At 39.6% G+C, this 67,542-nt stretch overlaps 3 protein-coding genes and 3 non-coding genes across 16 annotated transcripts; 5 read left to right on the top strand and 1 right to left on the bottom strand.

Moving 5' to 3' along the window:
• Positions 1-902: 902 nt before the first annotated feature.
• On the bottom strand, positions 903-975 carry TRNAM-CAU (transfer RNA methionine (anticodon CAU)). The gene has a single exon. It is a non-coding gene; the product is annotated as a tRNA-Met (tRNA).
• A 1,791-nt stretch (positions 976-2,766) lies between these two features.
• TRNAL-AAG (transfer RNA leucine (anticodon AAG)) lies at positions 2,767-2,848 on the top strand. The gene has a single exon. It is a non-coding gene; the product is annotated as a tRNA-Leu (tRNA).
• A 3,658-nt stretch (positions 2,849-6,506) lies between these two features.
• TRNAT-UGU (transfer RNA threonine (anticodon UGU)) lies at positions 6,507-6,580 on the top strand. Its single transcript has one exon. It is a non-coding gene; the product is annotated as a tRNA-Thr (tRNA).
• A 12,428-nt stretch (positions 6,581-19,008) lies between these two features.
• On the top strand, positions 19,009-19,953 carry LOC101388896 (olfactory receptor 2B11-like). The gene has a single exon (XM_004441801.1). It carries the CDS (start codon positions 19,009-19,011, stop codon positions 19,951-19,953), a length of 945 nt encoding a protein of 314 aa, XP_004441858.1.
• A 12,344-nt stretch (positions 19,954-32,297) lies between these two features.
• Positions 32,298-37,162, top strand: LOC147915562 (zinc finger and SCAN domain-containing protein 23-like). The gene is given in 5 exon segments (XM_087438202.1): positions 32,298-32,683; positions 33,703-34,154; positions 34,416-34,563; positions 36,152-36,961; positions 36,964-37,162. Coding segments are annotated over 4 exon segments (1,398 nt in total). The 5' UTR covers positions 32,298-32,683; positions 33,703-33,755; the 3' UTR covers positions 37,005-37,162.
• Positions 37,163-43,087: 5,925 nt separating this feature from the next.
• ZSCAN23 (zinc finger and SCAN domain containing 23) lies at positions 43,088-66,684 on the top strand. 11 transcript variants are annotated; one of them, XR_015554040.1, is made up of 8 exons: positions 43,096-43,686; positions 49,318-49,805; positions 50,055-50,202; positions 50,563-51,177; positions 57,201-57,402; positions 60,101-60,616; positions 60,907-61,047; positions 64,438-66,684. XR_015554040.1 is itself a non-coding variant. In XM_087438203.1 (4 exons), the coding sequence occupies exons 2-4, from the start codon at positions 49,395-49,397 to the stop codon at positions 51,162-51,164; spliced, it is 1,161 nt and encodes a 386-aa protein (XP_087294329.1). In that variant the 5' UTR covers positions 43,096-43,686; positions 49,318-49,394; the 3' UTR covers positions 51,165-54,535. The 11 variants fall into 11 exon arrangements, 1 of the variants encoding a protein (XP_087294329.1); XR_015554037.1 differs by lacking the exon at positions 60,907-61,047 and having other exon boundaries at positions 43,088-43,147; XR_015554041.1 differs by lacking the exon at positions 60,907-61,047 and having other exon boundaries at positions 43,088-43,193.
• The last annotated feature ends 858 nt before the right edge of the window (positions 66,685-67,542 follow it).

The raw sequence follows: 67,542 nt of genomic DNA, 5'->3' as shown, positions 1-67,542 counted from the left end.
GGGGGGAAATTGGAATGAAGTGAATGTTTTTTTCCCATAGGACAGATGTGAATCTTTGGGGACCAGTAAGCAGACTATGGTAGGTGTAATAATGTCTTCCACCCATTTGCTGAGATACCCATTTCCCGAGATACCCATTTCCCAATCTCCAAAACCAGTCAATATGTTATCTTATATGGCAAAAAGAACTTTGCAGGTGTGATTAAGCTAAGGATCTAGATTTAGGAAGATTTTCCTGGATACCCAGGTGGACTCAGTATAATCACAAGATTCTTATAAGAGGGTGGTAGGAGGGTCAGAGTCAGAGAAGGAGATGCAGTAGAAGTAGAGGTCAGAGTGATGTGACCATGACCCAAGGAGTGTGGGCAGCCTCTAGAAGCTGGAAATAGTAAGGAATGAATTCTCCTGTAAGGTATCTGGAAGGAAGGCAGCTCTGTCACACCTTGATCTTAGCCCCATAAGACCCATTTCAGACTTATGACATCCAGAACTGTAAAATAATAAATTTATACTATTTTAAGGTACCACATTTTTTGTAATTTTCTAGGGCAGCAAATAGGCAATTAATACAGACATGTATTTGTGTGCATTGTAGTCGGTGAATTGAAAAACTGTCTTGCCACCAAAGCAAGCAGGTACCAAAAGAAACTGGTAAAGTTGTTGAAGGTCTACAGCCCCATTTATAACCACATCACACCACACTGACTGGGAGTTAGTCCTGGAATCTAGATGTAAAGTTTTTGAAGGTCTACAGCCCCATTTATAATCACATCACACCACATTGACTGGGAGTTAGTCCTGGAATCTAGATTTCGTACCAGAGAACTTGATTAGTGAAATACTTTTCTCTGCTATCATCCTTCTTTCTCAAATGAAAGTCTGTGGAAGTGACAAAACTCTCATGCCTTCTCTGAGGTTCGAACTCAGGACCTTCAGATTATGAGACTGATGCACTGCCTACTGCGCTAAGAAGGCACTCCCCTCAGGGTTTTTCAGCAGAACTACTGACTTTAACCCTCTCCAGCCTAGGGGACATTTCTAAGAAGCTAGATTTTTACAATCGAGTACAAAATAAGAGTATCATATGTTTACTGCTGCTCCGAGTATGTCACAATAATTGGTCAAAATCATTTCAGTTTTTATCCTTGATTAAATAAACATGCAACACACTGGATTTTTTCCACTATGTGGTAAACACCACTTACTGCTGGGAGACATTAGACTTAATTAAGTTTCACACTGCCCCACATTACAATGACATGTGTAGAAGGTGACATACGGATACAAGGGGCCTGAGCTGAGTCCACAGGTATGAAGGTTTCCACACTTCACCGATGTCGGTCGCAGAAAGCTGTTTAGCTCTGATGACAGCCGAGCTGTGGTCTCTTTACCCGACTCTGAAGCTTCCCTGCCTGCCAATGTTCCCCTTACAATTGATATTCCGGACCTTGACATCTGAAGGCCGCTCTATCCCGGCTAGAAGTAAATAGAGGCGAGATAAGGCAGAAGAGATGAGGTGAGATGATTGAGAATGGAGAATGAATATACTGGATTTCAAGGTAAAACAATCACGAAAAATAGAAAATGTCCTTATTTTAAAATTGTAGGATTGGAGTGTCAATCTTCCATGTGTCATCTATTAATTTAGGGGGAAAAAGTTCACTTGGTTTTTTTGCGAATAAGTTACTTAATTTTAAAAGCTTTATTATCTGTAAAATGGGATAAGATCTCACAGTATCGTTAAAAAGACTGAACACAGCCCAAAAGGTGTTCAATGAATAAGTGACACAAATAATGATAGTAAACTTTAAGTGCTTATTATAGACAAGATACTCTTTTAAGCAGCTTACATGTATTGGCTTAAAAATAAGGAGATAAATCTCTCATTTCTTTAGGTAAGTTTTATTGTCCCCATTTTACATAAGAAGAAAGTGAGACCCGCTTAAGCTTTAAGTGACTTGCCAATGGGCCTATGGCTATTAAGTGGAGCCGCCGGGATTTGAAAAAGTGGAACTGAGGCTCACTCAAAGGAGGCAGAATCTTATGGATCAGGCGGGACTGAGTGAGAGGATGAGCGGTCTGGAAGCCGAGACCTGGGAGAAAGGACCCAAGGGACCCGCCCAGATCGCGTTGGTGGGGTTGGAGAGGGCAGGACACGTTCTCTCCGGGCCCGCAGAGGATGAAATGCTCCGCACCAAATGCAAACTGATTACCGCCCTGAACTTCGTAAATTAAGACCACGAACACATTCAGGAAAAAAAGTAGGTCTGTTTGCAAAGTTGTTTCCTTCCACGACTTTCACAAGAAGTCACACACAAACCAGGACTCGAGTTCCGGGTGAGAGGGAAGGGGAGCTCCTCTGTTTTCTGGTTGCGGACATTAAAAATGACTTTCCGCTGCCGACCCCCAAACGCAGCTGACAAACGGGCGACTCTTGATCTCAGCGTCCTTAGAGTTCCAATGCTGCGTTGGCGGTGCTGATTTCTAATCATTTTCCCGAGGACTGATTCTCTTCCCGTTTGATGGATATTGCTCATTGGCTGCCTCTCCCTTTACCCTCGGGTACCAGAAACAGCACAAAAGGCAAACGTAGGTCTCCCAGTTCAGGACAAAGGGCCGGGACTAGGAACCTATTTGAGGATTTTGTTGGTGGTTGGGATGGCAGAATTGTCTGTGGGGGAAAAAAAATGCTCTAGAAAAAATTACGCGCGCAACAGTCTTGTGCGTTCTAAACCATTAAGAGGAGTTTGAAGGTAGCAGGCATGTGGTAGCGTGGCCGAGCGGTCTAAGGCGCTGGATTAAGGCTCCAGTCTCTTCGGGGGCGTGGGTTCGAATCCCACCGCTGCCAACTTTATTGTTATGCCCACTCGATCGGATCAATCTCTGTAGCGATTGCTTGAGGCTGGGAGAGCATTTTCCCAACTAAGGGGCGCAACAGGTGTTTATCTCTGTACCAGTACTCTGAGACCAATTATAGTCCTCAGGAAAAAAAAAATAGTCTGACTGCCAATTATTTATATCTAAGAACAGGATTTCGCGACCATGGGGAAATTCCTTTTTAATGTTTTTTAAATGTTTGTACAGAAAGAAGTAAAACTTTCACATGGCTCAAAATTACAAAAATGTAAGAGTACTTATACAGTGAAAGTCTACCCTCACCTCACCTCTTTCCACCCCGGCACCCGATCCTGGCTCCTTGAGAAAACATATTAGAGGCTGGAGTTACCTTCAAGGTATGCTTTTTGCATATACAAGCCAAAAGAAACCCGTTATTTTCCTCCTATTTTATACTTTCCGAACCTATGCTACCACGCCTTGCCTTTATCACGTCATGTGTGTTGCAGTGGTTTCCGTGTCAACACAGAAAGAGCTTTTCTTTTTCTTTTGTCTCACTAGTATTCCATTTATGGATATATCTTCATTTATTTCACCAGCCACATTTAACAATATAAACAATGTTGCAGTAAGTTATAGCCACATTCCATAAGTGTGTGGGATTAGAGAACTTTCTAAAAGTTCAGTTGCTAAATCAAATCATATGTGTGATGGTCATTTTGGTTCCCTAAATGCTACTAATTTATCCTCCTATAGCGCTGGGGAAGGGCTTGTTTCCTTGACACCCTGACCAGCACAGAACGTTGTAATAATGACAATTAGCCACTTAGCTCCAATTAAGCCCCAGACACTGTCATAAATTCTTTAACTATATTAAGTCATCTAATATTCTCGATAGTATATAAGGAAGTTCATATTATTCCATTTTACTGAAAAGGAAACTGGTTATAACCAGTTAATCCCTTGCTTGTATGTGGAGGAAGCAGGATGTTAATGCCTATGGTAGACTGAAAAACGGCCCCCCAAAAGTTATCTCCATTGTAATTCCTGGAAGCTGTAAATATTACTTTATATGGCAAAAAAACTGAGGAGTCTTTGCAGAAGAGATTAAGTTAAAGGTCTTGAGATGGGGAATTTATCCTGGATTATCCAGATAAACCTCGAATGCTGTCACAAATGTCCTTATAAGAAAGGCATAGGGAGATTACAGAGAGACAGAAGAGGAGAAGGCAATGTGAGTACAGAGGCAGAGATAGGAGTGATGGGACTACAAGCCAAGGAATGCTGGCAGGCACCAGAAGCTGGAAGAGGCAAGGACAGATTCTCCCCTACAGCCTCAATAGGGAGTATGACCCTGTCAACACCTTTCCACCCAGTGATAGTGACTTTGGACTTCTAGCCTCCAGAATTGTGAGAAAATAAATTTCAGTTGTTTTAAGCCACTGAGCTTGTTGTAATTTGTTACAGAAGCTACAGGAACCTAATACAATGTATTTAAGTGCTAATAGGCAACTCTACCACAAACAATTGTTTCTGTTTGTTTGCCAATCTGATAAATAAAAAATATTATTTCATTGTAGTTCTGTAGTTTCATTTTGGATGTCTCTAGGAAACTCCACGAACTAGAACAGAAGAAAAGACGATTAGGAGAGACTCCCACGCCTTTAACTACTTGCTCTTGGCTGGAAGAACTGTCCTCTGGTAAGCTATTTCCTCGAAGTGGGAATTTTCCCCAAGCTTTTGAGGAAGAGCCTGTTTACTAGTTATTTGCCTCCCCGAGCGAGCCGGGATGGTGGCAGTGGGATCCGAACCGGCGTTTCTAAAGAAATTGGAGACTTATTTCGCATCCTAGAAGACTCCCACACTACCTCCAAAGGAAGGGGCTTTTAATTAAACGTTTTTCTCGTTTCCAAAAGATATGAAGAAAGTTCTGCAGTCTGTCTGTATCTTTAAATGCACTGTACTTTTCCTGCTTTCTTTGTACAAAATAGGAGCTTCCATTCCTACCCCTAGGAATATCCGAGTCCCATTTGCGAGCATCACCTGCTGGATCCTACCGACAGCTCCCGCGTAACGAGCACTCCTCCACCCTCACGCGGCTATTGCCCCTCTGTCCGTCAAGTAGGGACCCTGGAGACCTGAGTTTCGCCTCCTCTTCTGTCTCTTTATGATACCCAGTGTAAAGGCAGCCAAAGAACAAAATCCGTTAAACTCTGGGGGCAGGAGAGGAGATCATTTCTTGAGAAAATGATTAAAAATCACCACGGCGGACACGGTGCCAGGACAGTGACTAGCTGAGGTGACGAGTCTTTGGTCCCTTGTCAATTGCGTCAGGAGATAGACAGCGGGAAGTTATTTTTAACGCCTGCAACTAGAAGTCAGAGGAGCTCCCACCCCATCTTCCCAACCTCCCCACCAGGAATTGGAGTGAAACTGAAGTCGTGGGTGTGTGTGTGAGTGTGACAGAGAGAGAGAGACAGAGACAGAGAGAGACAGATAGATAGACAGACAGACAGACAGACAGAGCGACTAAAAGTTCAGGACAGGGGCTCCGTTTGCGTTTGATGCGGATCTACACGTCCTCCCGGGCCCTGAGAGGGTATGATCCTGCCGGCTCCAACACCACCAACGCGGTCTGGGCGGGTCCTCGTGTCTCCCCTCCCCTGTCCGGGCCTACCTGCTCTCCTCGCCTCAGTCGTCTCAGTCCCTGCCTGTCCTAGGGGCCCCGGGGCCCTCAGACACCTCGACTCCCACGGCCCTTCCCCGACCCTACGCGGGGCCTTCTGGGGGCGCGCAGCCGCGATCAGGTGGGCCGCCCGCGGGCCCGGCTCTCTGCACGTCCCCAGGGACGATGCGATCCCCGAGGGGAAAAGGGCGGGTCACCGCGGGGTGCACAGACCAGGTTAGGGGGGAGAAGGCTTTACTTTCTTTGCCAGTTGATGACATTGCACTCGAAATCAGGCCTTGGTTGAGCAGGAGTGGGCAAAGCGGTGGTTCACTGGAACCGTAAGGCTCCTCACCTTAGAAGGATTGTACCTGGACCCTGGGAACATCTGTAGCCACCCGGGGCCCACTCCGCCTCTTTTTCCCCAAAAGTCTCTCATCTGTGGTTGTCTGATCAGAGTGTTTACCGCGCCGTTGACCTTGGTGTTGTGGGATTTTAAGAGAGCGATCTGCCTGACTCTAGCCGAAGTCTACACACCCAGCCCTCCTCTTGTCCGCTCCCTACCCCTCCCCTCCAAATCTCTGCTTGCAAAGTGCAAGGGATGTGTAAGGACACTATATGCCCTAACCCGGCAGTCTAAGAGGCTTTCAGTGGAGTTCCTTTTTTAGAGATCCTCACTTAGTACATTCGAGTGAAGAATCTAAGTTACCAAAGACGAGGTGCATTACCAGCAAAGTTTGCTTTTAGAACATTTGGAAAGAGTGGGTAGCCTCGACGTTTACTGATGGTTATCCTTGGACAAATTGGAGTGTTATTGGTCCTAACACGCAAGCTACCTGAAACTTTTCCCGCTTGTATTAGCTCCGCCGCGCATCGAAGTAAGCAAAACGTCTTCTTGGAGTTTGCCATTTTCTCAGGGTAAACTGCTCTGAATCGTAGAGACTATGTCAAACATATTTAATCTAACAGTAAGGACAGGTTTATTATAGTCGCACGTGTGCAGGTGGGCTCCATGGCTTAGTTGGTTAAAGCGCCTGTCTTGTAAACAGGAGATCCTGGGTTCGAATCCCAGTGGGGCCTTCGCTTTTCCTCTTTCTGGAAAACCACAATCTCTTCATTACCCCCCATTACTCCTAATTCCCTGCTGTATTCAGTGTTATTGTAAATTCTGATCCAATCACTTATATAAGCAGTTGTGATTGCAAAATTCTCATTCTCAAAGAAAAACTGCTGGGTCTTTTTATGTTCAAAGTGATCACAACTGTAAGAGAGGAAACAGAGAGAAGGAAAATGGATTCTTGATGGCCCTGAGAGCTGGGAGGCCCAGAAGTCAGTAACTTTCTTTGTGACCTCTTTGCTAAAGCTCTTCCCCGTCCTCTCTTTTTTTGTGGGGGTGGGGCTTTTTCTGAACGCCAGTTTAATTTATTAGTGATTCTAGAGAATCCAGCATTATGTTATCTGTTTTACACATGATTTTCCGAATATTACTACATTATAAAACAGTAATTTATATTTGCTTATACGTTCTCAGTCTTCAAGGAAGGGTTTCGGTCCCAAGGAAATAAATAAATTGGCCCCACTGGAAACTGAACCTTAGTTCTGCAATTTAAAAAACAGAATGATCCTATAATGCAATGATTCCCAAGCTTAGTGTGCATTTAAATCGCCTGGGGAACTAGTGAACATACAGTTTCTTGGGATTCATCCCCAGAGGTTTTAATTCTGGTTTGGTGAAGGGCCCAGAAATGTGTATTTTTAACAAGCACTCCAAGTAATTTTGAAGCAAATGAATCACCTTTGCAAAACTCTGGCTTAAAATATTGCACACACAGCTGAACTGAAAATGAGGCCCACCTGTGACATTAGCGCTTTTGTACTGATCCATGAACATCCACTTACACTCTAATCAAGGTAGCATTATTGGAATTCCACTATATTTCAGATGATTCCAGACACACTCTCATTTAACCAACCCAACAATCTGTCAAATGTGTGTTATAATCAGCTCTTTGAAGAAGAGGAAACAGGCTCAATAATGTTCACGGTAACATAGTTAGCAAGTGACAGAGTTCAATTTCAAACCATGTCTGTCTGACTTTGGGACCCATGCTTCTCTCATGACATCTGTATTGTATTTGATTAAAGTCAAGAATGAAATGTTTGGCCACTGAGCTAAACCAAATTAAGTGACTTAGACTGATCTCAAACCTTGTCCTATGGGTTAGGGAGCCTGAGACAACTTTCTGTTTTCTGTGAAAAATACCAGCCCAGTGAACAGTTGTTTACCTCACTTAACTCATGGGGGAGGAAAATATAAAATAAAACCTCAGGAATCTATGTAGGAGGTTTTCCATGAAGAATGAACAGGCCATGTGAACAAACTGAATTAAGTTTCTCCATTTCCTAAGCTCTATCTATCTGCTTTTGCCTTGGACATGCTCTCTTCATCCCCTCATTCTTTCTTTTTTTGTTGTTTTTTAATTATTTTTTATTTTTATTTTTTGTGAGGATGCTAACATCCATGCTAATCCTCCCCATTTTTTTCCCCCCCAAAGCCCCAGTAGATAGCTGTACGTCATAGTTGCACATCCTTCTAGTTGCTATATGTGGGACACGGCCTCAGCATGGCCGGACAAGCGGTGCGTTGGTGAGTGCCCAGGATCCGAATCCGGGCCACCAGTAGCAGAGTGCGCGTACTTATCCGCTAAGCCATGGGGCCGGCCCTCATTCTTTCAATTTAAACATAGTGTATTCATCAGCTGGGGCTGCCATAACAAAATACCACAGACTAGGTGGCTTAAACAACAGAAGTTTATTTTCTTATAGTTCTGGAGTCTAGAAGTCAAAGATCAAGGTGCCATCAGAGTTGGTTTTAGGTGAGACCTCTCTTCTTGCCTTGTAGACAGCCACCTTATCTCTGTGGCCTCACAAGGCCTTTGCCCTGTGCGCATGAGGAAGGAGAGGGAGAGCACTAGCTCTGCTGTGCCCTCTTCTTATAAAGACACCAGTCTTATTGGATTAGGGGCCCACCTTTATGATCTCATTTAACCTTAATTACCTGTTTAAAGTCTCTATCTCAAAATATAGTCACATGGCCAGTTAGGGCTTCAACATATGAATTTTGGGGGACACAATTCAGTCCATAACAAGTAGGAGAGGGAGGATTGTATGCCTTAGTTCTGAGTAACAACTTAGTCATGACAGCATCTAACAACTTCTGAAGAGCAGCTTTTTGGATGTGAAGAGAGTGTTAAGATAAAAGTATTGTCAGACAGTTAAGGAAGGATTTGGTCTTTAAAGTACTTTTTTTTTTCCTTTTTTTTTTTTGCTGAGGAAGATTTGCCCTGAGCTAACATTTGTGCCAATCTTCCTCTGTTTTTCAGTATGTGGGCCACCAGCACAGCATGCTGCTAACAGAGTGGTATAGGTCTGCACCTGGGAACCGAACCCTGGGCCACTGAAGCAGAGCACACTGAACTTAACTACTAGGCCACCGGGCCCGGCCCTTAAAGCACTTTTTAAATTGCTTCTTTAGTTCTACCTTGTTCTGAGGAGTGACCTGCTCTGAGACAGTCTTCATGTGATGGAGATGAGTAGAAATTGTACTAGCATTTATAAGAAACAAAAGGAGGATCTTAGTTTGATTAGCACGTGCTTATGCCAGTTGAAAAAGAGGACATAAACCTTGTCCCCAAGGAGTTTTCAATATGGTTGAAAAAAACAAATAAGCACAAACCCCAAACACTACAGACATAAGAAAACCAATGTTCACTCGTGACATTTGCAAAGCATTCACTTGGTGTTTGAACTCTGGAAATATGTAAAGCTTGGACAAATTACTTACCTTTTTTAAGCTTCAAGTTCCTCCACTATAAAATGAGGGGAATAAAAGTACCCACCTCAAGGAGTTGTTAGGAGCATTAAATGAGACAATTCATGTAAAGTGTCTAGGATGTATTAAGCTACTATTAACATCATTAACATTATTAACACAATATTTTTTGGCTTTCTAAAAATTACTGGGGTAAATCCTGCTCTCCCTTGTTATTAAGCTGGGATTAATGAGTGGAAGAACTGATGCAATCTATAATCATAACCAAAACTGTAAATAAAACACGAATACTGTTTCTCCAGGGAAATTGATTCTCCAGTGACAGCCCCACAGGATCACTGCCACACCAGGTGAGAACTGATTTTATCTACCTTTGAGTCAGACTTGGAATCAGGAGAGGCTAACCTCGGCCTCCAGAATTACATTCACCCAATCTGCCACATCAAGACCTTTGGTGACTCTTATTGAAGCCCTGGCCTGATTGCACCTGCCTCCCTCTCTCAGGACTTTTGGAATCCAACCCTTTTGCAACCTTTTTCCTAACCAAGCTTCTATAACTAAAGACACTTGCTTAATACAAGTTCAAACGAGAAGAGGTATGTTCTGGTGATGTCTCTTTCTATTCACACCAGCCTAGAAGGCATTGGGCTTTGTTTGGTTTTATTGTGTTTTGAAACAGAAAATGAAGGTTCTGAGTTTTGGACAAGATCAGGCAGGGTAAGATGTCTCCATGAACTAAATGAATTCTCTTTATGTCAGACCAATGGCTGTCACTTGTTCACCTCTATCTCAGAATTATGTCCAAAAGATCCAGTTACCTAGGAGACAGGAGGGAATGAGAGAGCAGGTCAAGTCATTAAAAATCAATTCTCTAAAAGCCAATACTCTGAAGATAGATTTGAAGATCAAACAATGTAAACAATGACTAGTAAGCCAAAACATTGAGGATTTTTGGGGGGCAGTGGGATCTTGTTTTACTTTTATCCTCAGTCAATTTATATGCAAATGCATTAACTTTCTGGCAGATGTAGTCTATTATCTTCTCTGTCTTTGGAAACATATTCTCTGGCCACTGCCTCTGCATCTGTTATCTGTCCTGGTCCCTACCTTTGGTGGTTAAACAGCTGCAACAAACCATCCTAGTCATGGATTCAGGAAATTGTATGATATTTTCTGAATGAGTAGTCAGTTAAATTGACCTAGAGGTGTCTGGGAGAAGCAAGAATTCATCCTTTGGTGAATGGACCCTCCAGGCCATGTGTTATAGGTCAAGCTTTAAATTTATCTTTTTTGAAAGGTGTTCTTTTTTGATTAAATCATATTTTCCTGTCAATCCTCACATGTATGCCCCTTTCTGTTAATTGAATTTCTATTCTCTTTGCACCTCGGATGAAAACTTGAACGTTTTTTTCAACTCCTTCCTCTTTCTTACACCCATACCTTGCTCTTCATTTCCACTGCCGCTATCCTAGCTAATGTTCTCCGCCTCTCCCTTAGACTCTTGCAGTAGCCTTCCAGCTGACCTCCTAACTTCCAGTCTCTTCCTTAAGCCCTCATTATGTGGCCATAATAAATGTTCTGAAGTGTAGCTCCAATCATTTCACACCCCTTCTGAAAAAAATCTTCATTGGATCAGTCCCCTTAACCTAGTATTAAAGATTTTCTGTATCCTGGATCCAAGTTATTTTTACAACCTGGTTTTGCGCTGTACCACTTTATGCACCCTATACTGTGATAATTGATAATGTGTGATTTTCATCTTTTCAAACAATGCATATCCCTCTAATGCCCTTTACCATCATTTATAAATATTAAGATCCCTTCCATTCCTTCTTATTTAATTTTCATTTATATTAAAGACATATATGTTCAAAGTTAAAAAAAAAATACTATGAGCTTGCAATGAAAAACAGCAGTTCCCTTCCTCATCATTCCTCTCTCTCAATACCTGTTCTCCTGAGGTAACAAATTTTTAATAATTTCAGTGTTTTCTTCTATTTACTCATATTTCTTAGTAGCAAACTTTTATTCTATTTGGGTTTTTTAGTTTTAAATATTATTTATTTATTACTTACTATAAAAAATGAAAACTTTTAACTCATATAACAAAGAGAGAGTGAAAGCAAGAGCAAGTGAAAAAGAGAGAGATCTATGCCTCATCCTCCAAATACTCTTATTTCACACTTCTGGTTAGATCAGCATTGAGGGTTTACACTTTCGTGATTGTGTAAACATTATTCACAGTGAAACCATGTAATGAAATATGGCTACCTAAAAATCTCCTCTCAGTTCTGTCGCTCTAGGTGTGACAAATGGTACCAATTTCTTTCTTTCTTTTCTTTTTTTTTTTTTTTTTGAGATGACTCCTAGTGTCTGTTCAATCCTTGTTGTTCTCTAGCAGGCTCCTGAGACCTCCCTTCACCATTGTTATGGAAGTTCCCTTCATCCTCTTGTGTGGGTTCCCTGTTTCCTGGATGTCTCTCTTTTTTTTTTTTTTTCCTTACTTTTTTGTTAGTTTGTTTACTTTTTTTGTTTTGTTTTGTTTTTAGTCTTTTACTCCCTTCTTTTGGTGGCACACACCTCCAGTAATTTCCTAAGAAATAAAATTTGGGGGATTGTACATGCCTTAAAATATCATATTCTAACTTCACACTTGATTGGTTGTGGATAGAATTCTAGGATAGAAATCATTTCCTTCAGAATTTTAAATCATTACTCGTTACCTTCTCACTTCCACCATTGCTGTTAGGAAGTCCAGTACCATTTCGATTTATTTTACTTTATACGCATATTTTTTTTCTCCTTCTGGAAGTCTTCGAGATCTTCTCATCCTGATTAACTGAAATTAATGAATAATGCAACCAGATGTGGATCTTTTTCCTTTCAATGTCTGGATATCTGGCTACTCATGTCCTTTATATATATAAATTCCTTTGATAACTTCCTCCCCTATATTTTCTTTATTCTTTCTTGCCATCAGATCTAATCAGATCTGAACTTTGATGAGGGAGGAGGAACACTTATTTTCTAATCCCCATTTTTATGGAATGAAAGAATTTCTATTATATTTTTCAGGCAGGAAATGTATGGGAAGCATGTTTCCAGTTTATCTCAACTCTCCCATTCATAGTTTTAAGAAAGAAAAAAGAATTTATCAGATCGGTAAGTTCGACAAATGGAACAGAGCATGCTTGACTCAACCACTCTCACTCTCTAGTTGAGTCTAATCTATCTTCAGGATTCATCCTGCTCTGCTTCTCCACACCCTGAACTACAGGCACAGATTCATTATGTGATAGTGTGTGTGTGTGTGTGTGTGTGTGTGTGTGTGTGTGTGTTGGGGATGTGGCCGTCCAATTACGCCAATGACTGATGGGTAAGTCCTCTCAGGGATGGAGAAAAAGAAAGATGATTTGATTGCATGAGTAAAACCATGATCTCCAAACAGCTCTAACAACAATAATGCAAATATTTTTATCTCTGTCTCTCTGTCATCTATGTCGATTTTTCATTTTGTTCTAAATTCAGGAAGAGAAGACAGAGTGTTATTGATTAACTCCTCTAAAATCTGACAAGTCTCCTGGTCTGATCCTTTAATTTTTTTTTATCTATTTTATTCCATTTTTATCTCTTTTTGTTCTACTTTCTAAGACTTTTCCACAACCTTTCAGCCCTTTTATTTAATCTTTTCTTTATGTCATATTCTCAATTTTCAACTACTATTTCATGTTCTCAAAATATGCCCCCAAGTTTTTAGTGATCCTGTTCATGTCTCAAGGTTACAATATCTTCTTTATGTTACCTGAGGTCTTCTCCTTCCTGTGTTGTCTCTGTTATATTCGAGTTCTTTTTTTTTTTTAAATCATATACTTTTTTGTCTATTACAGTTAGAAGCTTTCCTTAGGAGTTTGGTTATCCTGGCCCATTCATATTTAAAAATGAGACACCACAATGCTACTAGGTAGCTTCGTGTGACTGTATAGAGCTTAGTGATGGGTGGGTTTCACTATAAGGGTGATCAAGCATGGATGTAGCTTTTCACTTTTAAATCTTCATTTCAAAATGTAGGTCTTTTCTAGGACTGTTTCTCAAATGACAAATCTTCCAAATTCCTGTTTGGGCTGTAAAGGCATGGCTGCCAATGTTCTGATCATTGAGAGAGGTTGAGAGTCTCACAAATCAATAAACAGAATGCCATTTAATTGTTCATTTTCATTCTGTTCCCTCACTGCTGTTCTCAGTTTTGCCTGGCATCCCAAGGTCTAGGAGGCCTTTAGTTCACCCCCACAGAGGAGTAAACCTACTGCCTTCTGCCAGGGCAGGAGAGGAGCAGTCACCTCGTAGCATTGAAGAACCTGGAGATCTGAGGATCTAACCGTTCTTAATACAGTCTCTGGGACAATCCCCTTGTTATCAATTCCATGCCACACCCACCAATTTCAGGGTATCTGGTTCCTCCACTGCCTATACCTCTTTGGGTTTCTCCTGTATGAATATACTTGCTTGTTGACTCCCTCCATTACTGTCTAAAGTTTCTGTTTTCTCAGGTCTTTTAAGACAATTACCACCCAACTATATGCTTTCTTGCTTCCAAAATATTGTTGACATTGTTTTTCTGCCATCATCCCCCTTCTCGTCCTAATTTCCTTTGTGAGTTTATACCCTTTTTAATTCTTTTACTGCCATGTTGGTAGGTAGAGACAAATGCATGTGTTGTATATGCTGTGTTTAACCTGAAATCCATATCTAATATTCAAGGTCTAGTTCAACAGCACTCACCTTCATGGCACCACTATCTCCTTGATTCCCATCTACAAATAATTTCTTCCACCTCCAAATTCTCTTTGTCCTTTACTCATACATCTAGGATGGCACTTAGCACATTTCTAGTCACTCTTAGTTATTTATGCACATGTAGAGAGGTATTGGGGTATAGTCTTCTTGGAACAGAGGATAGGTCTGTTGGTTTTCCTGCTCTCAGTGCCTAATACAGTGCCCTCTGCTTGGGAGGCATCAAAGTAATGTTAATTTAATGAGTGAATAGATAAATGACTCAGTAAATGAATCGACCAATATATTCTCTGAATTTAAATATTAAGACTATATTCTATCTTTGGGAATTGTAGGTATGTTAATTTTCTTCAGTACACATTTCATCTTATGAAATATTTGTCTCCATAATTAATTTGTTGGGTCTTTAAAGGAAGGAGCCATGTATTTTATTTCTTTTATATCATTTTTTGCAGTTATTACCTTGTTCTTCAGATACAAAGTACTCAGTCATTAATTTTTTCCAGGTGGAGGTAGAGGAGACGTAAGGCAAATTTGGGTCTCCCATTTACAGGGTGATCTTGGGGGACACCCATGCCACCTGGAAATTGGGTTTGGAGACATTAGGCTACTCTTGGTGAGTAGATGAAGCCTTATGGTTTAGAAAGAAAATGAAATGACCTATGAACTTCTATCCATTCTTCTCATTCTCATTTTCTTCTCTAAACAGACCACTGAAAGTTTTGCTTGTTTGTTTAGGCAGTCCACAATTATTGAGCTCTTATTGCAATATATTTTTGCTTCTACTCAATCACATCCAGAACTCCTCTACTTCAGGATTTATGCTGTACCCTCTGACTGAAATGCTGTTTCCCCAAATTCCCCATGACACTTTCCTTCCCTCTATTCAGGTCTCTACTCAAAATGTCACTATATCAGTAAGGGCTTCTTTAATCTCCCTACATAAAATAACAAATCCCTTCAGCATGCCTTATCTCGCCTTATGCTGCATTATTTTTCTCTAGTACTTATCACCACATGATCTATTATATAATTATTTACTTATGAGTCTAGTTTCTGTCTCCTTTAACTACAATGTGAGATCTATGAGGACACTATCTATTTTATTCAGGTGTATCTCCAGCATCTAGAATGGTGACTAATACACAGTAGGTGCTCAAATACTTATTAAATTTTCTAAAGTATGAATATTTCTTAATGTATTATCCAAAGGCCACTTGCATCATTTGAAGTACTAGTTGAAAATGCCAATTCCTGGGTCGCACCAAAGGCTTACAGAATCAAAATCTATGAAAATGAGAAACATGAATATGTATTTTGCACTTTTTAACTGAACAGTTACATCACAAAGATGAAATGGCTTAAATAAGTGCATAAAGCCAAAACCCAGTAAGAGCAAAGTAACATAATGAAGGCTAGATGCATGGGTTCATAGGTGACCAAGAAAAAGAAAAGAAAAGAATGAGCAGATTTGAGTAGAATTACTCTGGAGAGTTTCTTAGGTTTGACATAGTTGTCCAAAGTGGCATTAATAAAATAAGACATAAATATTGGCTCAGAGCTAGATAGAGAACCGACCAGCTGGTTAAGTGGTATAGAATTTCTACAGAAAAGCCTCCTCCAGCTCCAAGTACAAGGTAAGAGGCCTAGATCTAGAACAAGTAGAAACCTCTCTCAGTGTACTCATTTTGAGAATTCCTCATTCTAATTGTATTTGTAGGTCAAGTTCATTCATTTAATTATGAATTAGGTCTGTCTCTTGTTTTACATGACATAAGTGTGTGTCACTATTACCTATGTTTCATATAAAATATTCTCCTTCATATACTATAAAGGTAGAATTGGTAACAAAGTCAAGGTTTCTCGTACTTTGAGTTGCTTTTTAAGGAGCAAGGATACTGATCATCATCATCATGTGATGTCACCCATTTAAAACAGTTGTCTTATAATAGGAGTGTAGTCTGTGATTGTGGATATGATCCTTTCCCTTTGAAGCCAGCTGAGCCACATGCAATGATGATCTTGTCCTTATGACCAGCCTGTTCTCATCAATTGATTTAGCTCAAATATTACATAACCCACATATGTCTTCAAGGTCCCTTTACCATATGCGAAGGGAATTCTGACTAATCAACATCATTTAGGTGGGTTATTTTAAAACCAGGTTTTAGTCAACCAACAGAGAAAACAATTAAAACCAGCCAGTAAATTGAAACAAGTCTCTCTCGTAAAGGTAACCATTATGACAAATTCATATCTAATTTCTTAGGTTGAACACTCAGAATTCATTACCACATACAGTCTCCAAATTTCTGCACCAAATTAGCAAAGACCTGTAATGTTTCTTATGCATGACCCATTTCCTCGTGTTTATTTTTTAACTGGCCCTGACAGAGCCTGGTGCAGTCTAACCCTGTTTACCCGATGGAAAGAGAGAGCTGTGAGAACTGGCTTCCTTTTACCCTGCATTCCTCTCATTAAGGAGCTTTTGTAATTTTTTTAATGACATTATTTTTAAAAGTTTTACGTCACAGCGAAATTCAGCAAAAGAACAGAGATTTCTCACATACCCCTTGCCCCCACACATGCATAGCCTCCCTCATTATCAACATCCCTCAACAGAGTGGTACATTTGTTACAATCGGTGAACCCATGTCGACACATCATAATCACCCAAAGTCCGTGGTTTACATTATGCTTCACTCTTGGTGTTGTACATTCTACAGGTTTGAAAAAATGTGTAATGACATGTATACCCCATTATACTATCATACAGAGTAGTTTCACTGCCTTAAAAATTCTCTGTGCTCCACCTATTCATCCCTCCTTCCCCCTTAACCCCTGGCAAGCACTGATCTTTTTACTGTCTTCATAGTTTTACATTTTTCAGAATGTCATATAGTTGGAATCATACAGTATGTAGCCTTTTCAGATTGCGTTCTTTCAGTTAGTAACATGCATTTAAGGTTCTTCCTTGTCTTTTCATGGCTTTATAGCTCACTTCTTTTTAGCACTGAATAATACTCCACGGTGTGGATGTATCACAGTTGATTTATCCATTCACCTACTGAAGGACATCTTGGTTGCTTCCAAGTTTGGGCAGTTATGAATAGAGCAGCTATAAACATCTGTGTGCAGGTTTTTGTGTGAATGTAAGTTTTCAGCTGATCTGGGTAAACGACAAGAAGTGTGATTGCTGGATGGTACGGTAAGAGTATGCTTAGTTTTGTAGGAAAGTGCCAAACTGACTTCCAGAGTGGCTGTGCCATTTTGCATTCCACCAGCAATGAATGAAAGTTTCTGGTGCTCCACATCCTTGCCAGCATTTGGTGTCATTGTTCTGGATTTTGGTCACTCTCATAGGTGTGTAGTGGTATCTCGTTGTTCTAATTTGCATTTCCCTGATGACATATGTCTTAGTTCATTTGGGCTGCTATGACAAAATGCCAGAGACTGGGTGGCTTATAATAACATTTATCTCACAGTTCTGGAGGCTGGGAAGTCCAAGACCATGGCACCGACAGATTCAGTGTCTGGTAAGGTCCCACTTTTTGGTTAATAGATAGCACCTCCTAGCTGTAACCTCACCTGGTGGAAAGGACAAGGAATCTCTGTGGAGTCTCTTTTACAAGATCACCAATCCCATACATGAAGGCTCCACCTTCATGACCTAAGCAACTCCCAAAGGCCCCACCTCCAAATACCATTGCATTGGAAATTAGATTTCAACATATGAATTTAAGGCGACACAAATATTTAGTCTATAGCAACATTTGATGTAAAGCTTATTTTCATATGCTTATTTGCCATCTGTATATCTTCTTTGTTGAAGTGTCTGTTAAGGTCTTTGGACTGTTTTTAAATCTGATTACTTGTTTTCTTATTGATGAATTTTAAGAGTTCTTCGTATATTTTGAATAACAGTCCTTTTCAGATACATCTTTCGCAAATATTTTCTCCCAGCCTGTGGCTTATCTTTTCATTCTCTTGATAGGTAGCATTTTCAAGCAAGGTGGCTTTATTAGACAAAAGAGGAAGTCTGCCTTGGCCAGAATGGGAGTGTGGGTGGTGGAGTACCATGAACACTCTGGATGTCCCATATATCCTCATTTCAATTCTTGGAGTCCCACTCTTTCTTCATTAGTGACCCAACTTACAAGAGATGTGCAGAAAATTTCAACCCACTTTCTGGTACCATGTTCTGTATTAGTCAGAGTCCTTGGTTGTAAACAAAGAAAACAATTCCGATAACTTAAGCAGAAAGAAAATACTGAAAGAGTGGTAGTTCATAGAATCAATGGGAATGGTGAAGAACCAACTTGGCAAACAAACAGAAATGAAGAGAAGAAGGACATAGCCAAGATCTCACTCCAAAAAGAGACTAGGTAGGACACATTCTCTGGTGCTGTCACATGGGATATTAATCAGGAAGGTAGCTGCTCTGAATTTCCGTCAGTCTCTTTCCCTCTCCTCATTATTTTGCATCATTTTACCAAGACAAATCCTGGGTAGAAGCATCTGACTGACCAAACCTAGGTCACACACTGCCTTAGCTGCAAGGTAGCTATGAGAATACAGTGCCCACCTCCCACTTGTTTCTTTACTCATACAGAAGAGCCATAACAACTCATGTCTACTAACCTATCACAAAGGGCTTTGATTTTTTTAAAAAAATATTTGAAGCCACTTTCGCTACTGAAAGGACTTTTCAAATTTTACTTTATAATATTAATTAATGTTGTTATGATTTCTATTGAGGATTGCCCCTGCTCTCTCCCATAAAAGTGTGTTTTTTCTTAATATCTTCAAAACTTCTGCCAACTCAGGGTTTTTTTAAACACCCTTATCGTCCTTGATTTTAGCAGGTATCTCCCATCAAAATTCCATGAAGCACATGAATGAAAGTTTTCCAGAGGATTTCATTCTCATGGGCTTTACCAAATATCCATGGCTGGATCTTCCCCTCTTCTTTGCCCTCCTGATGTCCTACCTGTTCACACTATTGGGAAACATTGCTATTGTTCTGGTCTCTCAACTAGATTCTCAACTCCAAAGTCCCATGTATTTCTTCCTCACCAGCCTCTCCTTTTTGGACCTCTGTTTCACCACTACGACTGTACCCCAAATGCTGTTCAACTTAGGGGGGCCCAACAAGAACATCACTTATATAGGTTGTGTGGCCCAGGCCTATGTATTTCACTGGCTAGGCTGTACTGAATGTGTTCTGCTTGGTGTCATGGCATTAGACCGTTATGTGGCTGTGTGTAAGCCTCTGAGGTACTCAGTAATCATGGACCACAAGCTCTGCCTGCAGCTCTCCAACACAGCTTGGCTCATCGGTCTAGCCAATTCACTGTTGCAGTCCACACTCACAGTCCAGCTGCCCCTGTGTGGGAACCAGGTACTGGACCACTTCTTTTGTGAGCTGCCTGGTCTTATTAAGATGGCTTGTGTGGAAACCACAGTCAATGAGGTTACTTTAGCAGTGGTGGCCACCTTCCTGATAATGGGTCCCCTCTCCATGATTCTTGTCTCTTACAGCTATATTGCCCAAGCTGTATTTCGAATCCCTTCTGCTGATGGGAGACTTAAGGCCTTCAACACTTGTTCATCACACTTAATGGTGGTATCTTTATTTTACGGCCCTGGCATCTACATCTATATGCAGCCCTCAGGGGATAGCCCTCAAGACCTTACCAAAGTTCTGACGCTGTTTTACTGTGTTATTACTCCTATGGCCAACCCATTCATCTACACTCTGAGGAACAAAGATGTTAAAGGAGCTTTGAGGAGACTCCTGAGGAGGGCTATTTCGTCCAAGAAAATATGAGAAAATGATGCTTTATTCTGAATGGGAAAGCCCAACAATAACCTGAAACATATCCTCCTTTAAATATACATTCCCCCGAAATCATGCTCAAAAGTCAAGAAAAGCTTTATGTGCTGTGTTTATCAACACCACTTTTGATGTCAAATGTGTTGGGTCTTCTTTCCCCACACCAACCAATTCTCTGACACCAACTGGGTTTCTTACAATTCAATTCAGTTCTGACACTAACTACCCAGAGTTAGCATAGACCTCACAGGTTAAGGGTTCAATCCCACAAAACTGTCTCCACTTCAGATGCCAATCACAAGTTCAGGCCACTTGTACTTCTGACCAACCACCTATAAAGTCGAAAGTTCCTACAACTCCCTCCTCAGGTTTGATAATTTTCTAGAACAGCTCACAAAACCCAAAGAAACACTCTACTTGCTTTCACCGGTTTACTATAAAAAATTACAACCCAGGAACAGTGAAACGCAAGAGATGCACAGGGCAAGGTACGGCAGAGAGACTCAGTGGACAGAGCTTCCATTCGCTCTGAGGAAGTGCCACCCTCTCAGCACCTCAGCAACCTGGAAGCTCTCCACACCCCACTGTTGAGGGGTTTTTATGGAGGTTCCATTATAAAAGCAAGATTGATTAAGTCATTGGCCATTAACTCAATCTCCAGCCTCCTCCCCTCCCCAGAGTCAGAGGATGGGGCTGAAAGTTCCAACTGTCTAATCACAGGCTTGGTTCCTCTGGCAGTCAGCCCCCAACCTGAAGCTATCTAAGGGCCCACCAAGAGTCACCTTATTAGGATAAACTCAGGTCTGGTTGAAATGGGCTTGTTATGAATAACAAAAGATGCTCCTAACACCCCTATCACTCAGGAAATTCCAAGGGTTTTAGAAACTCTGTGTCAGGAATGGAGGGCAAAGACCAAATACATACATATTTCTTACTGTTACACCTAAAAGTTAGTTTGAAAATGCTTTGAAACTTTTAGTATACTATCAGTGAAAAATGCCAAGCACAAGTAAATTTCTGAAACAAACATATCTGAAAGGAATTACCTTCAAAAGTGTCTCATTATGTTAGAATTTTAAAAACCTTAAAATACAGTTATCAAAACTGTATGAAATGTTCTTTAAAATATAAAATTATTTTTAGAAGCTCTTACAATTAATTATTTTAAGAATTTATCAAATCAGAGGTATTTCAACAATAGGAAAAAGAAGCACTACTATTAAACAATGTGGATGCTGTAGGATGTTGGTATGGTGAATAATTAATTTCAGTCTATACTTCATACAACAAATTGTTATAGGCTAAACCAGATTTGGCCTAAGAGAACCCATCTTATAACTCTCTATAACTTTTGTTTCTCTTACCTCATAGGGGATGCTTGAGGCTGCACATAGTTTAGATGATTAATAACTACTCTTCAAGAAATATACATGCTCTATAGGTTTTATGACCCACGCTTACATATATACCTCCCAACTGTGATTAGGAGAAAACTTTGTTCTTTTGAGTTCCTTAGGAATGTGACCACCTATGGATGAAAACTCTATACTGGTATCCATCATTGATGACAGCTAAAAGGCCTGGTGTGGCGATTCCCAGTCTGCAATGCCAGATGGTCGACATTCTTGACTCCCTGCTCTATAGCCCACTGCCCCTATATAACTGCTTCAAGATTCTATTCCCTTTTCAGATGGTTCTTTAGGATGCTAGTCTGCCATCTTCCAATCAGCTAGCTCATCATTTAATAAAGTCCTTTCTCTACCACTGTTTTGCCTCTTGACTAATTGGCTTTGTCTTGCAGCAAGCAGATTGAGCCCTTTGTGTGGTAACAAAATTATAACAAATTAAATTTAAATAAAAAAGTGAAAAATTTATGAGCCAGCTCTAATGGCCTAGTGGCTAAAGTTCAGTACACTTCACTTCAGCTTGGGTTTGGTTCCTGGGCACAGGACCACACCACTTGTCTGTCAGTAGCCATGCTGTGGTGGTGGCTCACAAAGAAGAACTAGAAGGCCTTACAAATAGAATATACAACTATGTACTGGGGCTTTGGGGAGAAAAAAAAAAAGGAGAGAGAGAGAGAGGAAGATTGGCAACAGATGTTAGCTCAGGGAGAATCTTTCCCAGCAAAAAAAATAAATAATATTAAACGATGTTCCCCTTTAAACAGAAAAGTTAAAAATTTAAAAAGCTTTTTATTAAAAGTTGAAATATTTTGCTGTCACAGTTGTGGAAGAGTAATACATTTCTGACAACTGAATAAATGGAAAATAAGGCTAAAACAAGATGAATAGAAGGTATAAATATGTGTACAACAAAATAAACATCAAAAGTAAAGTTGTTGTTTTTAAAATATAGCCAATATTATATTTTTTTCTATATGAAATATAGAAAGACTTAACAGATATATATGTATAATACCCTGAAATCACTAACTAAGCAACAGCTAATAAATAAATATACAAATACTTTATATTTGAGGAAGCATGGACAGTATATCATTATGTGACAAAACTCAGTCTTACAAACAAGTTTTTAAAAAATGTAGGCAAGATTCTATACTGACATTGGTTCCTGGCCCCTTCTGCTAATCCAAGCTGGGAAATGTGATAGACATATGAAAGAAGTTAATGGATCTCAGAAACTAGCACTTTAAAAATGTGAGAAATCTTTTGGAATACGGAAATTAGCTGAGTCCTGTTATCTAGAGGAAAACAGCACCCTAAAGAAAGAGGTTTGAGGGCCAAAGCTAGAGGATAAGCTAGGGAAACCTTTCTCGCTCCCATACGACATGAGAGGATCCTTGCCCCCATCACCACCAAGAGCAAATCAGCCTTCTACTCAACTGGACGAGTCTAAAATTGGGCGCTTCAGGGTGATGTCAGACTCTGGCTAAGTATGGAAACAAATTACAACAGATGAAGTAAGAAAGGCCAGTCTGTACACATTCCCTTCTTCACTCCACTCCATGGGCTAGTTTATAACAACACAGAGGCAACAGTTGTAAAAGATCATTTCTTGAAGCACAGATATGGGCATTCCTTGATAAGCAAGACCCCATGGTGGCTAGGAGAGAAAACAAGATGTGGTTAAAACAAAATGTTGACATTAGATGCTCCTCTGCCCAGGCACATCCCCCACCACTCACCATCCACTCCTTGAATTCACCAGGAGGGGTACACATTAGAGCCTGAAATTTTACCCCTCCCCCCAGGTGGACATTAGCAACAGGGATTGCTGATGTCCTAGAATATGAGCTACAGAACAAAAGCATGAAACATTTGAAGAACACTTGCACTTTAAGAGGAAGACAACAAATTGAACTGGCAAGATGGGTACATCAATGGAGTAGCCAAGGTGGCAGAGAAGAAGACTACACAGGAGTGCAACAGAATGGACTCTCATTTACAAGGCAGAAAGAGCTATTGCTATGACTGCTTCATGTCATACTCCCCCCAGAAAATTCAGTCCTAAATGTAAAAATTCTAATGTAAAAAATTGAAATTTTAAATAATTTGAAAGAAAATTCAGAATATCTTTATCTTCTAGGGTTAGGAAACTATTTCTTAAACAACATCCAAATAGCATAATCCATATAGGAAAAGAGATAAATTTAACTAAATCAACCATAAAATCTTTTGTGCATCTGATGACACCATAAGCAGCGTGGAGAAATGGGCCTCAGATTAGGATAGCAGGGATGGATCTAGGTTTTGTAGAACCTGAATCTTGTATAATTTGACGGGGTGTTGGGGGGGGGGCTCTTTAAAAATAGAATACAGAGTTCCTAGGCCTTTTCAATGAACAGAGTTAGCAAGTATTCTTAGAAACGAAAAAAAATTCTGAGTTCATACTGATATTTCCTATTCAAATTTAGCAATGTAGTGGTTAATGTAATTTTTTTTATTTTTAAATTGTATCTATTTTATATTGGTTCCTAAGAATATTGACATAATTGCTTGTTTGCTTTATCCTATAAGTATACATATAATGATTCCAAAATAATAATACAAATATTACTACTAATAGTAAAATAATGATTGAAGTAGACAATTACTTTGCCATACTTTTTGTCCTAGGAATATATCACCATAAGAATGTATAGGGCTGGCCCTGTGGCGTAGCAGTTAAGCACGTGTGCTCCACTGCTCGTGGCCTGGGTTCGGATCCCGGGCGCGCACCGACACACGGCTTGTCAGGCCATGCTGTGGCGGCGTCCCACATAAAGTGGAGGAAGATGGGCACGGATGTTAGCCCAGGGGCCAGTCTTCCTCAGAAAAATAGGAGGATTGGCATGGATGTTAGCTCAGGGCTGATCTTCCTCACAAAAAAAAATAAAAATTAAAATTTAAAAAATTTAAAAAAAGAATGTATACCGTATTGTGTTCTAGAGTCACTTGAAATAGTTTTATTTTTCTATATGGTTATGTCACTAACCATATGTTATAGCGATGTTCCGTTATATATTATGTTATCGATGCTATAGTGAGGCTTTTTGTTTCAATTTGTTTTCATTTTTCAGGGACTTCTTAAATTTTTTATCTAAATGTTGGTTTTCAAATATTTGAAACACCTATGTAAATACTAAAGTGCAAACTATATAGTAAGATATACTTAGAGATGTCTCACTTGCATCTCTATCCCTCTCCCATATTCTCTTCTTATGCCCATAGGTATCCATTTTCATTATGTCTAGGAAAAATACACTATTTTTCTGTTATTTCTTTACTCTCACACTACTACTATACTCACAACACTTCTCACACCAGATGTGTGGGTTTATTCCCACACCTACCAATTCTCCAACACCAGTTGGGTGTTCTACAATTCAATTCAGTTCTGACATTATCTACCTGGAGTTAGCATTAGATCCCACAAGTGAAAGACTCAGTCCCACAAGACTGTCCCCACTCCCGATGGGGACATAAGTTCCAGGTTGTCCCTGGTGCTTTGACTGACCAGCTGTAAATTGGGGTTTCCATTACCTGCTCCTCAGGTTTGATTAATTTGCTAGAGTGGCTCACAGCACTCAGGAAAATAGTTTACTTACTAGATTACCAGTTTATTTTAAAGGAAATAATTTAGGAATAGCCAGATGAAGAGATGCATAGGGCAAGGTCTGGAAGGGTCCCAAGCTCAGGAGCTTCTGTCTTCGTGGAGTTGGAGCACATCACCCTCCCAGCACATGAATGTGTTCACCAACCCAGAAGCTCTCTGAACTCCATATTTTTGAGATTTTTATGGAGATTTCATCACTAGGCATGATCGATCATTAAGTCAATCTCCAGCCCCTCTTCCCATCCCAAAGGATGGGAGAGTGGAGCTGAAATGTCCAAGCTTCTAATCATGGCTTGGTCTTTCTGGTGACCAGCCTAGAAACACTGACAACATAGTAGCTATGAACTCCCCTAGCACAGTGGTTTGCAAATGGTAATCCCAAAAAAAGGGTATAAGGTTTGTATCAGAGAGGAAAGAAGCTATCACACACTAATGGAGTTATGTAAAAAGGACACAGGGACCAATCTGTAGGATCTTCTACCAGCCAAAGACGGGATAATTCTAGCATAATATAGAATATATGATATTAAAAGACATTGAGTATAAAAACTCATGAGTTCATAATGGGACTAAAAAAGAGAGAAAAAGCTAAAAAATAAACCAATAAATAAAAGGACTCATTGGTCACCGCTAGAGGTAGATAATGTATCCACATTATACCCTGATAACTGATAATTAAAGGAAAAGGAGTAAGCATTTTACTGCCTATCTGGTATGAATTGTATTCACATAGCAAATATGATCTAAAATAGCCTAGTTGATGAGGGAAAGGCCTACTTTATATAAATTATAGCTAATAAATATAGAAAGAATGAAAGAATTAAAAAATCATTATTTTGCATACCCTAAAGAAATACTTGCTTTAGGCAATGAGTATGAATGTATACATAAACCACTAAGAAAGAGGTTGATAAAAAACTTAACAATGGAGGGATCAAGCTGTCAACACCTGAACCCGCTGATCAAACTTAGCACTACAAAAAAATGGGGCAACCAGACATTACATTTCTCTTGATTGAGGGAATATCTAGAAGTATTATTGATTTTAGAAAAAAAGTTTAAATCTGAACCTAATCAAATCTTTAGAGGTAAAAATAAATTTTAAAAAACGTATTCGTATGCAATGAGGTGTGGATCTTATTTGGATCCTGTTTAAACAAACCAGCTTTAAAAAGACTTTTTTGACAGAGTTGCATACGGGCTTGGTATTATATGACATTAAGGAGTTGTTAATTTTGGTAATTATGTTAATGGTATTGTGCTTCTGTAAGAATGTATTTTTTAAAAAGACACAAAGAGCAGTTTTCAGGAGTGAAATGACATAATTCCAGGGATTTACACTAAAATATGAAAGAAGGAGAGAGGAAAGAGGAAGGAAGAAAAGAAGCAAGAAAGGAAGGAAGGAAAGAAGGGAGGGCGGGAGGGAGGGAGGAAGGAAGGAAAGGAGGAAGGAAGGAAAGAAGGAAGGAAGGGAGGAAGGAAACAGTGAGCAAAGTTGAAATGCCAAAGTTGCCATGGCAGATGGTGGAGAAAAGGACCATTCCCCATCCTGAAGGTCTCCAGAAGCCCCCCAGAGTCACCTCATTAGAATACAAAGTTATGAATATATAATTACTTAAAGCAACCCAGGCAAGTGAGGAGCCTTAAATATTCAGGGTATATAAAGAGATTTTTATAAATCATAATACAAAAATAAACAGCCTAAGAAGAAAGCTCTCAATGATATGAAGCCAGTAATTCAGAAATGAGGAAATCCAAATTAGAAAACTGTCACTAGTAATATAAAAATGCAAATTTAAGATCAATAGGACATAAATTTATACTAATAATACTGGAACAATTTTTTTTAAAGTCCAGTGATATCAAATGTTGGAGAGCATGTGGATCAGCAAGAACTCGCATGCACTACTGGAGGGGTATAAATTGAAAGTAAGTTGGCAACATCTAGTGCACAGATTACTAACTAGTGCATTGTTGCACATGGTTGTGCCATGATTGTGTGACAGGTATGCTCTTAAGATATTGATCTCCTCAGAGTAGCCAGGCAAGACAAAGGGAAATTAATAACTATAGAGCTGGTTGCCTCCAGCCATAAGCAGCCTCATGTTTATCCCAGTTTGTTATATAATTATCATCATTTTCTTATACACCATTACATTAGAAGGATTCAGAATAACTAAGTGTATCAGTTAGAATTCTTAGCTGCAAACATTAGAATCCACTCTACAGATAAAATAGAAGAGGAATTTATTAAAGAATATCAGATGACATACAGAGTATCCTAAAACACCAGAGAAACAGAACCTAGGGCCATGCATTCAGGAAAAATGCCCAAATTACAGTCCCAGACTGTTCATATAAGCAATCCCACATTAGACGACCACTACCATTTTCAATATGGACACTGAACAAAGTATACTAGAGCTGGGATCTTGGTTACTTTTACCTCTAAAAGTTTTTAATTTGGCCAAACACTGTCACCCTCATTTACACAATTCTGCACAGTATCCCTTTCCTCACAACACTCTCTTCTAAATTAAAGTCTTTCATGGATGCATCTTATTGGCAAAATCTATGTCATATGCCTGCACATAAACCACAGGGGAAGTTGGAAAATGAGTTTTTCTAGCACCTACCCGGAAGAGGTAGGAGTTATGATGCAGAAAAGTAACAGCTATAGGAAGGGTATTCAAAGTATTTTGGATAGCCACAAATAGGTCAAACACAACATCCAATACAATTGAAAGATGAACATATCCCATTACATAGAAATTCCACTCCTGGGTACATGATATAAGGAAAAGCTAAATGCAAAAGAGAAGCTCTCACACATGTTCACATGTGAGATGTACATTCTTGTACAGTATGTACAATTATACTGCAGCATTGTTTGTAACAGTTAAAAATAGGAAACAATTTAATTCTCATCAAAAGGAGAATGGTGAATAAATTGGAGTATATTCACCATCTGGAATAGTGTACAGCAGTGAAAATAAATGATCTAGAGATAGACAGACAAATCTCATATGTAAAATGTTAAGCAAAAAAATTATAAAAGGATATGTAAGAAATTATATATACATATATGTATTACTTATAGACATTCTTTTTTAAATTACAGATATATAATTTAAAATGTTCATGGGGATGAAAACCACCAAATTCTGGATAGTGGTTAATATTTGTGGCCGGAGAGCAATGGGATCAAGAAAAGACCTATGAATACAATTTTATCTGCTGTATTTTATTTTGTAAACTTAGTGGTGGATATGCAGGTACTTGTTAAATCCATGCTTTTAGAACTCATTAATATTTCTAGGGGCCAGCCTGGTGGTGTAGTGGTTAGGTTCATGTGCTCTGCTTCAGCCACCTGGGGTTCGTGGGTTGGGATCCTGGGCGTGGACCTACACACTGCTCATCAAGCCATGCTGTGGTGTAGTCCCATATACAAAATAGAGGAAGACTGGCACAGATGTTAGCTCAGGGACAATCTTCCTCGCCAAAAAAAAAAAAAAAAAAAAAAATCACCATATATATATATATATATTTCCAAACAAATATAAAAGTAGAAAGGTTAGTTTAATGAACAACCATGTACTCATTACCCAGGTTCCATAATTACCAACTTGAGGCTAATCTTTTACCACCATCCCCAACTTCCCACCCTCTGGATTATTTCAAAGTAAATCCCAGATATCATATAAGTTTATGTATTAATAGTTCAAGATTCATCTCTAAAAGATATAGACTCTTACTATACTTTTGCATGCCTCAAATTTGTCATAACAAGAGAATTTGGGAAACTGAATGAAATTGAAAATAGGACAGAAGAAAATAACCAGAATAACATATTGTGAGACAAATAAAGAAGAAAAAATATTGAATAAAGGGTAAGGAAAAAAGAGATAAAGTGAGAAGGCATAACACATGTATAATCAGAATCCAAGAAGAAGAAGAGAAAAAAATGGTACAGAAGAAAATTTTGAAAAGATAGTTGCTAAGAATTTTGTAAAACTAACAAAAAAACGTTGTCACAGATTCAAGCTCTATGAATTCCATGAAGGACAAATATAAGGAAAACCACAACTAGGTACACCATAGGAAAACTGCTGAATTCCAAAGATAAAAAGAAAATAATAAAATCAGCCAGATACAGAAGATAGTTTACTGTCCAATGAACAATGATTATACTGACTTTTCAATAGAATTGGTGGCAGCATCAGGAAATGAAATATTTTAAAAATTCTAAAAGAAGAAAACGACTAACTTCCAACCTAGAAAATACCTTTCAAAAATGAAGGTGAAAATATTCTTCAAGAATTAAAGTGAAATAACAACTTTTTCAGATAAACAAAAACTGAGATAATTTATCACTAACAGATTAGAGGAATACTAAAGGGTGATTTTCAGGAAGAAGGAAATTGATTCAAGATCGAAGTTGGGAGATGCAGAAAGGAATTAAAATGATAAATATTGGTGTAAAACTAAATGAATATTGAATAATAATGTCTTGAGGAGTTTAAAATATAGAAAGTTTAAAATAATGTTTTGAGGAGTTATAAAATATAAAATACAGGAAAACAATAACATGTAAACCAGGAGGTAAAGTCTTGCATTGTCCAGGAAGGCAGTGTAAGTACCAAGTCACATTGAACTTCAATAAGTCAAAAATCCATGTTGTAATCTCCAAGGTAACCACTAAAAGAATGGCAAAGACAACTAAATCCAATTACTTCTCTAGACCACATTTCCAGCATATAAGAATTATGGACTAGAGGAACAAGTTAAATGCACATGAGAAAAGGATCTTCAAAACCAGAATATGAGATATTCCATGATGAAACTGGTCTGGCTTCTTCAAAAGCTCAATATCATGAAAAAAACAGTAGAGAACTGTTCTATATGAGAAGAGACTAAGGAGACATAACCAAATACAAAGCATAAAACTTGATTAAATCCTAGTTTGAAATAGATGATAGATAGATAGATAGATAGATAGATAGATAGATTGATTGATTCAAACCAAAGACATTAGTTTATAGCCAATACTCATTTAGCTATAAAAATATTTGGGGAAATTTCAATATTAACTAATTATTAGATGTTAGGGAATTACTGGATTTTTTTACAGTCATGACAATGATATTACAGTTATCTGGGATATTATTACTATTATTAGAGGCATGCTGAGCATTTAGGTGTGAAATGTCATGCTTGTCAATTTTCTCAAGAAAACTTGTTGAGATTTTGATTTGGATTAGTAAGGACTATGACACTCAAGGATTTAAGGATGTAGGAAAGTCCAAAAGAAACTTAAATAATGTTTTTGAAAGATGACTGACTGTGTTGTGGAGAATTAATTGGAGGAAGACAAGAGTGGTTGTGGGGGGACAGTTAGGAGATTGTTGAAATAGTCTAGGAGAGATATGATGGCAGCTTATGAGATGGAGGCAGAGAATAAAAGAGAAATGGATGCATCCAAGAAATATTTTGAAGATAAATTTGATAGGACTTTGGTGGGTTTTATATGAGGGCAAAGATGAAAGATGCCTAGGTTTCTGATTTGGACAAGTGGACAAAAGGTACATTGGAAGAGGATAAGGTTTGGGGGAAGAGACCATGAGTCTGTCTTTAGACATGTTTTGTTTGAAGTGCCTTTGAGATATCTAAGTATAGAAGGATAAACAATCATGGCTTTCAGAAAAAAAATCTGGACATATGAATTTGCAACACATCAGAGAATAAAATTAAAATGAGAAACCACTAAATTTCAGCCAAAAATTTTGAAAAGCTGTAACACCTGCTGCTCTTTGAAATGTGAGGTGGTTACAGCCTTTTGGAAAGCAATCTAACAGCATTTTTTTAAATCAAAAATACAAATATTCTTCCTCCCAGCAATCCTACCTGTGAGAACCTATCCCCTAGAAACAAAATCATCTGTGCAGAAGAGATCATGTATAAGAATATATATTGCAGATTTGTTCATATTAACAAAAAACTAGAAACACATTGTGGTATGCCTGTAAATTAGCTATTAAAATAAACACCATGGGACCATTAAAAATAATACTTAACAATTATTCCAGATGACTTGTAAGGATTTCTAGTAGGATCCTAATGGTATAAATAAAATATGCAAGAATATATGTTATATATATATTATAAGGTAATGTATATAGTCTTATTTTTATAAAACATAAAATTATTCCCCCTTCCCACCAAAGAACTTATTTTGTTGTTGTTAGTAGCATGGAGTGGATTCCAACTCCTAGCAACTCTGTGTACAGCAGAGCTGAACACTGCCTCCTCTTGGAGCCATCCTCTCACCCTCCAGCGCTATATCACGCGATGGCTCGGCTGCTATCCATAGGGTCTTCACGGCCGATTTTTCTTCAGAAGTGGGTGGCCCTTCTTCCTAGTCTTAGTCTGGAAGCTCCGCTGAAACCTGTCCACCATGGGTGACTCTGCTGGTATTTGAAATACCTGTGGCATAGCGTTCAGCATCACAGCAACATGCAGCCACCACAGTATGACAACCGGCAGGGGGGTGGTGTGGTTCCCTGACAGGGAAACAAACCCCGGCCCACCGAACCTTAATTAAGCACTACAAAAAAACCTATGTATGTATATAATTAGCAAACATTTGTGTGGTACTTACTGTGCTCCAGAGGCTCTTTACATGTTAATCATTCAATACTCACAATAACTTTCTGATGTCTATGTTATTATTCTCATCTTACAGCTAAGGAAAATGAGGCAGAGAGAGATTAAATAACTTGATCCATAGCACAAAGCTTACAAGATTTCCAAAGTCAGGCTCAGAAACCAAGCTGTTAAGCACCACATTGTCTTTCTATATTTACATATACATGTGTGTGTCTGTATATGATTATGCGAGCAGAGAGAAAAATATGGAAGAATGCATACTGGGAGAATGACATACGTCGGGGGAATGGGAAGCTGCTGATTTTTGGATGGCGGAGGTGAAGAGAGGGAGATAAAACCGGGGTGAGGGGAGGAGAAAACAAAATCAGTATCTCCAGACCGAGCGGTCATTCCTGGACTAACCAGGTGATGACTCGGGAGGGAGTTGTTCGGCTGCGGAATTCTCGGGAAATATGCATCAACCTTGGAAACGTGTAGCAAGTAGGACGCCGGCTGGGCAGCACAAACCATAGAGATGAATATTCCTAGAGGGGCGTGGCGACACTTCCGAGATGTCGGCTGGTCCCAGGAGATGGGGTTTTCTGGGCTTCCGGGTGAGTGGGGCCTGGGATCGCATCCGGGGCCCGGTGGCGGCGGGAGTCGTCCAGCCGCGGCTTGGGGTCGCACCAGGCCGACTCTGGACCGAGTGTGAGAAACCACCCCACCCCCTTTCCAATCCTGGGTGCCGTGAGGTGGTCTGGAGTGACCCCTGACGAGGGAGACTGGGCTTTGTGCCTGGATCCGACCCCGGGTTGTGACCCCCACCGCGTCCGCCTCGGCGACTGAATCAGGCTCCTCTTCTCCAGAAATTTCATAGAAGCAGAGGACTCCTGAGTGTAAGAGGGGTGGCTTTTTTGGAATCTGGTGGGTCCTTGACACAGAAAACGGAACTTTACTCCAATCCTTGGGGTCAGAAGTGTTTTCAAAATCAGATTTTGAAGGATTTTTTAAAAACTTTATGGTACGTATATGGTATATTGAATGAATAACATCCCAGGAGTCTGGGGCAGCCTCATACTCAAACATTAATATTTCTTTAACAAAATATGAATAATCACTCTAAAACCATAAATAGCTTCATGTCATTTCAAGCCAAGCTTTGCTACAAAATGAATTTATGTCACTTTGAATATTGCCATCAGATGACTTATGAAAATACCCTTGGTTTTCAGAGCTTTGGAGGATTTCAAAATTGTGGAAAAGGGATTCTGGACCTGTTCTATTTAATGTTTTTGCTGCCTTATTTCTCAAATCATGTTTGTTTATTTATCACACAGTATAAAGCAAACAGTTCCTGAACAAGTTTTGAGAAGGTCTTACAGTTAATGCCTTTTGTTAGTCATTCGTTTTCTCAACAGGTAGTTCTTGACTTACTATGTACCAGGCACTCTCTTGGTACTGGGAATAGTGCGGTGTACAGAATAGATAAAGCCCCTTCTCCTATGGCATTTATAGTATTGTGAGAGTAAGAAACAAAAAGCAAGTAAACATATTGTCAGGCGGTGATGAGTGTTACAAAGAAAAATATAGTAGGGTAAGAGGGTGGATAGCAATAGAAGAACTATTTTATATAGCATGGGCTAGAAATGTCTCTTTGAGGAAATGATGTTTGAGCTTACTTTAATAAAATGAGGGAACATCCCATGCTAATATCTGGGTAAGAGCATTCTAAGAAGGTGTGAAGGCCCTCAGATAGAACGCATTTGACATGTCTAAAATAGAAAAGGGTTTAATTGGAGTAGAGTGAGCACAGGAAAGATTGGTAGGAAAAAAATTACTCTTTTCATTTCTAAAATAGTCATATAAATTTCCATTACCAAGAACGTCAGATCCTCAAATCATCTACATCACTGTTAGCAAAATTTCAAAAACCTTTTCTGTTGTGCTTAAAGTGGTATAGGCAGCCTTTAATAGTACATGTAGATTTTTTATTAACTGATGGTAATTTTTCATCTTAATACTTTCTATATTTTGTCAAAGGGAGTCTCCCTGGAGTATCGACCCATCTGCAGAGACCCCTCTCCTGAGAGAAAATGGCTACAGGTCTTATCATCCAGAATGGAGAAGAACAGGAGGGACCGTTGAGAGTAAAGGTGGAGGAAGATAACTTTTTTGTACAAGAAATTGACTTGCAGCAGAACAGCCAGTCCAGCCAGGAGGTCTTTCGCCAACACTTTAGATGGTTCTGCTACCAGGAGACACCTGGACCCAGGGAAGCTTTAAGCCAACTCTGGGAACTTTGCCATAAGTGGTTGAGACCAGAGAATCATACCAAGGAGCAGATCCTGGAGCTGCTGGTGTTGGAGCAGTTCCTGTCCATCCTGCCCGAGGAGCTCCAGTCTTGGGTGCAGGAGCATCATCCATTGAATGGAGATGAGGCTGTGTCTTTGCTGGAGGATTTGGAGAGAGAACTTGATGATCCAGGATTTCAGGTGGGAAGAGGAGGCATGTTCTGTGATGGCATAGTACAGCATTTAATGGTTAGGTCAGTAGGAAAGCAGTGAGAGCAACATTACTGAGCTTTTATCGCTATCAGGCTTCATTGCTTCTGTCAGTTCCTTTTTGTGTCTTATCTCTCTTAATCCCATTGAGTCCTTTTTGCCTGTCCTATCTCCATGGGAGATGTTTGAGGTTTTAGCTGTAGTTCTCACAGCAGTTTCCTCTCAAGCCCAATGGTCCCTAATTGTCTCCAGGGCACATCCCACGCAGGTGGACAGGAAGTACTCTGGAAGGAAGTGATCTCTCTCGGAGCTGCACAACAGTCATCAAGGTATCAGCTCCAGCACAGGGAGACCCTGCTCAAGCATGACTCTCTGGAACCCCATTCCCTACAAGAGAGAGGTGAGAAGGAAGAGGAGTCATCTCTGGAAAGGTGGGTTAGGGTAGGGGGCTCCTGCTTGGCCAATCAAAGCCATCCTTTACAGCATAATCATTAGTGTTTCTAACTCAGACTTGCCCCTAAAATCCTCCCTGGCTTATCTACTCTCTCTTTACAAAGTGCAACCTTTATTCGTGGCCTTTTAAGCTAAAGATTTCTATTCTATTTGTTTTCCTATACACATCTTTGCTTTTCATTAAATTATTAAATTATCACATCATTCTGTTGCTTTTTATATCACCTCTCTTTTACAATGACCTCTTAAATGTCTTCTTTGTCCTACCTTTAAGTTTTCTCTAGCCATCAATGATAAAGTCACTGTTTAAACCTTTCACTTTGACTACATTGCTCCTATGTTCTTCCACATTGAATTATTTTCTCTTTTCATGTCACTACCTTCCCCTACTTGTCACTCCAGGCTAGGATGGGTACACCTTTTCCTTTCCACATTCTCTGCGTGTCAAATGTGCTTTCGATTTACAAAGCATCCCCCTTTTTACATCCTGATCCCCTTCAGAATCTGTCTCCAGAAAATAGCAATAAAGTGACTAGGAAAGCGAAGAAATCAGTCCTTTTCCAGTATTTCCTGTGAGTTCAGGTGGAATCTCCATTTTTTTCATTGAGATATAATTGACATAACATTATATTAGTTTCAGGTGTACAACATAATGATTTGATATTTGTATATGTTGAGAAATCACCACAATAAGTCTAGTTAACATCCATTACCACATATAGTTACAATTTTTTTTTTCTTGTAATGAGAACTTTTAAGATCTATTCTTTTATCAACTTTCAAATGTACAATACAGTGTTGTTAACTATAGTCACCATGCTGTACATTACATCCCTGTGACGACTTATTTTATAACTGGAAGTTTGTAGCTTTTGACCCCCTTCACCCATTTCACCCACCCCCTACTCCCTGCCTCTGGCAACCACTGGAATCTTCATTTTAATTATCTTGATGGGACATTTAACTTATCTCCTTCAGGTTAGATTTCACTAAAAATGTATTTTTTATTGTGTTTGTAAAGGATTATTGACCGTAGTTTATGTAAAGGAATTCTTGGTTTAGACCAAATCTGCAAGCAATGTGCTGTTTGGGGGAAGATTAAGACAAAGAGTTTTCTTTCCGAGCAATACATTAAATACACTTTTGCCTTTCTGCTACAATTGAATTTGAATGCAATTTAAAGTACTTTTTATACACTTAGACTTTTTCTAAGGCTTTAACGATTTGTGCCCTTTTTGGTGGTAAAGATTGTTCCCAATCTCAGTAGGTATTACATAGGTTATTTATTCCTGGTATATGTCTATTTTACCTTTCCTTTCTAGCATTTTCCTTCCTTACTTGAGCTGAAAAGATATTTATTGATCATTGGGAGAGCATGACTGAAAAAGAGGTAAATGATCCCTTAGGAGTTTAGTATTTCATCAGTTCAAAAAGGTGACATTTCTATTCTGTTTACTTTTACATATGTTTAAAATTTTCCATAATAAAAAGTTTAAAAAGAAAGTGACATTTGAATGATCCATTTCTTATTTTAGAAAGTGAGACCAAGCCTGAGACTGGGAAGTTGGGTCCAAACCAGAAAGTATCCAAAGGAATGGCATCACAGAAGATGATACTCAACAGAATCTGCAGATGCAGCACCATTTTCCGGGGTACTCATTTTGGAGACCTTCGTGAATGCAAGGACAGGTTGGGAAGGCATCAAGGAAATTCAGAGGAAGGAAAAGAACACAGATGTGATCAGTGTGGGAAGAGCTTCATGCACAGCCTCAGTCTTATTGGACATCAGAGAATCCACACAGGGGAAAAACCCTTTCAGTGTAAAGAGTGTGGGAGAGCCTTCAGTCAAAACACAACCCTGTTTAAACACCTCATAATTCACACTGGTGAGAAACCGTATCAGTGTAATCAGTGTGGTAAAAGTTTTAGTCGAGGCTCAGTCCTTATTAAACATCAGAGAAATCACACTGGGGAGGAACCTTTTGAGTGCTGTGAATGTGGTAAAACCTTCAGTAACAGCACAGGATTTGCTCAGCATCAGAGATATCACACTTTAATAAAATGTTACCAGTGCAGTGATTGTGGGAAGGCTTTCAGGGACAATTCCAACCTCACTAAACATCAGCGAATTCACACAGGAGAAAAACCCTACGAATGTGATGAATGCGGAAAAGCCTTCAGTGGAAGTTCTGACCTTACTAGACATCACAGAATTCACACTGGGGAGAAGCCCTATGAATGTGATGAGTGTGGGAAGGCCTTCCGTCTGAGCTCACATCTCACTGAACACCAGAGAATCCACAGCAAAGAAAAACTCTATATGTGTAGTAAGTGCAGAAGATCTTTCAGAGGTCAGGTCTCTTTCAACATAAAAAAAAACACAACTAATCAAAATCACATTGCTTTAAGTATTATAGTAAAAATGTTAAGCAGCATTTATTCCTTGCAGAATTCAGAGAAGCCACGTGAGCACTCTCAATATCTGTCAACATCTCAATTTCCTCTGACATCAAAGTACCCACAGACTAGATTCTTCCTTTTTCAGAGTAAGCTAAGTCAGATTTTCTATTTCTAGGCTTCAGGCCTGGCTAATTAAAAATGTAAAGCTTCAGAATGGCTGGTCTCATCCTATTCACAATTAAATCAAATTTAGAAAAAAATGCATACCCACAACCCAGAGTTGAAAGTACCATAACATATCTTAAGTGAAGAGTTAAAGGTTTAGGCATTGCTTTTCTTCCTCACTTTTTCTTCCTTTGCTTTATATATGTGTGGTGATCAACACCTTAGTAACTTATTATTATGTTGCTTTAAAAGGGAGTTGACATGAGATGAGTAAAGAGAACTAGGTTCTAGTATTCACTACACCACTGCGTGGCAAGTGACCTTAGTCAAGTTGCCCACACATTCTAGGCCTTAGATTCTCCATCTGTGAACTATGGGATTAGAATATGTAATCTCTCGAAGGTCCCTTCCAGCTCCACAGTTAAATGATTTTTGTGAATGCCATCAAGCCTTTATATTTAATTCCTTAGCCTGACATTCAAGAGCCTGCTCCACAAATGTGTCCAATATTTCCAGTGTTATTTTCCTTTACTGTCCTACAGGAGCTCCATGCTCCTATTATACAGGTCTCACTTTCCCCAGGCACCCCAGGTACACTCAAGCTTCCATGTCTTTGTCTTCCATTCTTCCCCCTTCACACCCTGAGTGCCCACTTTATCTTTGTTGTTTCCCCAACTAAATTTTATGTATGTTTTACTGTAACCCCATTTAAAATAAACAAGCTTTCTGAGTGCTGAACCTCCTAGAGGTTGCGTACCAGTATTGCTAATGTGTCACTTAAAAATAGGCTTGGGGGGGCCAGCCCTGTGGTGTAGTGGTTAAGTTCACGTACTCCACTTCGGCAGCCCAGGGTTTGCAGGTTCGGATCCTGGGCACGGACCTACACACCACTAATCAAGCCATGCTATGGCAGGTGTCCCGCATATAAAGTAGAGGAAGATGGGCACGGGTGTTAGCCCAGGGCCAATCTTCCTCAGCAAAAAGAGGAGGATTGGCAATGGATGTTAGCATAGGGCTAATCTTCCTCACCAAAAAAAAAAAAAAAATACCACTGACCCTGTTGGGTACCTACCCTTAAAAGCTCTGGAAGGTTTTCCTGTGTGCTTTCAGTTAACTTTGTAACAATTGGGTTTACCTTCTAAAATATTGCTCCTTGGGGAAGAGAAGGACAATCTCTTTCTGGAATACTGGGAAAAAACTGGTGCTCAAAGAGGCATTGGTCACCTTACCTAAGAAAAAGGCTGTGATGCTGATCCAGCAGACACCAGACTGCAATGGGAGTCAGAGGAAACTCCTTTCCAATGGTACTCTATAAATTCCTGATGCAACTGTGCACTACATATCCAGGTAGGATGGTCCTAGGAGGAAGTGCTCCTTGTTTAGGTACCTTTATTTTATGTTAGTGCAGAGAAAAATAAAATGGGTTGGATCTGGAGGGTAAAAATAAAATGGTTTGGACCTGAAGAGGGTGGAGAGTGATTCAAATCAAAAGATATCCTAGAAATGTCACTGGATTAGAAGATAGGTAGCAGGGCTCAAAGCAGGGAAAGCCATTAGTGGACAAGAGTATATCTTAGGATGGGTAGACTAGGTAAACCAGAGAAATACTCTCCCTTGGCATGCCTCCTACATAAAAGTTGATTTTTTTCATTCAGAATGACAACGAAGGTATTGGATGTCATTTCTGTGGAGTCTGATATATTACTATCTGTTAATAATAGAGATATCATTTTGATATGTGAGCCAGTGTACTTATAAGTGGACAGACCTCGAATTCCCCCCAGGTTTCTAAGGGAGAGCTTAAACCTCCAAACATGACAACCCTGAAGGGTAATCAAGCTATGGACACTTAAGACTCTGGGACGACATTGTGGTATTTTGGACATTATAATTTACTGAATGTTTGGTGAATCACCTAATGCAATGCCATTCTTGCCTGTTCTTTCTTACCTTTTTTCTGCACTTTTTCTCCCTTCTATTCTCTTTTTTCTTTTATCTCTTGGGAATCTCACTTCCCTTTTTTTTCTATTTACATTACTTCTATCAACATAGACATCATTTCCTTCTAATTATCTGCTCTCCCTCCAAACTTGTGTTTCTTAAATATCAGTATTCGGGGGGAGGAGCAGAGATAGTGGGTTCAATCAGAGATGATGAGATCACATTTAAGAAAAAAAAGGAGAAGAAAACCCAATATAGGGAGTCAAGGTACAAACACCCTATATCAGAATTTATGATCAGGTGCTGGTGACAAAGATCTGAAAAATACACAAGATGTATTCCTCTCATGTAAAAGAAGTCTAAAGGTAGATAGTTTAGGGTTGTTGCTTTTACTTCATGGAATCATCAGGGATCTGGGTCCCTTTCACCTTGTCACCATCCTCCACATGCCACTTTTTTTCCCATGGCTGCTGAAGCACAAGCCATCAATTCTGCATTCCAGTCAGCAGGAAGGGCAAAAACGGGACTTCCAGATAAGTCAGCATCTTTCATGGAGCCATCTCAGAATACACACATTTCTTCTAATACCTAATTAGCAAAAATTCAGTCACATAATGACCACACTCAGCTGCGAGAGTAGCTGAGAAATGTAATCTTTATACCAGGTGCCAGTGCACATAGATAAAAATTGGAGTTCTGTTGTCTAATAAAAAGGAGAAAATACTTATTTAGTAACCAAACAATAGCCCCAAATAAAGGCATGGCATTTTGAGTTCTAAAGTGCAGGTACCAACTCTTAATAAATGTATGCTGAAAGATCAATAAACAGATGAATGAATGAATGAATGAATGATAAAAGGGTGCAAGGAACAAAATTAGAACCAGGAGATACAGTGGTGTTCTAGTGGATGTTAAGAGGGGAGGAATAGAGCAAGAGAAGGAAAAGAGGAAAGTGGGGAATGAGAATCGATGAGACTCGTGAGTTGGAGGATCCTTAAACTCACCAACCTTCCTTCAGTAATAAGAATATTAAAAAGCCTTGTGAAAAAAATAGTTTAAATCCATTTTTAAATGGTTATCGAAGGATTAAAAAAAATTCTTCTAGAATCCTACTTTCCTAATTTAAGAATTATTTTCATTTCTTTACATTGTCTATTTAGAGAGATTGATAGACATAAAGAGATAGCTAATTTTACATAATTTTTATTAAGTGTATTTAGAATTTTTCTGCTCTGTTCTACTTTTATCAAACACCCTTATTTAAAAAAAATACACTCCATATTTCTATATATCATAGTTATCACTGTATGGTTTGTATAATAATTTTAGGTCACTTTAGCCTTTAAAATATATATAGAGAGAGCCACCTCTATCTCTATTTGAGATACATGTCACATAAGGTATAATAGCTGAGTAAGAGGATTATCATACATATATATTTAAGCATCACTAACAACTGCATTTTTGTCTAATGGACACTGTGTTAAACTTACAACCAAAGAAATGGCCCCTTTAAGACCCATATGTGAGGATCCCTAGTGAACTGATCACTCAGAGCCAAGGGAGCTGGCTGATCAGGAAACCTGGGTTTGAGTCCTGGTTCTGCTGACCTACGCAACACACTTCAATGCTCTGAACCTTGGTTTCTTCAACTGTAAAATGGTCTGAATTTTAAAAAATCTTTTTATTGAAATATAATATACATATATAAATGAGTACACAAATCATAGGTGTACAGCTAAATGAAATTCACAAAGTGAAACTACCTACATCACCACCACCAAAGTCAAGAAGTATAACATTACCAGGTCCCCAGAAGACCCCACTTGTGCTCCTCCCAAACTATTCCTTTCTTCCTGTTTTGACTTCTAACAACAGATATTAGTTTTCCCTGTTTGAACTTTACATAAATGGAATCATGCAGTGTGTATCTTTTGGTGTCTAGCTTCTTTCATTCACTATTATGTTTGTGAAATTTATCACTGTGGTTTGTAGCCGTAGTTCTTTCATTTTCATTGTTGCCTAGTTTTCCGTTGTATGAATAAGCTTCAATTTTTGTATCCATCCTACTGTTAATGGATATGTGGGTTTTTTCCAGTTTAAAGCTATCACCAAAAAATGCTGCTACGACATGTCTTTAGATGCAAACATATATATATTTCTGATGGCTATATAACTAGAAGTGAAACTCCTAGGTCACACAATATGCATATGTTCAACTTTGGTAGATGGACCAGAGTTTCCCAAAAGCAGTGTTACCAATTTACACTCTCATCAACAGTGTATGAAAATTCCCATTGCTCCATAATACTGGCCAACATTTGGCACTGCGAATCCATTTTTACCAGAGATTTCGGCATCAAGTTTGTGATTCCTTAAGAAATACCTAATGGCCTATTATATTGGCAAAATTCAAAAGCCTGAAAACATACAGCTGGGGAGGCTGTGTGAAAACAGGCACTTTCACACACTGCTGTTGAAAGTGCAAAATGATGCAACCCTTACAAAGACACCTCTCTTTCTCCCTCCTCTCTTCTCTCTCTTCACTGTTCATTGCAGCAGTATTTGTTAAAGCAAAATATTGGAAACAATCCAAATACCCATTCGGAAGATACAGGTTGAAAAAAAATTATGGTTCATCCACACAATGAAGTACTATGCCTCTGTAAAAAGAAAAGAAAAAGCGATATTTCTCTGGACAGATTTAGAATAATTTCCAGGTTATTCTGTTAAATGATACAGCAAGGTGAAAAAGAGTATATATAATATGAAAATTTATAGAGGTAAGGGGGGGTAAATGCTTATTTTTGCAAAAGAAAGAAAGTAGAGAAGGGAAGAGAGGAGGGAAGGAGAGAGGGAGGAAGGACAGGATAAATTAAAAACTAATGAAAATGGGGCATGAGTATATATGAGGTAAAGGGACTAGAGACGGAAGCGAAACTGTGAATATACCTTTTTTATATAATTTTGATTTTGAAGTAAGTGTTTTGCATGTTCAGAAAGGAAATGAAAAGGGATGAAAGGAAAGCAAACCTTGAAATTGAATACAATCAGAAACAAATGATCTTAACTGTATATCAAGTTTGTAACATAACTATACAGAGAAAGAATTCAAATAAGGTATGTATGCAGTACTCTGACCAGACTCCTTTAAGGGATACAATTCAAGAAAAAATAAAGCAAAGAACTTTTGAACTCTATATAGTAGGTGTGTTGCTGGTGATAGTTATTACAATTCTGAAAGTATTTTGTTATTATTGTAAGATAGAAAACATTGAGTAAACATATTGATGCTGTTGGGAACCAGAGTTTTCACTGCGGGAGAAAGGAAAAACACATGTACAATAGTGAAAATGAAAAAAATTCTGTGGAGTTGTATTTGAGTTGGAGATATCCTATAAAATCCTGATCATACATATATTCCAGCTCTTAGGTCCACTGATAGGGCCTAGAAGCAATGTTACATCCCAGTAGCCCTGAGCCTATCTATTGCCCCAAACCCAGATCTTGGCTTCTATATATCATTCTCCAGTAAAAGGAACTATAGCTTCAGGGAACAATGGTGGATTCCAGGTCTAGGGCAGGGAAAGTGTAAAATGAGCCTGGAATACCTTGTTCGAGAAAGTAAAGTGCACAAAAACTGTTTCTTTGCAGGAAATATCAACTAATAAATGTGGCTGAAGGAAAGTGCCTCAATTTCCTCATGTGTTAAATGGGATAACTGTACCATCCCTAACTCACAGTGCTGTGTAAAACAGTATGTTAGTTGTTATTATATTGGCCCCCTGGAAGAGAATATGCCACCTAGCGCCTCCCTAACGCCTAGAGGGGGATTCAGCGAGGAGACCACAGAGGTGTGGAAACCCCCGGGCTTCCTAGAAGGAACGCGGGGAACAGCTGTTATCCTGGAGATCAGCGGGTGTGACGCACTTCCGGCCTTTGTAGTTTGTCTTTGGGCTGAGATTGTCAAGGACTCAGAGGTGGTGCGTTCTGGGCTGGGTGGCCTCTCCTCCCGTGGATGCCCGGTGAGCGTCGGAGTCGGGATGCCGTCGAGGGCCTCCGAAAGGGCCGGTCTGTGTGCTGCGACCCCGGACTGGGTGTGGGGAGGAGGCAACGGGGGCTTCTTGGCCAGAGCTTGGCCGGACAGGTGAGGGGCAGAGGAGGCTGCCCCGGAATCTAGAAGGGCCTTTTAAGTACAAGTCAGCCTCCTTGCCCCACCCCCAACCCCTTCGTCTGTACCTGAGCTCCTCAGCCACTCTGCCCTACTACCGGTGCCCCGCTGAACTCTTCCTCTCCGCATTTTAGGATAAGAATAGAGTCGGATATCAAGGAATGTGTGTATTTTCCGACATGTGTTATTCTCTACTGGAGACATTGTAAACGATGAGCAAGGATAGTTTTATAATATGCCAGAGCCTCAGTCTGATTCACATAGTGTAAAGGCTCTTGTCATCTGTTGGGGTTGGTTTTTTTTGAGTATTTAAATAGCACTTATGTGCCAGCCAGGCACTGTTCAAAGCACTTTCCAGATATTAACTTATTTACTTCTCATTAACTCTATGAGGTAAGCATTGTTATTATGTAACCTCTGCCCTCTCGCCCCTTTTTTTAACATCCAGGAAGAAAATGAGGTTAAGTAACTTGCCCAGGATCATAGAGCTGATAAGGGATGTAGTCAGGGCTCAAATCTAGGCAGTCTGGCCCGAGTCCATTTTCTTAAACCCTTTTCTATGCTGACTCTGTTCTTTTTCTGTATTAGCTGCACAGCCACAACCCAGGAAGTTACTTCTCTCATTTGAATCTGGTCCTTCCCCTTTTGGACCTCAGTAGTCCTGGGCTTCTAGTTAGGATTTAAGATTAGAGAGAAGTATACACCTGAAGGCATGTGTGGCTGAGTGTGTCTGCAAAGCTGATGAAACAGCCAGTTTATTGGTGTGTGCCCATGTTTTTCCCCACCCACTCACGCATTGGTAGTGCTTTGGGCAATAGAAAACATTACAGTCCTGGCCGCAAGGGTAAGTAGCAGCTATTGATTAAGCCAGCTTTGTACTAAAAATTGTACATTATCTCATTAAAATGTGGTTAATTTGCATGTTTATTATATGCCAGGCTTTGTGCAAAACCACTTTCTATGCATTATCTCATTTAATACTCTCAAAAACTTTGCAAGGTACTTGTTCTCATTTCATACATGAGGAGACTGAGGCTCAGAAAAATCAATTAGGTAACTTGCCCAAGATCACATTTCCCACCCAGATCTGCTTATGTTCTCTGCTACCTTGTGCTACTTTCTACTTGTCTCAGATAAATAGCAAAAATATTGGCTCTGTCATGTCTGTGTGTGTGTGTGTATGTGTGTGTGTGTGAGATTGCAGATGCATAGACAATGTCTGAAAGGATACATTCCAATCTTTGACAGTGTCTGTTTCTGAGGAGTGGAACTTGGTGAGGGAATTCTATATTCTTCTGTACTTTTTGGATTTTTTTTAAAAGGAGAGAAGTAACTGCAAGATAGAGTGTGGCTGAGAGTAAAAGTTGGGGCTCATGATATAAGAGCTGGAAGGAGGAAGAGGGTGGACTGGAGTGGATGAGGAAGACTTCACAGGGGACGTGAGATGAGAATCAAGCTGCAGAGATTGGGTAGGGTTTGAATAAGTGCAGAAGGCAACCAAGGACATGGAACAGGAATGAGAAAAGCCTGATTAAAAAGTAGTGAGAAGAAAAGCCTAGGTGGATCTGGCAGTTTTTGCATGTGAAATAGAAGCAAGAGTGGGATCAGACAATGGAAGCTAGAGGTCTGATTGGCTTGAGAGTTTGGGAATTCATCCAATAAGTAGTGGGGAGCCATAGATGGTAACAGCAGGGGTGAGAGTCGGGGGATGTATTATGATAAAGGCACATTTGCATGGTGTGCTGCTTAGTCTTCACCTACATGCATATCCTTGGTAAAGAGCATCCTTCCAAGAGAATGATGGTAGATTTAGGGGTGTTGAGCATGCCGATGCTCTAGGAGAAACCAGCTTTAAAATGCAGATGTATTTCTTTAAGGTGAGAGAGATTATTATGCTAATTATATACCTGGCATATACAATGGGGGAGATTAATAACTATGCTTGTGACCAGGAGAGCAGGATTATAAAAAACTTGGGAAGCCTTTTAGAGACGCTGGGTTCAAAGAAGAACTAAGTTGTGCTGGTGTGAAGACCTGGGTATTCAGGCCACCAGATAAAAGCAAAATCAAGAGAGGGAAAGCAAAAGGGAACCTAGGATATATGGAGAATAGAGGGGAATTGATGTCAGTGAAACTGGGTAAAGATCTGAAATACCACATACCAGAAATGATTTTCTGTGGGCAGAACTCAAAGCTTCAGCTGTTGTGTCTGTGAAAAGAAAAACTTTGACTTGAAACCAAGGTGGGTGGGCATCAAATAGGAAAAAGACATTTTTCAGGGGCCTAGAAGGTTAAGAAAACAAGAGAGCGTGAGTGGTTGTTTAATCCTTTGAACCCATGCTAGGTTAACTGAGTAACGTGAGAGCACATATTCTTAATTTACCTTTTTGATATCTGTACCCCAAAACTTTCTCACCGTAGAATGAACTCAGCAGACCGTAGTTCAAGCCACCATCATTTCTCCCCTAGATTGCCACAGCTTCCCTGCCTGCTTCTACTTTTCCCCATGATCTATTGTCATAGCAGCCAGTTATGATTTTATATGAAATGTGAGTAAAATTTTGTTACCCCCTGCTAAAAACCTCTGATGGCTTCCCACATCTCTTGAGTACAAGGCAGAGCCCTTACGATGGCTTTTCATAATCTCTTCCCACCCTGACTTCATCTCCTGTTACCGTCCCTTTTGCTTTCTCTGTTCCAGCCATGTTGTTCAACTAGCTGTTCTTGAAGGATCCAGGCATGCTCCTGCCTCCAGGCACTCCATGTTCCCTTTGCATGGAATAGTCTTTCTCCAGATAGTCATGTGACTTGCTCCTCAATTCCTTCATGTCTCTGCTCAAATATCACCTTATCAACAAGGCCTTCCCTGACTACCCCACATAAAATAGAAACCTCTCTTCCCCCTTACTCCCTATCTCCTGTACCTTTATTTTTCTCTATAGCACTTATCACCATTTGACATATATTTACTGTCTGTCCCTTATGGCCCCCTTTCTTTATCTTGTCCCCTTCTTCCCCCCACATAGAGGAGAGATAGTGGTATAGTGGTTGAGACTATGAATTCTTTTTTTTTTTTTTTTTTTTGGTGAGGAAGATCAGCTTCGAGCTAACATCTATGCCAATCCTCCTCTTTTTCCTGAGGAAGACTAGCCCTGAGCTAACATCTGTGTCCATCTTCCTCTGCTTTATACGGGACGCCGCCACAGCATGGCCTGACAGGCAGCGCCTCAGTGCACGCCCGGGATCTGAACCCAGGCCGCCAGCAGCGGAGTGCGAGCACTTAACCGCTACGCCACAGGGCCAGCCCGAGACTATGAATTCTGAAGTTAGATTTCCTGGGTTTGAATTGCAGCTTCACCATTTGCTACCTATGAAACCCTGGGCAAATGACTTAAACTCTTTGTATCTCAGTTTTCTCATCTGTAATATGGGGGTAATAATAGTACCTTACTCATAGTTGTTTTGAAGATTAAATGAATTAATGTATGTAAAGCATCTAGAACAGTGTCTGGTATATTAAAAGCACTTTAAATGTCAGTTATTATTAATATTGTTATTAGAATGTAAATTCCATCAGACTAGGGACTTTCTTTCGTTTGTAGCTTGTCCCCAGTGCCTAGAACAGTACCCAAAATATTTGCTGAATGAGTGAGTGGTGTATGAAAAGTTTTGACAGAAAAAGATAATGTGGTGGTCACAGTGGTGGTGAGTCAGTACCAAGAAAACTTGGGGGAAAAACACAAACTCAGGGATCCTGTCTTTTGAGTAAAAACTCTCTCCACTCTTCCTGGGGTGGTCTATAGAAGTCAACTAAGCCCAAGACGTTAGAAATTTGTTAAGAGGATTATGTTTGCAGGTTATCCAGAAGGATGCTATCCCACACCAGTGGTTTTTTTCTCTTTGATAACTATAACCAATAATGGCAATATGAGTTTAATAACTTTTCTTTTAGTTGTAGTGTGATCAGTGTCCACTTGTAATGTAAATACCTTATCCTTAGTTTTTTAAATTTTGCAATGCATGCCAATACCTAAAAACAGTGTAGAGTTATTTTTACAGTGAATTAACAATAATTTTACTTAAAATCAAAACAAAAACATTTTTAAACTATAGGTCATGACCCATATATGGGTCATGAAATCTATGTAATGGGCAGTGACCAGGGTTTGTTTGTTTTTTTATGAAATAGGATTTAAAAAATAATAACATAGGGGCTGGCCCCGTGGCATAGCCGTTAAGTGCTCGCGCTCCACTGCTAGCGGCCCCGGTTTGGATCCCAGGTGTGCACTGATGCACCGCTTGTCAGGCCATGCTGTGGCGGTGTCCCATATAAAGTGGAGGAAAATGGGCATGGATGTTAGCCCAGGGCCAGTCTTCCTCAGCAAAAAAAGAGGAGGATTGGCATGGATGTTAGCTCAGGGCTGATCTTACTCACAAAAAAATAAAAAATAAAAATAATAACATACAGGCCGGCCCGGTGGCATAGTGGTTAAGTTCGCACACTCGGCTTCAGTGGCCTGGGGTTCACAGGCCCAGATCCTGGGCACAGACCTATGCACCGCTTATCAAGCCATGCTGTGGCAGCATCCCATATAAAGTAGAGAAAGATGGGCACAGATGTTAGCCCAGGGCCAATCTTCCTCAGCAAAAAAGAGAAGGATTGGCAACAGATGTTAGCTCAGGGCTAATCTTCCTCAAAAGAAAATATATGTATATCTCATAAGGTAAGGATACACAGTATTTTGTAAAATTATTCAGTTATTTGTGTGTGAGTGGGTGTGTATCTCACACATGCACAAACATTCATATGCACATGTATGTGTGTTCTGGGTCACAATATAAAAAATTTCTTACTCAGAGTCCTGGTCAAAAAAGTTTGAAAGCCTCTGCCCAAAAATGGTGTTTGGAAATCACTAGGTCACATAATTATTTTTCTTTTAGAAAATTGCCCTCATTAATTACTATCCTGGTTAAGATTGTTCATAAGCTTTAAGTGGTCATAAACATTTGTCTCTTTATTAGCACTCATTTTACATACAGTTGCCCACTCTTCATCCTCAAGGAGCTTCAAAGAGAAACACTTTCCAAGAAATTAAGGGCAAAAAAGAGCTCAAACTGTACCCCTGTTTTAAAATATTAGAACTAATATTTCCTTCACTTTAATATCTCTGAGCCAAGACCACTCTAGGTGACTACTTTCTGATTTTGTTTGCCGCAGTGTTTAGATCACTAGGATATTCATTTAATCTTTCAATAAAATTTATAAGAAAAATAACAATGGTGGTAATTTATAATACTTTAGAGTTTACCAAGCTGCCACCTTCTTTGTGCTCTTTATCCATGGTCTTATTTTATCTCTATATCAACCTAGAAAGATAGGCAAGGTTGGTTTTAGGATTCCTATTTTACAGATTGAGTAAACTAAGGCTCAAAATGTGAAGCCCAAGACTATGCAGGGAGTACCTGGAGGATCAGTCGTAAGACCAGATCTTCTCCACTCCAAACATAGATCTCTTTCCTCCACACTTCACCTGACTGGAGGGACTCTGCCTCTCCTCCAAATACATTTCTTTTGCTCCTCATTCTGTCTTTTTATCTTCTTTACTTTCCCTCCCTCCTCTATTTTCTTTCCCTTTTCTCCTTGACTCTTAGTGTCATCTGTGACCACTTGGGCCCAAAGTGCTTGTTTACCTCCATTCAACTAAAAACTTACTCTGAGTCCAGTATCTTGCCATTCAGTTGGAAACCCAGTATATTCAAGCTGATTTATTTGAGTGGATTCATTGGGGATGATCAAATGGTCCCTTCCTTCAATAAAACTTTCAGTGGGTGGGTGGGTTTGTTTTGTTTTTGTTTTCATTCCTATATTATCTGCATAAGTATTTGCGTGGTCCTTATCATTAATCATGCATTCATGTTTCTCATTAGACAAAGTGATTGATTTTGGTATAAATACTCCCAGTGCCTGCCAACAGAAAATATTTTCTCATTTTAATATTTTTTTCTCTGCAAATTATTTTTTAGGTTTTGGGATTTCCAGAAGAACAGATCAAGGGGGAATTATCAAGAATAGATTCTTTTTTTGAATAGTTAAGCCTTAAATGGCCACAGCCTTGGCCCTTCAGACTCCAGAGATGCAAGAGGTACTTATGGCAGTGAAAGTAAAAAAGGAAGAGAGGGACTATGCCTGTGGGCAAGAGTCTGGCCTATCAAGAGATAACAACCCTCATACCAGAGAGATCTTTCGTAGACGCTTCAGGCAGTTCTGCTATCAGGAGACACCTGGGCCCCGAGAGGCTCTTCGAAGACTCCAGGAGCTCTGCCATCAGTGGCTGAGACCAGAGGTGCACACCAAAGAGCAGATCCTGGAGCTGCTGGTGCTGGAGCAGTTCCTGACCATCCTGCCCGAGGAGCTCCAGGCCTGGGTGAGAGAGCACCGCCCAGTGAGTGGAGAGGAGGTGGTAACTGTGCTGGAGAATTTGGAGAGAGAGCTGGATGAACCAGGAGAGCAGGTGGGAAGATGGGAGAACAGGGATTTGTACCTGTATGATCAAGTATGGGGTTTGAGTGCCACAAGAGGAAGAGGAGGAGAAGGAGGATTTCTTTATGCCTGACTTGATCTGTAGGAGGCTCTTAATCTCTCTGCCTTTTTTTTTCTTTGCCAGCTTCTTGGTCCTTCTTTTCCTATCCAATGGCCCTGAGAAAGCCCTTGTAATGTCTTCTCTGATATTTGGTTCCCAACTGTTCTTAATTTCCACCAGGTCCCAGCCCACGATTATGAACAGGAAGAGCTTGTGAAGGAGAAAGCAACTCCAGGAGCAGCCCAGGAGTCATCAAGTGGCCAGCTCCAAACCTCAGAAGAACAGCATCAGTGTAACTTCCAAGACGTGTGCCCGGTTCAGGAGATTGGTGAGGATTAGGATTTCCTCAGGAAGCCTATGTCATTCCCTGAATGTTCATCAATTCAATAATTTTTTTAGTGTCTGCTGTGTGCCAGGCACTGTGCTTGGTACTAGGGATACAGTGATGAGCAAGGTAGACATGGTCCCTTCCCTCAGGAAGTTTACAGTCTGGTGGGAGAGGAGAGGCAGACAGTAAACAAGCAGGTACAATACAGTGCATCTTCTCCCTGAGGTCCAGGCATTCTTGTTTATAGTGGGAAAGTACACAGAAAATGTGGTTACTTATCCCCTTCCACCCACTCTCTTGGCCACTTTTTGTCTTTTATCTTTGGAAATATATATTCCTGTGATCCTTTTATTATTTCAGATAATAAGGCTGGGACTTGGAATGTGGAGTTAGCCTCAAAGAGGGAGCTTTCTGAAAAAATTAAATCTCTTGTGGAAGTACCTGGAAAACTGAATGGTGACATTATTCAGATGCCTGAATGTGACCATGAGGGCAGATTGGAAAGGCAACGGGTAAGCTCTTCGGTGGAGAGACCCTATATCTGTGGTGAATGTGGAAAAAGCTTCACCCAGAATTCCATCCTTATCGAGCACCAGAGAACGCACACAGGCGAGAAGCCCTATGAGTGTGAGGAGTGTGGGCGGGCCTTCAGCCAGCGGTCAGGCCTGTTCCAGCACCAGAGACTCCACACTGGGGAGAAGCGCTACCAGTGCGGCGTTTGTGGTAAAGCCTTCAGCCAGAATGCCGGGCTGTTCCATCACCTCAGGATCCACACTGGGGAAAAACCTTACCAGTGCAATCAGTGCAGTAAGAGCTTTAGTCGACGTTCTGTCCTCATTAAGCATCAGAGAATTCACACTGGAGAAAGACCTTATGAATGTGAAGAATGTGGCAAGAACTTCATTTACCATTGCAACCTCATCCAGCATCGGAAAGTCCACGCTGTGGCTGAATCCAGCTAGCTCCTTGGAACAGGTAGGGCAAAATTTCCTGCCGTCAACCACTAGGCAAAATAGCAATGGTCCTGGTTCTTACTTTGTCCCTGGAAGAAGAAAAATAGTTTAATCCTCTAGTATAGGAAGCTCCAAGGAAAGCCAGTGAAAATGTCCTTATTTTTATGCTGAGAGAAACATAATAATATCTTAAATACATCTGTTGAGTTCTCTGTGGTCAGTGACATCCACGACTTTGCAATACTGAATATTGTTGTGTCGATTTCATCGACATAGTCTCACAGACACCTGTGCAAAAGTTTTGTAGGTATACTTCAGGAAAACTTCATTCTAGTTTTTAAAAACTTTTTTAAAAAGTTTTAGAAAATTGTATGCAGCCTGAATACAAAATAATGTCAAAGGTAGTTCACTGAGTATTTAAAAATTGATTTAAAAATAATTGCAGTAAAATCTGTAATGTAAACTACTTGACTATTTTCCTTTCTCATAAGATACGATAATTTGCTTTTTAACCTACAAAAGGGGGCAGATGAATCCTCCCATAAATGTACAAAAGGCTTCTCCTTATAGAGTTTTAGTAACTCAGCCTTCAGTTAGGAACCAAGGAATGGAAGCAACCAAATGTTACTGGTAGCTCAGAGGCTAGTCATAACAGATATTGCTCATGAATTTTGTGCAAAGACCAAGAAATTTAGCTAAAAATCTGGTATCTCCCTTCAGATCTTTGTTATAAAAATGTAGGCCTCTTTGCATTTTTCCTGTGACATTTCGGTTTTTGCTTTTTTTCTTATTTAACCTTTTGTTAAGGAAAATTTCAAACATACACAAAAGTAGAGAGAAAAGTCTGATCAATCTTCCATGTTGATTGCTTTTATAACCTCCACACTTCTCAGCATTACCTAGTGATTACCACCAAGGTCATAAATACAAAAATTTCTTTCCCTTGACATTGATTGAGTGAATGTTTACCAGGCTTTATTCTAAGCCCAGGAGACAAAGAAATGGAAAATCTATGGTGATGATAATCTGGACTGGAATACCAAATATACAGCAAGTAACTTAAGATTGACAGAAACAGTGTAAGAGACCTCAGAGATCACCCTGCACATTCTTATTTGACACATAGGGCAACAGAGCTCTGGGGAGTAACCGTGTAAGATCATACAGCTAGTTAATAGAGCTGGAACTAGAATCCTGTCTCATTCCTAGTGCAATGGGCTTTCTACTAAGCCACTGGACACATTATATCACTAAATAGAAATTACAAGTATATGCAACTTACAGGATTTATAAGTCATTGAGGTTTGACTTTTTAGATCAACAAACCCTCCCATCTATATGTTTCAGTAAATGCAAAACTCCTCCATTTAATTTACAGTGGAGTTCCAGGAAAGACTCCTCCCACTTCTCCTTCATTTGAGGCATTTTATTTATTTTTGTAGTGCTCATTTATTTTTAACTTTTAAAATTTAATTTACTTAGAGGAACTTTTTAAAGAAGATAATTCAAAACAACATAAAGAAAGATTCCTATCTTTCCTCTTACAGATAGCCATTTTACTAGTTTCTTATGTATCTTTCAGTGTTTCTTTATGTAAATAAAAGAAAATATGACTATATAATCTTAATTCCTCCATTACACAGAAAGATGGCATACTATTTACACTCTTCTACACCTTGCTGTTTTCATGAAACAGTATAATCTTTAGAGATTTCTATATCATAACAGAGTTTCCTCATTCTGTTTACAAGTGGATAATATTTCATTTCTTGGTGCTCCATAGTTTAACGTACTCCTACAGATGAAAAATCACTATTTTAATATGTTATATATTGTGTTTCATTCTTCTCCCCAATTTAGTCCAAGTCAAGCTTGTTCTATTTAAAAGCTAACAACTTCCACATGAGCTAGGAAACAGGGTTTAGGCAAATAGAATTGCACATAATTCTTCTATAGAGAAATGGAAAAGTGAAGGGTGTTGTTTTTCAGTTTCATGTATTTGGTTCTATTATATATTCTTAGACCTAATGTTTCAAACTATTTGTGTCACTACTGTGGCTAATTGTAGGTATTATCAACAATCTTAAATTTCCTCAAGAGTATATTTTATTGTGTCTTGAGGTTATTTCCGAGAGAAATACATATGGATTTTAGAGTGATGTTAAAGAAAATGTAGTAGACAAATTTGAAATAAAATCAACTCTCAAGTAAATATATATTCCATATAGTTATATAATATATATACTGTCATAATCTGAGTTCATAAGTATCTTACATGCCTCTCCATATGCTTAAGCAGCATGTTTGGATAATTCCATTATATCAGCTCTTAAAAGATTTAAAATATGAACAGATCAGGATTTTAAAGGATGTATTTCTAACGGACTGAGTTTTTATACCTGCAATTGAAGGTTGGATGTTTGTTTTGTGCTTATTTTTTTTTACAGCGTCTCAAAAATTCTCATTTTTCTCAACAACTGATAAAACATAAAGATATAAAAGGCATTATATGTATTGTAGAGACAGATGTACCATTAGAATGTAATGATGGTTAACATGATTAAAATGACTGACAGTTCACCAAACTAACTTTTCTTGTTTTCTGATACTAATTGTGCTAATTCTTTTATCTAGGATGCACATTGCTCATTAGTTGAAAAATAATAGTTGACGACTTATAGACAATGGCATGTAGACCTTTGCTGCTTCTGTGATTATTCTAGTCTTCCCAGCCAGAAATCCTTAGCTGTCTCTCTTTCACATTTCTAACTTTCTCTCACTCCTCTCTTCTCTTTTTCCACCTTGGCTCCTTTATTCAACCCATGAAGTCTCTGGCCTTGATCTCCTTTCAGGTGTTCCTAGACAAGTCCTTATCCCCTTGAAGAGTCCAATCTGAAAGAGCAGAATAGTCAGTGTTTTATGGTTGAGCAAGGTGTAAGAAATATTGATTCAAATCCAATTAAATAACCTTATTGGTTGTTGAGGATAGTCCAGCACCCCTTTTAGCACCGTTAGGAGAGTGGACACTGTACATCAAGAAATGGCTCAGCATCTTGCAACCAAAACCTGCCTAGAGCTGTAGATAGAGCCTTGAAGACACTCTTTCACTGTAATTTGATTTGAAGGTCAGGACTCCAGGAGAATCAAGTCTCTGTCCATATTTTGTATTTGGAAATGACTCGTATTTTCTATATCTGACAATACTTGCCCTTTAAAAAGTAATTATAATTTACAGTGGAAAATTGTTTTATATTTTTCCAATAAGACAAAAATTATCTCTGAGGTGATTTTAATATAAAAGTATATGTAAAGTCAAAATTATTATAAAATATGAAATATTTTCTGTGGAGGAATTTTGAAATATAAAATATATACCAGTATACATGTGTCATTGGTTAAATGTTGAGTTGGTAATTGAGAGAAAAGTAGATTTTCTGCAGAGGGAGATGGAGGATAGAGGAAAGTGTTCTAGGCAGAGAGAACAGAGTGAGGCAAGGCCCATCTAAAATATACTCAAGAGCCAGGAGTTTTCCAGTTTGGCTGGATCATGGAGTTCCTAGGAGTGGAAGGTGGTAGGTGGGCGTCGGATTGAGAGGGCCGTGAACACTCTCTTAATGAGTTTAGTCTTTGTTTGGTAATCAGTGTGAAATCAGTGAAAGTATTTTGTTATGCTATAGGAGCTTTTTAACGTAGAATCAGACAGTATTAGCTTTAAAAAGAGATTTTGGAGTTTAGCCCATTTTATACCTTCACGAGAAAAGTGAAGCCCAAATGGTTAAGCATTTGTAGTGATCTTTCTATTGTTTAATCACATTAAAAATTTTAAAACCAAAAGTATGAGCAAAAATCATTGTGAATTATATGTAGTTTCATAGACACTTAGACTTGGAGCCCTGAGACACGTACCAGGCATCTACATACAATGACAACAAAATGGGATGGAAGAACAAAATGTGAGAACATAAAAAAGAATCAGACAGAAGGTAAAATTAGATGCTAGAGCTCTGGATTAGTCCAACAAATGGTGACCAAAGAGAGGGAAAAATAAAAAGATAGGTGCAGAAATAGTGTTACCAAGAAATGTGCTTCATCTTCTAATACTTATTAGAAATCTGTCTCTCAGTTGGTCCGACTGTCTTAGGTACAGATGTCTTAAGCAGTGAAAATAATCTCACTACTCTTTAGTCCTAACTTGTTTTAGTACTTTCCATAAAAAGGAGAATAGGGAGAAAATCACTGTCTATAAATCACTGTGTGACTTTTTTTTTTAGGTCTCTTGGGACCCACACCTAGTTTTCCATGCCAACTGCCTCAGCTTATGATGAAACCACTGTTTCACAATGTATACCTCTGTCAGAATCACCTGGGCTGTTTGTCTGAAGCACAGTTTCCTGGGCCCCAGACTAACTGAATCAGTTTCTGAGGGCAGGGCCTGGGAATCTGTATTTTAGCTAACATATTAGTGGTTCTCAGACTATAGGTAACTATATAATTTATTCCCCAATCTGGGACACTTTTGAGACTGAAACGGAGTGCTGTTAGTAATTACACCCAGACAATAGGGATAAATCAGGATGTATGGTCTCCCTACTCATGACTCTTCCAGCTGAGGGGATAGAAGATGAGACAGAGAATCAGAAAGAATACAGTGTTCTCTCATGAAAGCTAGGCAGAACATACATGAAGGAGGCTGTTGGAGATTTAGGTGTAGGCACCTAGACCAAGGTAGCCACCACCTGCCTGGTTTATAATAATCCCCATTAACAGATCTATCAAGTAAGAAAGGGTGGGACATCTACAAAAAACAAAACCAACAAAGAGACACCCCCCCCCAAAAAAAAAACCCAATGTTAAAATATCTAGTTACCTAAGATGAACCTATTGCAAGAATGGTTTACCAGACAAGATGGAGGACGTCTTGGAAACTCAGGAGCATTTCAGTGGTATAAGGACCGATGGAGTTGTATAGGGTGTTCGGCCTTAACTTGTAGAGGAAAAGTGGAAAGATAGGGCACTGGGTCAGAAGCTTGTAGGGATAAGGCAGAGGGTGAGCCATTTTAAGCAAGTACCTAGGATGCATGGGGGCCAGACATTGTGCCAAATAGTTTCATTAATTATTACATTTAATGCACACAATTCATTGGCTGTGGAGCCAGAGCCCTCTTACCACCACAAGGTACCAAAGATTGCTACAACTGACCCTGCCTCCGTATTCCACTGTTGCCTCAAGATCGTTCAGAGTCGGGTGGTGTGTGTGTTGGGGTGACCTCCCATCACTACCACTGCTGTCTCTCAGCTTTCTGCTAATTCAGCACAGTTAGGGATCTATAAACCCCAAACTTGCTAGTAGTTAGGTTACTCAGAGGGACCTGAGTTGTTTAAACAAAGATTTAAAACAGGGGAGAGCAAGCCAACACCTGCCCCTCTTGTTGCTGCTCTCCTCAGGTGGGTGTAGATCACTGTTGCTTACCCTGGGGCCAGAGTGAAGGTAACTGGACAGTCGGTATCTTAAGGGACGCTACGGGACAGGGGCCCTGAGGGCTGGGGCCTCGCAGGACGAGGGAACGTAGGGCTCCGCAGGATCCAGTAAGAGCGGCCAGGTGTCCTCAGCGGGGTAGAGAGAGATTAGCTCAGACTGAGGGGCTGCTGGACACCAGAGATTACGAGCTCTGGTGGACCTGCCTGCCTAAGCTGTTCGATGGAAGCCTCTCACCACTCGAAGGCTGGTCAGGTGGTGGGCGCAGACCAACCACTGAGATGACGGGTCCGCCAAGTGTCCTAGAGAGGCGGCTGAGGAGCCGGCCTAGACGCGGTCGAGCTTGTGACGTATTTCCGGTCTCTGGTGCGAGCTGTGGCGCAAGTCTTCTCTTACCCTCAGTACCCCTTATATACATACTGAGTGGGTGTGGGTGGGAAGCTGGCTGGCTGGCTGGCTGTCTGGCTGTCTGGCTGGCTGGCTGGCTGGCTGGCTGTCTTTCCGCAGGCAGTATGCTCTATACCTCCGCAGAAATTTCGCGACTTGGAGGTGTTTCCCCCTTTTCGCAGGCCTGCCTCGGATTTCTCTCTCTTACATAGATCCCTCAGGATCCGATTCCCTTTTCCGTGTCGGCGCTTCCGGACGTTTTGGAGATGCAGGGAACTGGACACAAGTGTTATACAGAGCTGGGTCTGTGCGGACCATTCGCTTCTCAGATGGGGACACAGATTTACCGGGGTCCGTCAGCGGACGGATCCTTAAGGCTAAAAGGTGATTTTTTTACACCTTTCCTGAGTTCTACGGCCGTTTTACCTGAGCAGTTTTTCAGTTTTTAGTTAAAATCCCCTATAATAATGGTCATGATATTGCATACTTGTTCTATAAAGGCTTAGTACTTTTAAAAAGTGCTTTACCATCAAGTGATCCTCACGTTTTTGCAAAACAAAGGGAAGTGCTGCGTGAATTTCTATGGCTAGGAAAACTGATTCAGAAGTTAGCACATTCATCAAGCAAACATTTATTGAGTGCCAAATATGTGCCAGGCTCTCTCATAAAAATGTGAATAAACCAGATAAAAAAGGCATTCTCTATCTTAGAGTGTCATGAGAAAGATCGATAAACAATTACCATATAATGTGATAAGTGCCTTGAGGAAAATAACGTCATACATAGAAGGGCCTTTGAGGTGGGGAGTGGAGAGTTAAAGATAACCTCCCTGAGTTGGCAATAGCAGAGCTGCGTTTGTCAACTAACAGAAATTGGTTAGCAAAGAGGAAATGGACCTTGGGGGATAGGTACAGTATGTGACATTTTGGAAAACTACAAGTAGATGAAGGTAGGTGTAGTGGAGCTGGGGCAAAGAGGAAAAGTAGTTAGTAATTGGGATATGGCAAGGAATTTAGACTTTATAGGGCAAGTGTGCTTCCTCATCTTTTTAATGTAATGGCTCAAAGACAAAATGTGTGTATGCTGCTTTGCAGAAGAGACCAGGCCAAGGGCTTTGGCTATCCCAGATCTGCCTAGCCACTTCAGGAGCTGAGGAGATCAATATTCTGGGACTGCTGTAAGTCATTTGAGGCACCCAGTGAACTGTGGCATTGCACAGAAGACAGGAAGGTATACTCTACAGAGCAGAGAGTCTCTGTCTGGATTTAAGCAGGGGAGTAACATAATCTTACTAGCCTTCTAGAAGTATTCAAAAAGCACTGTGGTGAATGAATTGGAAGGGGGCAAGACTGGAAGCAAGAGAGACAAGAGACTTGTAGTTGTCAAAGAAAGAACCAATACTGTAAGCTGGTGAAAGTAAGGCTGTGGCTATGGAAATGAAGAGGGGATGGAATGGAACTATGTTAAAAGGGTAGATTTAACTAGACTTGATGACTAATTAGATGGATGAAAGGAAGAAAGATATAAAAAAAAAAAAAAGTGCTGAGTGCAATGCCTGGCACATACTAAGTACTACATAAGTGTTTTTTGTTGTTTAATAAATGTAGTCAGGGATAATTAGGCAAGCTTTGGATTGGGTGATTAGGTGAATGTGGTACCATTTTATTTATTTTTTTTTTTTTTATTTTTTTTTTTTTAAAGATTTTATTTATTCATTTTTTTCCCCCCAAAGCCCCAGTAGATAGTTGTATGTCATAGGTTCACATCCTTCTAGTTGCAGTACGTGGGACTCGGCCTCGGGTTGAACGGAGAAGTGGTGCCTTGGGGCGTGCCCGGGATCCGAACCCGGGCCGCCAGCATCAGCGTGCGCGCACTTAACCACTAAGCCACGGAGCCGGCCCCTGTGGTACCATTTTAAAAGAAATGGGTAATATTGGTTGGAAGAGGCATTGGTTATGAGGGGGAAATGATGAGTTAATTTTCGGTGGTGTTGAGTAGAAGATGATCGTAAGACATATAAGTGGAAGGGTCTAATATACCATTGGATTATAATGGTCTGGAGCTCCAAAGCAAGATTGAGATAAGAGATAAGGAAGATGGGGATCAGATTTAGGAGTTCTCAGGTGACAACTGATGCTATAGAATGGATGAGATTGCCGAGAATCAATGTGGAATGAGAAGGCTGAATCTCAAGTTAGGGTAACCAGACCATTTCTTGGCAGGCAGAAGAAGAACCATCAAGTAGATGTAAGAAGGAGCCATTAGAGACATTTATTTATTTTTCAGTTAGTTAGTTAGTTAGTATGTGTATGTGAGGAAGATCAGCCCCAAGCTAACATCCAATGCCAATCCTCCTCTTTTTGCTGAGGAAGATTGGCCCTGGGCTAACATCCGTGCCCATCTTCCTCTGCTTTATATGGAACGCCACCACAGCATGGCTTGACAAGTGGTGCATCGATGCTCACTGGGGATCCGAACTTGCGAACCCTCAGGCGGCAGCAGCGGAGTGCGCGCACTTAACCCGCTAGGCCACAAGGCCAGCCCCGAGACATATATTTATTTGGTCTAAGCACTTTTCAAAAACTGACTCATGGAAAAACAGCCAGAGGAGTGTAGTGTTCGTTAGAAGACAGGGAGTGCTTAGCAGTGTTAGGTGCTGTAGGGGCATCTGGTAAGAAAAGGACTGAATAATACGCACTGGGTTTGTGCACCAAGGGGGCTTGGGTTAGTTGACTTGGGACCCATGACTCAAATGTGGGACTCCTCGACTACCATGCACACTATTCTTTTCTAACACCAAAAACGCCTTTGAAAGCATCTAGTGCAAATCTTGGCATAGAGAGGTTGATTTATAAATGTTAATTGACTAAATCTCTGACATGCAATATAAGCAGGCAAAGCTGTTTGCATTGTTTTTCTTCATTATCTGAATATTTCACGTTATCTGAGTATTTCACTGAAGTTTGTAGATCTAAAAGCTAATAGTCTTCTAAAGCTTTAATCCCAAAGTAACTGAATTGTCATTTAGTTAATTTTATGCCATTATTCTTATGCCATTTTTTGCTTGTTTTATCTTTTACAGAGTTTCTTTACCTTCAGATCATTGCCTTGATCACAGCCATTCGCTCCAAGTAAATGTGTTCTTAGTTTGGAGTTGATCTCTGTGAACAACAATGGGTTATGCCTTGGCACCAGCGTGAAGCATTCCTACTGCTGCGGTGAGCCAATTTTCTGAGCTGTTTCACACAGGAATGGATTCAGCCCAGTGCTTTTGGGCTGCAGAAGAACAGAAGGAATGTCAAATAGTTAAAGAATTTAGCCTGCATAGAACTGGGTCTTCTGGCCAGGAGTTCTTCAGACAAAGCTAGGAGGATTCTTTTGGGCCTCAAGAGTCCAGCTCCAGTCTCTTTGCCATCAGTGGCTGAGACCAGAGATAGACAGCAAGGAACACATCTTGGATCTGCTGGTATTGGAGCAGTTCCTGACCATCCTGCCCAGAGCTCCAGGCTTGAGTGCAGGAGCAGCCCAGAGTATAGGAGGGAAGCTGTTACTGTACTGGAGGCCCTTGGAGAGGAAGCTGGAGAATCCAAAAGGAAAGGTGAGATAAGGAAGAAATGATCTATTATCATAAAGCAGGTATTATCTTCAGAGAGAGAGAAGAGAGTTGAGATCTTCTCTCAAGTGCAATGAAAGGAAAATGGCTAATGTGTGTTGGAGAGTTATGTTCCCCTGTGTATTTTCCTCTCTGTCCTTTTATCCCCTGTCCTTGCAGATTAAGGGAAACTGCTTTCTGCCCTCCTGTCCTGTGTTCCACATTAATATTGGGATCTTAAGCTTAGAACCCTCAGCAAATATTACCCTGGTTAAACTGTATCTAATTGTCCCCAGGTCGTAGCCCTCCTACAGGGACAGGAAGTGCCCCAAGGGCAAATAGTTTATCTGGCAGCAGCAGAGGACTCACCTGGGGTCCAGCTCCAGCCAGTAAAGGGTCAGCTCAACTCTGAATCTTGGAAGCTTTCTCTGGAGAAGGTGAGGAGGAAATTCCACTAGGTTTTCGAAAAGATAGGAAATGCGGGTGTTTTTTTGCGTTTTCCAAGTGAACCTCATCACTAAAATCTTTGCTTACTTTTTACTTGATCTCTGATGCCTGTTCCACTTTTAACCTATTCCTTTAAGCATATTGTTTTAACCTCGATTATGATTCTTTTCTTCCTTTACTTCTTTGCATTAAAATTGTTGAAAAATTCTGCTATTTCATATCACATGGTTTCTCCATTCTAACTTAATACTGCCAACTTCCCTGACCCAGACCTCTTATCCCAAAGGCAGGAGAACATTTTTCTACATTGAAGCCAATAGAAAACTACTCAAGGTTACATACAATAGAGAAATTTTAAAATGTACATTTTTAAAAAATGAGTGTGGGAAACAAAACTTTATTTAGTAAGTGTGTGGTTATTGGAAAAGCACACATTCATACCCAAATGTAATTATACTATACATATCAAATGCCACTATTTTTATATTTAATATTACATTATGGACATCTTTCCAAGAGAATTACGTGTAATACATACATATCGCTGACATACATTTCACTGTATGAGTATCAAATTATTTTTTAACTAGCCCTAGAGGGCTTTTAAATTGATTCTTTTTTTTTTTTTAAATACTACCAACTAAAATACATAAACTCTTTTTTCTTTACTTTTTATTATGAAAAAATATAATCCCATATAAAAATAGAATTGTATAGTGAATCTCAATGAACCTGTCACCTAGCTTCAACATTGTCAAATCATGGCCAGTCTTTTTTTTTTTTTTTTTTTAATAATTTTATTTATTTATTTATTTTTCCCCCCAAAGCCCCAGTAGATAGTTATATGTCACAGCTGTACATCCTTCTAGTCGCTGTATGTGGGACGTGGCTTCAGCATGGCCGGAGAAGCGGTGCCTCCGTGCGCGCCTGGGATCCAAACCTGGGCCGCCAGCAGCAGAGCGCGGGCACTTAACCGCTAAGCCACGGGGCCGGCCCCATGGCCAGTCTTATTCATAATCCTACTCATTTCCCATATTATTTTTTCCATATAATTTTTGTGTGTGTGTGTTTGAGGAAGACTGGCTCTGAGCTAACATCCATTGCCAATCCTCCTCTTGTTGCTGAGGAAGATTGAGCGTGGGCTAACATCCGTGCCCATCTTCCTCTACTTTATATTGGACGCCGCCACAGCATGGCTTGACGAGTGGTGCGTCAGTATGCGCCTGGGGTCTGAACCTGCGAACCCTGGGGCGCCAAAGCAGAGCGCGCGCACTTAATGGCTGCGCCACCGGGCTGGCCCCTCCATATAATTTTCAACTACATCTCAGGTATCATATTCTTTCAGATGTAAATATTTCATTATATAGCTCTAAAAGATGACTTCTTAGAGGCATAACTAAAAGACATGAATTTTTTTAACATAACCATAATGCTGTTATCACACCTAAAAAAATTAACAATAATTTCTTAATATCAAATTTCCAATTGTCTTAAAGATGTCATAAACTTTTTTGTTTGTTTTGGTTTTTAGCTTATTTGAGTTGAAACCCCAAGAAGAAAACACACTGCAATTGGTTGATATGTCTCTTAAGTTTCTTTAAATATGTAGGTCCCCATTCCTTCTTTTCTCCCTCCTTACAACTCACTTATTAAAGAAATCAGGTTGTTTGTCTTATGGAGTTTCTCACCCTCTGGGTTTTGCTGCTTGCATCTTGTGCTGTAGTTAACATCTTCTGTTGTCCTCTCTGTTTTCTATAAATTGTAGTAAATCTAGAGGCTTGACCAAAATCAAATTTAAGGGTTTTGGGCAAGACAAGTTTAATTTGGCAAGGTGGTGTTCTGTTAGGAGCCTATAATGTCTGGTTGTCTCTTTTTCTGTGATGTTACTAGCTTTTGATCCTCAATACCTACATCTAGTAATCCATTAGAGGATCCCAAAATGATGATATTATGTCATTCTTTCTTCACTTAATTAAAGCTGGAATATTTATATAAAGAGATATTTCCTCTGATTTCTTATTTGGTTACCCAATGGTTTGTATAGGAAAGACGAGACAATCACTTAACTCCCTCCCTACCATGTTTTTTTTTTTTTTAAATCAGTTTCAGAACAATGAATTAGTTTGCTGTCATCCTCTACAACAGTGGCTAGTGTTATTATTAGTAATAATATCATTAAGAATTCATGGATTTAAACATATTTGATATTTTTCAATCCATTATATTGACTGTCCTTTTGAAGCTCCTTTGTCTCATCTTTGGGCAGTAGGAGCCTCTTCAGTTTGACTCCTGAATTTATGACATGAACCTAGTCAGCTTTAATAGCTTTCTTGCTCTCTGGTATGACAAGATGTATGAGGCCCATCTTATAATTTTACTTCCCTGCTCCTAGAATTAGTCATTTTTCCAAGGACCCTTGATTCTGTTTAATGGGAAATAGTATTTCAAACCCCAAAATAGGGTACTATGAGTGCTCATTGCTTAGTTGGACATTGTTCCTTTTCAGTGCTCAGAGCTAGGAAAATATTTAAGATAAAATATGTATTATGGGTTCACACCGATAGTTCCAATTTAAATTCAGTAGCTCAGGGTCTTAATCTACCTTTCATCTGTATCTCCTTTAGGAGAATTCTCAAAGACACCAGGAATGATAGAATATCAAATACTCATTTGCTTTATCCCACAATATATATACAATAGCCTTAGAATAAAAATATTAGCATTACCATCAACAAATATGATTACTATAAACAGCATAACGGTAGCATGTGTGTGTTTTCCCGTTCATTTTTTTCCTTAAGGTATATCTCCTTGGGGATGTACAAAAAAATTACTATATTAAGGACATTTGAAATAATTCCTCTTTTTTGTGGTTATGCCATTGTTGGTTATGCCACCAACAGGGACACATTTAAGTTCAGTTTTTTTCATTTCTTCTTCTTCAATATTTAGAGATTACTTTTTTATTTTATTTTATTTAAAATGTTTCATTTTTTTAATTATGTAAAATGTAAAATTTTAAATGTGAAATCTACAAAGTAAGATATTTTCAGTTATATACCTGTTCCCTCCTTCTATTCTCTCTCTTCCCCATAGGTAACCTTTTCTTGCTCTCTACTTTTATGGTTTATCCTTTTATTATTTATTCTTTTAATATAAGCAGATGTGTACATACACACACGACTCTGTTTTTAAAATGATAGCACTCTATAAAAAGTCATAAATTTAATGCACATCTATCTTATGTGAAACATTTTGTTCTGTTATCTTTCTTCCAGCGTGTAGTTCCAATAAGTGCTTATTTAATGAGCATGTAATCAAGTAAGGTATGTGTGAAGGAGTGAATTAATTATGCTGAAATTTTTAATCTCTTCTTTCAGAAGATTTGATCAAAATGGGAACGAGAAGGTGCTTCCAAGTAGAAGAAAGCTGAAGAAATAACAGGGAAACACTGTCAGATTTGATGGCAGTATTTCTTAGAACTTTGATTATGGAGAAGTCCAGAAATACCAGAGAAGACTAGAAAGCTATCCAGAAATGACCAAACGGAGAGATAGTATAAGTGTGATGAATGTGGAATGAATTTCATTCAGAACTCTGTCCTTATTCATCATCAGATATCCACACTGGTGAGAAACCCTATGAATATGATAACTGTGGAAAAGCTTTTACATGATTATTATATGTGGAACACATGCCCAGTGTTGCCACGTCTTCCAAACCTTATTCGTATATATATGAACTCTCCCTACTTTTAGTCTTTTGCTCCCCCCCCCCTTTTTTTTAAAAAAACTTTAGGACAACTTGACTTGCCCATGGGCTATCAGTTTATCAACTCTACTTTTAAAAATGCATATTTTATCCAGAAGACTGTTGTAATTATTAACAATGATTTTGGAAGTATAAAGATGAGTGCCATGATACTTTTGTATGCTCATGGGCTCTTAGTGCCTTTGGGCCTAGAGATTACCAACTGCTGATACAGACTGCTCAACAGAGTTGTTAAAATGACTTGCTTACCAGCTTATCTCTGCCTCAGTGCCTCCTCCCAGCAGAGATCTGCCTGCTCTTAGGTAGCCACTTTCCCTCACTGCAAGAATGAAGGAGTTAGCTTCCCTGGTGTAAGGACCACTTGAAGGAAGCACTAAGCTTCTCATGCTCTGTCTTTTAAGTCCCATAAGCATGTAAGCCTGGGGCTATAATGGGAAAAAAATATTTTCCTTTTCGCTAAGTTCAACTCAGGCCAGTGAGGTATTTGAAATACCAGCCAGGACATGATAAAGGGTAACAAGACTTATCATTGGTCTGCACTACTGAGTGCTTTATATGTATTTCACTTAATCTTTACAGTGAATCTATGAGGTAGATCCAGTCATTCCCATTTTATAGATGAGAAAACGAGAGGTTAAATGACCTGCATAGCAAGTGATGAATTGCAATTCAAACCAAAACAGTGTGACTCTGAAGCCTGCACTCTTGTTTCTAGTTCTGTAGCCTAGGTTCAGGAGGAGGCAAGTAAGTTGTTTAATGATAACTGCGAGAATTCATTGTGTGGCCAATTTTTTTAAATTTATTTTTTAACTAAACAATGTTATGGTTAACAAAGTTATATTTAATTTTGTCAGGAAAAGCATTTGTTCAGCACCTATTTTATGCTAGGTACTTTTAAAATGGTACTTCCTATAAGGAGTTCATAATCCAATAATTATTTATCCATGCATACATATGTATGTGAAAACTCAATTTTGGAGTGATTTTTTTCTGTTTTCCTTGCTTCCAGCCACATATAAAGCTCTAAAGAGCAACTTTTAATGATGACAATTGCCAATTTCTTGGATTTTTGAGAGCATAAAAGCCTGATTGAAAGCACTATTTTCAGTTTCTATCCTAAACTTGGAAATCTGAATAATTCATTTTGGTAGGCAGAATAATGGTCCCCAAAGATATCCTCATCTTAATCCCCAGAACCTGTGAATATGTTACCTTCTATGGTAAAAGGGACTTGGCAGAAGTGATTAAATTAAGGATCTTGAGGTGGGAAGATTATTCTGGATTATCCAGGTGGGTTCACTGTAATCACAAGGTTCCTATAGGAGGCAGGCAGGAGGGCCAGTCTGAAGATGTGACAACGGAAGAAGAGGTCAGAGAGATGTCATTCCTGGAAGGGGGTCATGAGCCAAGGAATGCAGGAAGCCTCTAGAAGCTGGGAAAGGCAAGAAAGCATTCTCTCTTATAGCCTCCAGAAAGGACCACAGCCCTGAGCCAGCTCTGATGGACTAGTGGTTCAAGTTTGGCGTTCTCACCACTTCGGCGGCCCAGGTTCATTTCCCAGACGTGGAACCATACCACCAGCCTGTCAGTTGCCATGCTGTGGTGGCAGCTCACATAGAAGAACCAGAAGGACTTACAACTTGGATGTACAACCATGCACTGGGGCCTTGGGGAGGGAAAAAAAGAAGATTGGCAACAGATGGTAGCTCAGGGCAAATCCTGCCCTACCAAAAAAAAAAAAAAAAAGGACAACAGCCCTGATGCCCTGAGGACATCTTGATTTTAGCCCTGTAAGACGACCTATTTTTGGACTTCTGACTCCAGAACTGTAAGGTAATAAATTTGTGTTGCTTTAAGCTACTGTGTTTGTAGTAATTTATTTCAGCAATATAAAACTAATACACTCATCATTAACATTTGTTATCATAAACAGAATTTGTATTCCTTTGTAAATGGAAAATAATAAATGAGAAGCTCTGGAGAAATAATCTGTCTTTGATACCAAAATCACCTAGTCAGACATCTCTCTAAATGGTCATCAGCATAAATTCTTCCAGGGGCGTTTCAGTCTGTTTATTCCTTAGTCTGGTTTTGAAACTGAAGCCAGGAGAAGGTAAGTAACACACAGCTGTAAAGAGGTGAAGCTGATCTGACTCAAGGTTATGTGCTCTTCATCATTATACCACCTTACACTTCTAACAGCCTTGAAAAAGTGCTTTCATTTGATACCTTTGATTCTCACAGTTGCCTTATGAAGTAGGACAAGTATTCCCATTTTGCTAATAGGAAATTGAGAGTTAAACATACTCAGTGCTAGACAGCAAGATAATAAATTTTGGGACTCTGTATCCCAGACTGTTATTCTTCCATTAGATGTACACTGACTCATGACTAGTGACTCCTCTCATTTAGAGTCTGTTTTGCTGTCTCTGAGTACGCACTGAAGAAAAAACTTTTTCAGTGTAATCTGTGTAGTAAGAGGTTTAGTAGACACTCAGTACTAAACATCAGAAGGTCCACTTATGAAAGACTTTATGAAAGACCTTATGATTGCTGTGAGAGTAGGAAGATCAGCTTTCACTGTTAATACCTTAACTAGCACCCAGATAGTAATAAAGGAGTTGAGTAAACTAATTTCAGGTATCAGAGAAAATTTTCTATCATAATGTATTATTGTAACTAATGCCATTTATTGGGAATCCATCATGACTGGG

This window comes from Ceratotherium simum, chromosome 13, assembly GCF_057802395.1.
Source record: "Ceratotherium simum simum isolate JZ-2026a chromosome 13, ASM5780239v1, whole genome shotgun sequence".
In the NCBI taxonomy this organism is placed as follows: Eukaryota; Metazoa; Chordata; class Mammalia; order Perissodactyla; family Rhinocerotidae; genus Ceratotherium; species Ceratotherium simum.
The sequence above is the reverse complement of the archived record's forward strand: the minus strand, read 5'-3'. Positions and strand labels throughout refer to the sequence as shown.

Bases quoted from the DNA above. Each gene is read 5' to 3' on its own strand.
- ZSCAN23 (XM_087438203.1), top strand. From the start codon at position 49,395: ATGGCCACAGCCTTGGCCCTTCAGACTCCAGAGATGCAAGAGGTACTT. The intron at 49,806-50,054 runs GTGGGAAGATGG...AATTTCCACCAG, and splicing joins TGGATGAACCAGGAGAGCAG to GTCCCAGCCCACGATTATGA. The intron at 50,203-50,562 runs GTGAGGATTAGG...TTATTATTTCAG, and splicing joins GTGCCCGGTTCAGGAGATTG to ATAATAAGGCTGGGACTTGG.
- LOC101388896 (XM_004441801.1), top strand. From the start codon at position 19,009: ATGAAGCACATGAATGAAAGTTTTCCAGAGGATTTCATTCTCATGGGC.